The 72,089-nt window shown below is 44.3% G+C and overlaps 1 protein-coding gene across 1 annotated transcript; it reads left to right on the top strand.

Annotated features, from left to right (window-relative positions):
* Positions 1-29,478: 29,478 nt before the first annotated feature.
* Positions 29,479-60,256, top strand: Tnfsf11 (TNF superfamily member 11). The gene is made up of 5 exons (XM_057786788.1): positions 29,479-29,700; positions 36,833-37,000; positions 54,369-54,414; positions 54,492-54,590; positions 59,835-60,256. Exons 1-5 carry the CDS (start codon positions 29,479-29,481, stop codon positions 60,254-60,256), a joined length of 957 nt encoding a protein of 318 aa, XP_057642771.1.
* The last annotated feature ends 11,833 nt before the right edge of the window (positions 60,257-72,089 follow it).

A 72,089-nucleotide genomic window follows, 5' to 3' on the forward strand; every position in this document is an offset into this window, starting at 1 on the left:
TAGGAGCGTTTATCAGGAGTCTGGGAAGGAAAAGCTTCACGCTTTTCATCTTTGTTCATCTCAGTTTTTCTTTCTTCTAGTAGATGGTAGATAGCATATCAGGACTGCAGTATAATTTCCTTCTTATGAAACAGAGACATCCATTTAGCACTGACTGATGCTCAGCCTTTCAGGTTATAAAGGACTGAAGATATGTGGTCCTATTTGTGGAGCTGAAGGAAGACTAACAATGTGAGCAAAGGGGCCGCATCTTGTAAGAACCGCCTGGTTCCTCATTCTCCCTGAAGCTCAGAGCCACAGCCACCACGGTCTTTGCCACTTGGGCCACACCCACTTTCTGTGTCAGTCCCTTCAGCTTACAGCCCTTGCCTAACTGTCAGGCTGTGTCATTATAGCAGTGCCACAGGTACACTCGATCCATGCGGGCACGTGCACAGGAGTGCTCACAGACTTCCGTGGCTACTCTCAGAGTATGTGGGCACGTGTACAGGAGTGCTCACAGACTTCCGTGGCTACTCTTAGAGTATGTGGGCACGTGCACAGGAGTGCTCACAGACTTCCGTGGCTACTCTTAGAGTATGTGGGCACGTGCACAGGAGTGCTCACAGACTTCCGTGGCTACTCTTAGAGTATGTGGGCACGTGCACAGGAGTGCTCACAGACTTCCGTGGCTACTCTTAGAGTATGTGGGCACGTGCACAGGAGTGCTCACAGACTTCCGTGGCTACTCTTAGAGTATGTGGGCACGTGCACAGGAGTGCTCACAGACTTCCGTGGCTACTCTTAGAGTATGTGGGCACGTGCACAGGAGTGCTCACAGACTTCCGTGGCTACTCTCAGAGTATGTGGGCACGTGCACAGGAGTGCTCACAGACTTCCGTGGCTACTCTCAGAGTATGTGGGCACGTGCACAGGAGTGCTCACAGACTTCCGTGGCTACTCTCAGAGTATGTGGGCACGTGCACAGGAGTGCTCACAGACTTTCTTGGCTACAGGTCTATCATCTTCATGATCTAACAGAGCCCCTCTACTCCTTTGTGGGCATGAATCATTCATGGCTAATTTGATATCTGTTGGAATACTAATTTTATTGTGTCTACTCCCACTCCCTACCTTGTAGCATGAAGATGTTTCTACATATGGCCCAATATAAACAAAGAAGGAAAGCTGTAGGGAAATGTACATGAAACAATTTCGTGTATCTATTCCAGAGGAAATTCAAGTAAGTTCAGAGTTGGTACATGCTGCATAGAATCTGATTCCTTAATTAATCATTGCCTGCAACAGGATTGTTATTATATGTATGGATGCTTTGCCTACAAGTATACCTGTACACCACATATGTGCCTGGCACCTACAGAAGCCAGAAGATATTAGATCCCCTGGAACTAGACTTATAGATGATTGTGAGGCACCATGTGGGTGCTGGGAAGCAAACCTAGGTCCTCTGGAAGAGCCTAGGCTTTTAATTGCTGAGCCATCTCTCCAGCTCCTGCAACAGTATTCTTGTATGCCATGAGAAAAGGGAATAATGCTTCTTGCTATATCAGGCTACCAACTTTGGAGACCCTAGACTATGAAAAAAAGAAAAGAGCTAAACATTTATGCCCCTCTTGTCTAGTGTCAGAGGCAGTCACACGGGCAAGGCAAACACATACCACATTTCAAATTTATAAAGCAGGGATTTTCAACGTTATGAACTGTTATTTTAGAAGCATTCTGTTTCATTATCACTATTATCATGAGAATACTGCAGGAGCTAAAAGCTTCAAGTTTGTGACAGCGGAGCTTGTGAGTGGTGGGAGCACACAATTCAGTGCTCAGCATTTCACCTACATTCTGGTTTTATTCGGCTTCTGTGAGCCACTTATTTAATTTTACAGCCAACTCTCTTTCATTGAGAATCTCTTTTAAAATAATAGCCACTTTTGGGGTGCCTCCCACAAAAAAGCCTTTCCTACAGCTCGCTGCTGAGTCAGCACTGGCTTACATACTGAGCTCTTTTCCAGGGCTGTCCTGGATCCTCCTGTCCAGCCCGAGGGGTTCAAGGCAGTGTGGTCCAGCCAGGGCATTGCAGCACTAAGTGACTTTCATTTGTGCAAACTTGTCAATCAGGTGACATCAGTCTGCTTTTAAAGGCGTCTTAAGGTTTATATTCTGCAGGAGGAAAGTGCAGATTTTTCTTGATGTTTACAGTATACTTTGCTCTGTAAGGAATATGTGTGTGTAAAACTGTGAAATGTGATTCAACAGCCAGAGCAATTGCTTCCATAAACAGAATTTTGATGGGTTGCCTACCTATCAATCAACGTGACTTTGAGCTGTCAGGATGGAGGGGTGTGGCTGGAGAACATTCCTCGTACCTTTATCAATTTGCACAATGGTGTAGGAGGGTCATCTGTCTATATGTTACTTTCATTGGTTAATAAAGAAACTGCCTTGGCCTTTTGATAGGCCAGCCCTTAGGAGGGTGGAGTAAACAGAACAGAATTCTGGGAGGAAGAAAGCAGAGTCAGACAGACGCCATGAATCTCTGGCCTGAGATGGACGTAGGTTAGAATCTTCCCAGTAAGCCAGCACCTCGTGGTACTATACAATGATTAGAAATGGATTAATCAAGATGTGAGAATTAGCCAATAAGAGGCTGGAACTAATGGGCCAGGCAGTGTTTAGATGAATACAGCTTCCGTGTAATTATTTCTGGTAAAGCTAGCCTTGCAGGAGCCAGGCGGGACGAAAAGCAGGCCTGCTTCTTTCATCACTACAGCACAACACCGGCTGTTATCAATGAAGAGTTACTAAGTGGCAGTCATTCAGAAGGCAGGTGATGAACCAAGTTGAAAGGGCATTGAACCATATGATTGGGGTATAATTTAAGAATTGTACAAATTAACACCAGTGCTCGGTCCCAGAAACCAGTTGAGTATTCACCTCCTGAATATGCAGGATAAACCCCACAGTCCTTTGTATTGCATTCGAGATCCTATCTTTTACCCCCTTTAGTCTCTTCATGCACTCCTGGGAAGGTTGTACACATAGAGACCCATACTACGTTCACCGTCATGTAGCCTGCCACTCTCGGTTCAGGATTCACTGTTCTCTCATCCCTTTCCTAACCCACCCACCAATATCCTCTTCCACCTCCAGATCCAGTTTCAAGTCCACACTCTCCATGGACACTGCTCCCTTCTTTTCAGTTATTTCCCTTCTGACCCACATTCTGGATTCTGATTCCCAGCTTGCCTCCTAGGAGAGACAATCTGAACTCTGTCACCCCCTCGAGCACCTGGAAGTCAGGACCTTGTGCGTCTTCTTCATTTCTGCACCCTCCACAACATTTGACGTGGTCTTTGGCACACAGTAGGTGGTCAGGTTTGTTTCACTTAGCACGGTCTCCACGTCACCAAGGTTTTCAAGGAGATTCCAGAAAATCCACCACTCTTTGTTTAGGTTTTAAATGTACAACTCTTCAGAGGTCAAAAGCAGAGACTAGAAGCCTTCCCCTCCGATCAGCCTTTAAGTGGAACCAGTTCACACGGGCAGCCTGTCTCCCCCACTGGTTTCCCTGGAAGACTCTGTGTGGCTATATGATGACCAAGTGACCTTTGTGGTCTTGGTTTCATTGTCTCCCGCTTCTTTCTACCATTAAGTTCTTGGAATTCCAAGGAGTGATATCACAGCCACTCCATCAATAATTCTTTCATTTCAAGTCAGATAACCAAATGGCAGCTCAGCTCTCACTGTCGTTTGAACTGGACACAATGCTCCATAGCAAAATGGAGGCTGCAGATGGTCGACTATTTTCTGCAGTTTCTCTAGTTTGCTTTCTTTTTCAGGAATGGGAAGGCAGAATAAAAGTAATGTGTGTTCCAATCCTGGAACCTCTCCAAGCTCTGGCCATCCAACATAAACTACTCTTGATCCTCGAGACTTGGTCTTAAAGGAAACAACTCCACCAGCCAGCGGCATGATTCAAACTGCAGTCTCTTTCCCACAGGAGGCATTCATTTGGAATTTGGTGGAAATGAGACCGGTGGCAGGAGGGTGGCATTGTGAAGTCCACGGAACCTGGAGAGCGAATCGTGGTTATAGTGTTTCCTAGCTATTCCCTGTCTGGTCTCCAGATTCATTTTCTGCAAAAAGGGGACAGAAGGTTGTTTTGTAAGATTATTATGGTAGACTAAATTATTATTAGACTATTATTATGCATGACTAAATCCTCAAAGAGCACACTGACTACTTGGGATGTGGAGTGACTGTTGGATTGAGTGTGAGCTGCTAGCTACTCTTTTTTGGCATTCTCTTCACAGAAGAAGGGAACGGCAGTGAGTATTGCAGGTTTTGCCACGAACGCCATCTCGGATTCTTTTCTATCACCTTTCTCTTGTCCTTTCAGAGCACGCTGGAAAGCACAAGCAAGCATGCCAAATGTTGTATACGTGTATTTAGTTCAGGTTCAACCCCATTGTTATTTCCTGGCGTCCTTCCAAGAGATCTTATGAGTTATCAATCTCACCGCCACGACAGTATGCTCTCTGACCACTTCCCCTTTGCAATTGAGGACTGTGACCACTCGCTTACGCACAGACTGAGAACAGCAGCCTTAACCCCAAAGGAGGTCAGAAACTCCCAGCTCTCCCCACCGAGGGGGCTAGCAGAGAACCTGATACCTTGTGTTTTCAGGCTGTGGCTAAGGCTGTGACCATAGGAACTGGGAACACCCACCAACACCCGTCTCCCCCAGCCCCACTTCCTTGGCTTCCACAACATTAGCCATGTTTGCAGTGTGTTTGTGAATGTTTTGAGTGGGGTTTGGTTTCTGGTGTTTATTGTTGAATTGCTAAAGATCTGGAGAGAAGACAGGCAGATAGACAAACAGACACAAATCTCCAGTCAGCTGTACTCAGTGCAAAATGGTGGCTGTGAGCTCTATGCGTTTCGGGGCTCCCTCTCATCAGAGCCCCAGAATTTGGCCAGCTATTCTGCAAACAAAATTTACCCTAGACACACAGTAAGGAGCCTTATTTGCATAGAAAGTCTGCCAGCCCAGCCTGGAAGAGGGCAGGTCACAGCCAGCTTCTTACAGAATATCCCTATGTGCTCACTACTTTCACGGAACTGTCTGATGTGGGGGCTGCGGGGTTGGCTAGGACCATCTCCTCTCACGTTTCCAGTTCTACTGTTTCACTTAAATCCAGTCCTGGGTCTCCGATTGCTTGCCGTGTCAGCTGTTCTCAACTTCAAGTTTGGAGAGGCAAGATAAGCTCACACAGACTCATCTTGGGAAACTGGGGGAGGCTTGGGAGCAGGGCTGGCTGGGCCCATGGTGGAAAGGTCAGATTCCATTGTGCGGCCCACAGGCTTTCCCAGCTGGCCAGGAAGGCTTCCCCATCTGACTTCGTCATGGTAAGAGTTGCACTCACCCACATAAACTCCACGGGGGCGGTGGGGGGTGGAAGCTGTAACCCTGTCGCCCTGGGGCAGTCACATTTGTCTCAGCAGCAGGTGAGCATCACACTGCTAGTGACAGTCTACTGAGTGAGCAAATGTGTGTACATAGAGTCAGCACATATCACTTGGGAGGGTCTCACACATAAGTGCATGCTTGCCAGAATAAATTTGATAGTTTTCATTTTGGCCAATGTATGCATTACATTTGCCATCTTCTTTTCCTTGACAGCATGACGTTCAGCTCATTCATCATGTTTTACTCCTTGGCAGCACAATACAGAATATTTTATGGAACATTTTCTTTGCATAGAGTCTTATGTTAAGCATGTGCATGGTATGTCCATGTATGTGAATGTGTGTATGGGCTGAAGCATGGAGAGCTACCCTCAGAGACCAGAAAGAGCCACATATACAAAGTGTACATGATTTGGGGTGGGGAAAGGAGTCTGAAGGCATTTCCAGCCTATGCAAAGAGTTTTTTCGCAAGCAGGCCTCGCCATTCAAGACTGATTGCCATTCCTTAAATTGTATCTCTCTTTAGAGAGGAGCTCAAAGTTTGAAGACACCAAAGATACTAGAACCACCAAGAAGGAAGTCAAATGGCTACATATTGTGTAAATAATTCAGGATCTAGACAAGAAAGCGTAATTATTTTAGTGCCCCCACACAGCTGTGGATATCAAAATAAGCATGATAATGAAAATAGAAGGCATCTTTGTTAGTAAAGGTTCATTCATAAAAACTGGCTATTGATAAATATATGCTAAATTACCACATTGATTTTAGCAAGTATAATTGCAAAATTACCTTATTTTAAAGGCTCATACATTTATGCAGATACATATAGATTTTTCTATTAAATTTAATTTATAGTAAATATAACTATTAAAATTACGAGAGAATTAAATCACGTGATTAACTACAAACAACATCTATTTTTAAATGTGTGAAATAAGTTTTTTTTTGGTTAAATAAATGAGTATTTCCTCTCAAAAAGGTAGGGAAAAGGTGAGAATGTAGCCTAGCTGGTGGAGTGGTCACCTAACATACAACAAGTCTTGTGTCTGATCCTCAGTACCACATAAACCATGTATAGTGGTACAGGTCTGTAATTCCTGCACCAGGGAGTTGGAGGCAGGAAGATTAGAAGTTCAGGGTAGTCTTCAGCTGCATAGTGAGTTTGAGGGTAGCCTGGGCTACTAAAAGACCCTGTCTGAAAGACAGAGATGAGAGGAAGAATCAAGGAGAGAGAAAAGAAGAGGAAAAGGAGATAGATAGATAGATAGATAGATAGATAGATAGATAGATAGACAGACAAATGGATGGATGGATAGATATAGATAGATAAGTAAATGGATAGATAAGTAGGTAGATAGATAAATGATAGGTTTATAGATAGATGACAACTATGAATCCTTGGGAATAGTATACCTGAAGAGCTGTTGAACCTTGGGGATTGGAAACTGGCTATTTAATACCTCTTGTGAGCAAGGGCAGTTTGATGTGGCAGCAAGAGATGGGCTTTGAGTTTCTTTTCCAGCGAAGTGACTCAGTTTCCCATCCTGAGGTCTTTGTAATAATGAACTGTATCAATAATATCCCCATCATAGAACTCCTTCTGTCTATTGTGACAGAAGCTGTCCAGGTGTCTCACTCGTGCTCGTGGAGTGAATGACAGTTTCAAATTCCAAAGACAGAATGCCCTAATCAAATCTTTTCTTGACAGTGTGCTTGGTTATGACGCCTACTCTCAGTTCCTCAAGTTCAGCTTCTTAGAGACATAGATCCAGGCTAGGATAGGCGTCGGCACAAGGCAAAAGAGTCCTCTGTCACTGGCAGTAGCCTTTAGGGTTCTCAAAATATAGCCCACCAGATAACATTCCTGAAAGGCAGAAGGAGTCAGGTACTTGTGGATGAACAATATAAGAAATTCTCCTATTGGAACAACAGTACAGACAACACGCTGTTCAACTTACCAGTAATTTTCACTGGGTGATACACAGAAGTGTTGTAGGGAACTTCTGTTTTATTCCCATAGAGTGTTGTTTGTGTGTGGTATGTTTATGTTTGTTGTTCCCATGTGTTTGGAGGTACATGGGTATGTGAGTGTGGAGGCTCAAAGGTGGCATTTGAAAGCTTCCCTCACTTCATCTACTGAGGCAAGGTCACTCCCTGAATCCAGAGATCACTCGTTCGGGCAGTCCTGAAGACGTCTGTCTCACCTCCTGTATACACAGCTACTATGCCTGGGCAGCCTTTTATGTGCATTTTAAGAATCCAAATTCTGATCCTCACTCTTGTATGGCAAGTGCTTTCTCCTGAGTCATCTCCCCAGTTCCTCTATTTCCATAGATTCTAACAAAACTCTTGGCCCAGAAAAATCTGGCAGGAGCTACTTACCAAGGTAACCTGATGTTCCTACTATGCTTGGAAGAATTGACGTGGGGTCTGGGACTCCCTCATGACTTTTCTGACCTCTCCAAAGGAAGGTCGAATTCTGGGCTTCATAGATGAATTCATCCTGGATAGTAGAAGAGGATGCAAAGGGAGAGGGGTCTTAACTTTTTTGTTCTATTTTGGATAAAGGTATCCATGAGGAAAAAAACAGGTCCCAGCTTGGACCAGAGAGGTGGTCTGGTAATTTCTTCTGGTTCTGTGTTCAGGGAAATGAAGGAGGCTCCCAGGCAGAGGGTTCTTATCTTTGTTAAGAAATCTGTGAACCTGCAGAGATGGAGAAACAGGAAGTGTGTATTGACTTGATAATGCTGCTGCAGTGAAACAGCGCTGATAGGGTAGCTTGAGCGACAGAAACTTACTTTCTCAGAAAGATTGTCAAGGTCAGTATGGCTCCAGAGGTGGACCTCTCTTGGTGTAGAAGAGAATGATTGAAAGACAGACAGGCAGAGACAGACAGACAGACAGATACAAAAACAGAAAAGCTGGGGTTGGGTGGTCTGGGCTCTCTGAGCTTCTGGGCTACAGCACCACATCTCAGAAACTCAGTATGTTTGTCATATATGGTTAAATGGAGAGGCAGAGTTATTGCATGCAGCTGAACAAGGAGTCGCAGTTTTTACAAACAGATAAACAAGGAGATGAGGTTTATGGTAAACAGCTGCATCAAGGAGACAGGCTTAGCTAACTTCAGTGGGCGCAGGCTCTGTAGGAGAGCATATCTGGGGTAAAAGCGTGGTGGACATTTTCTGCACACACCGTCTGCATCTGCACTTGGACTGGGAGGAAAGACTTTGCCATTTCCCTTAGCCTAGTCTGGGGAAGGCTTTGACATTTTCCCATGGGTCTGGGGCCTTGGGGTCTGTCTTAGTTAGGGTTTCTACTGCTGTGAAGAGACACCACGATCATGGCAACTCGTATAAAAGAAAACATTTAATTGAGGTGGCAGCTTACAGATCAGAGATTCAGTTTATTATCATCATGATGTGGAGCACAGCAGCATGATGGAAGGCATGGTGCTGTGTAGACAGAAGTTTCTGTCCCTCTGGTTCTGCAGCCATTCAGAGCCAAGTAAACACACTGAGGCTTATATTAATTATAAACTGTTTGATCTATTGCTCAGACTTATTACTAAGTAGCTCTTACATTTTAAGTTAACCCATAATTCTTTTTAAATTGATTTTATTGAGCCATACATTTTTCTCTGCTCCTCTCTCTTACTCGCCCCTCCCCTTCAGCCCTCTCCCATGGTCCCCATGCTCCCAGTTTCACTCAGGAGATCTTGTCTTTTTATACTTCCCATGTAGATTAGATCCATGTATGTCACTTTTAGGGTCCTCATTGTTGTCTAAGCTCTCTGGGATTGTTATTTGTAGGCTGGTTATCTTTGATGTATGTTTAAAAACCACTTATGAGTACATATGATAATTGTCTTTCTGGGTCTGGGTTACCTCACTCAATATGATGTTTTCTAGCTTCATCCATTTGCCTACAAATTTAAGATGTCATTTTTTTTCTGCTATGTAGTAATCCATTGTATAAATGTACCACATTTTTTTTTATCCATTCTTCGGTCAAGGAGCATTTAGGTTGGCATTGCTGGTGGGAGTGCAGAATGGTGCAGCCCCTTTGAATATCAGTATGGCGATTTCTCATAAAATTAGAAAACAACCTTCCTCAAGACCCAGCAATACCACTTTTGGGTATATACCCAGAATGCTCAATTGTACCACATGTGCTCAACTATGTTCATAGTAACATTGCTTGTCATAGCCATAACCCATAATTCTTATTTATGTTTAGTCACATGGTTTGGTACATTTTCTCAGTAAGGCATTCTTATTTTGCTTTCTATGTGTCTGTCTTGCAACTGTGTCTCTGCCTTTCTTCTTCCCAGAATTCTTCTAGTCTGGAAACCATGCCTGTACTTCCTGCCTGGCTACTGACCAATCAGCATTTTATTAAACCAATATGAGTAACAAATCTTTACAGTGTCCAAGCGCATTATCCCCACAGCAGTTCTGGCTACATCTTGATCTTCTGGCAATAGGAGATGGACTGAGACACTGGGCAGTATCTTAAGCATAGGAAATGTTAAAGCCCATCCCAATAGTGACACACTTTCTCCAACAAGGCCATACCTATTTCAACAAAGTCATGCCTCCTAATATTGCCACTTGCAATTGCATTCAAACTACCACAGGATCCTTGACATGGCTGTACCCATGCCAGCAACATACAGTTACTCAGGGATTACTATGGTTCCGACACAAGATGTAAGCACAGGCAGGCCATAAGAGAGGCTTTGTCTGGGGGCTGCTCCTGGGCTTATAAATGGTAAATGGCATTTTCTAGTAACTTCACATTGTTCTCCCTTTGCACAAGTCTGTATCCAATTTTTATATTCTTTAGGACAGCCATTTCAGCGTAGAAGCTATCTTCATGACTTTAATGAATAGTTCTTTCTTCCAAATACAGTCACATTCTGAAGTATTGGAGATTAGGAATTCAACATGTAAGTTTTAAGGGAACAACTCTATGTACAATAATGTGTATTTATTTCTGGTAAATTGGCACCAGTTATTTCCTAATATTTACCGCCGATAGTCAGGGGTCCCCAACAACTTTCGCCCATAAAAGCAGGATGGAGAAGACCATCCAGCAAACGTCAATGTACAGAGGGTCCTAAGTGAGACTACTCAGTTGTAGCCAGATTGAACCTGTTCTCCTAAATAGAAGAGAAAGCAATGTCCTGGGTGAGTCTAGACAGACTGACACTGTGAGGCTGGGGAGTTTGGCTGTGGTGGAGCCATTAATTATAGTGTGCTCTGATCATGTTTATTTGTTCAAACTCTTCTTGGTGTTACGGAAACACTCCCCTCCCCAGGATATTAAACACAGAAATGTGGACGTTCTTCAGCTATACTCATCTTACCTTTGCTGTGGCTACAGTTCTATGGTGGGGACACACAGCCAGACAAACAGGAAGACAGAGGGAGACGTGTATGGCTCAACTGGGTTCCACAGAGAGTGACATTCCTGACACAGCTATGGGGTAAGTTGACTGGTCCCCAGGACCGACTGGCATCTCTTTTACAATCAGTCAGATGTTTTCCAGGTTAAACTGATGGGTTGGGAGAGAAAGAGATGGATGCTAAAGAGGCAGATAAACCTTCAGCTCCGTCCTAAGTGTCTTTTGTTCCTGACTCAGACTGTGGTGAACTAGAGCAGGGAACAGCTTGTTTGTTTAAGATGTTGACTAATCTCTGACTTCATGTGCTGAGCCAGTTCACAAAGTTCTTAAACGTGTGTTATCTTAGTGTTTCTGGCCCAGTGAAAATGGACTAAGAAGCCCCCAGCGTTTTTAAAGGAAGTGTATGGGATTACTTCTCAACTTTGACACGAATTCTACACTCTCCTGTTTACCTCCACAGTCACTGGGTCATGCCGAGCCTTGGTACATTTTAAATATAGTGTTTTGCATGCAAAATATTAGTGAACAGTGATAAACCTGACATTTTTAAAGAGTTATTTTTATTTGAAATTTTGTGTGTATGTCTCTGTGTGCATATGTATATGTGTGAGTAACTGTGTGGGTAACTGTGGGGTCCAGAAGAGGGCGTCAGATCCCTTGGACCTAGAGTTCAAGGAGGTTGTGAACTGTCTGATGTGGGTGTTGGGAATCAAAGTTACATCCTCAGCAAATGAAAGGGTGAAGAAAGCAAGATTAGGTCTATGTGCTCCGTGCGGTAGGCGTAAGTTCAGTGGCTATGGAGAGCCTGATGAAATTAGTACTTTGGTTCTAAGAGGGAAGGGTACAATGTTCCTTAATCACAATCTTCCTAAATAACTACATCTAATGACTATCATGTTGACTGGGACAGGTTCGTGGCATCTTGTCACTGTAGAATGTGCTATTGGAAATATAAACAATCAAGTATGGACATTTTTAGAACATTTTCCACTTCAAACAGGGGCTGTGGAGATGGCTCACTTGGTAAAGTGCCTGTCGTGTAGCATGAGGACCTGGGTCCAGGTCCCAAAGACTCAATATTCTCAGTGCACTAGTTGCATTTCTAGGACCGCTGGGCTGAAGGGTGGGGCAGACATGTGGGTTCTGGAGCTCATTGGCCAATCAACTTTGCTGGGCTGATGAGCTCCAGGTTCAGTGAGAGACCTTGCCCCCCGAAAGTAAGGTGGAGAGATGTTTCTACATGCATGTATGTAAGTGCACATATGCACATGACCTCTACCTGAATGCACATGTGTACTTACACATATAAACACTAAAATGCCACACACACAAACACACTTTTTAAAAATAGTTTTCGGTCTAACACCAAAATGTCAACGAAGTTGCTAGTTTATATAGCAAGACTGGACACAAGATCTTAGATTTCACAAATGAACTATCCATCTGAGGGTTAATTTATTCTATAATGTAATCTCCCTAGCCTCTGTGGGTGGTGAGTTCCACAAGTCTAACAAGGAAAATTACCTTCTGTGCAGGGGTTTTTATCAAGCAACTTCCTGTGGTCCAAAATGGCTGGCATAATTCAGTATGTGGACCTTAGAAATGCTAATTTTACTTTCAAAACATGAAAAAAAATTCTATATTCATACAAATGCCTTTATAGATGAGTCATACAGTTTCCATCAAAATGGTGACTAGGAAGAATAAATGGCAAATGTGAACGCAAATGTCAGGAGGTGAGGTTAGCCTACCATCTGCCCACTGGCCCCACAGTTTCCTTGTGTGCGCCAGCGGTAATGAAAACGTTTGGATCTGGTCACACAGCCAAACAGACAGCTTCTTGCTAATGAGTCTTACAGATTTCTCAATGACTTTTTTCTCTCTCTCTCAAAAATATTTTAAAATTGAAGGGCCCAAGAAGATGGTGTTAAGGATAAGGGCATTTGCCACCAACCTGATGACCTATTTTGATCTCTGAAACCTACACAATAGAAGAAGAAAACCAAAGCTCATGTTGTCTCTGACCTCTTGACTTCCACAGTCAAGCTGTGGGGCTTACACACCCATCTCTCCCCCACCTTCTCTCTTCCCTCTCCTCCTTCCCCCTCTTCCTCTTCTCCCCTTCTCCCACCCTTTATCTTTCTCTGGGTGTCTCATTCTCTCTCTCTCTCTCTCTCTCTCTCTCTCTCTCTCTCTCTCTCTCTCTCTCTCTCTCTCACACACACACACACACACACACAGTCTCAATATTTTTCAAGTTTTATTTTTAAGTCATACAATAGAAAAGTGAATGGATTTTCCAGATAATAACTTAAAGCCGCCTTTAGTAATTTCTGCAACTGATGAGAGAAATATTCCCACAGAGCGTCTGCTTGAGTAAGGCCTGTCATGGTCCTCCCCATGGACTGGATCTGAACACGGTAGTGTTACGCTGTGCTGGCTTGTGACCTCAGATGGCCTCCATTTGCTCCACGTTTCCTTCTTGACTGGCCACCTTGGCCAGTCCCATCATTTCCAGCTGTGTTGGCAGGATGTTGTCAGAGAAGAGCGTTATGCACAGCCTTAACACTTCTCTCTTTTTTGCACACACTGAGTTTATTTTTGAAGACAAGAACTCGAATAAGTGATCATTGTACTAAGATTTGAAATACTGTCACTAAATAAAGCACCCTGTACTTTAATTGTTTTTTTTTTTTTTTTTTTTTTTTTTTTTTTTTTGAGATGGGGGTCTCGCTGTGTAGGCTAGGCTGGCCTGAAACTTTTGAACTTGGGCTACGCCTGCTTCAGCCTTCCCAAGGAAAGGTTTTCAGCTCTGCTGTGACTGGTTAGCAGAGCACTTAGATTCGGTGACACTCTTTCCAGGTCTGTTCCTCACTTCTGGTGCTGATGGGAGTAGTGCCCAGAACCTGGCCATGGTTACAAACCTCTGTGGTTCCACCAGTCAGGAGGCAGAGACAGGAGGATTCCTTGAGTTCAGTAATTCCAGGTCATGCTAAGAAGCAGGAAGAGATTCAATTTCAGAAATGATCTCTGAGAGGTAGGCTAACAGTGCTGGGAAGTCGTTGTAGTAACAATAAAGACAACACGAGGAAAGGCTGGAGCAGCAGACACATATGTTAAGCTCTGTTAACTTGGATTTCATATATATAGACTCGTATTGAGTTCAGAACAGCTCGCGAGTATTAAACTAGATCTCTCACCATTGAGGTATGGTGGCAGTGTGACCCTGCAGCCACCCTAGAGTATATTTTCTTAGCCTTTTAAATGACGAAACCCAGACCCAGGAATAGAGGTCACCTCACCTGTGAGCGGCACAGTTTGGATTTAATGACAGGATGTGAGGCCCCAGAGTCCCCATTTTCGGGCTGAGTTGTAACAGTGCCACTCTGCCACAGGGCATGAATATATTTATGGTTACTCTAGTCCCTTCCTTTCCTAAAACTTGAGTCTTGTTTGATGGCTGAGAGTTGTAACTATGGGAAGGATTGAAGGTCTATATCCAGACAGTGTCAGTGAGACTCTTGCTCAGACGTTGGCTATACTCTGTCTTGAGCTGAGTCCTATTAGAACAACCCAGTTCCCCGTCTTCCCCAGGCGGGCAGAGTCTTGTCTGCGATGGGGCAGTGATTTGTGTTTGTTGCTGGGATGAAGACACGTCAGCAGTTGCCACACCTGTTACTTCTGAGACACGCTTGCTCAGAAGCACCTCATCACGGACATTTCCCTGTGTGTCACTGTTTTAAAACCCAGGAGGACTCACTCTTCCAAAGCCCCCATCTGCTGGGTGTCAGGAATTTGACTCCTTGATGGTGGGAACACACACATAGTAGGCAACACAGAAGCTACATCGTCATATTTTCAAGCTCTTGGTTACTGTGAAGATGGCACCTACATGACTGGAGTCCCTGTGATGAAGACAGTGACAGGGCAAGGGGGCGGGCACAGAAATGCAAGAGCTGCTGAGTTCAATCTAAGTGTGCGGGAAGAGGAGGAAGGGGTTGTGGGCTAGGCTGGGATCTGAAGGCTAAACAGGGGTCACTCCAGCAATGGAAGCCAGAAAGATGTCACAGGCTCCTCCAACCTGCAGGTGGGGACCTGACTAGCCTGCCCCTGGGTGTTCATCTCAGTGAAGGTAGCGACACGGGTGACATCTTGATTCTTTTGTCTTCCTCATCTTCCCTCCATCATACCCAATGATTCTTTGCCTAAATGGCTCTGAGACTCCACGTACTTCTCCACCCCTTCTGCCCCCTCTCTCTGCTCCTTGCCTGGATTTGGCAGCAGCCATCCATCTGGCTTCTGCTCCAGGCTTGCTCTGCCCATCACCTGTGATCTTCCTCCCCACGCCTGTCCTCCACACTGCAGCCTGAATGCCTTCTGAACCGTGCAACGAAACATGAAAAGGGAACATTTGCTGGCTCTCCATTGCCTCAGAAGGAAATTCAGCTTTTTATCTGCGAAGACAAAGGCTCATTTTTCCAGCTTCCTCTTCCCTCAATGCATCCTTCATGCCCGGCTCCAGCAACACTAACCTTTCAATTCCTTGAATACATCCTGTTTTGTTTCTTGGCCCCTCTATTTTTCCACTTTGCTTAAATAACTATTACTCATCCCACAAGTCTTGTTTAAATATGGCTTCCTCCAACAAGTCTTTTATGGCCAAGGTTAGGAACTTCTCTTATGTGCTCCCAAGACAGTTCACTAATTATACTATATGGTAAGTGGCTGCTTGCTTGTGTGTGTGACAGTATGTTAAAGAAGGAGAGAGAGAGAGGAGAGAGAGAATTCCAAAGAATTCTATTAGCTAAAAAGGGTGGCAGGTAAGCAAAGCGAGCCCGATATAAGCAGGAAACAGCTTGAGAGGTGTTTCCAGAGAATCGGTGTGGGAGTGTGCGATCTGCTGTGGTGACAGGGTGGCAGGCTGGAATGTTGTGCCTTTTCTAAGAAGTCTGAAAGTCACAAGCTGTGGCACTGGCTGTCTATCCAGTGGCAGAGCACAGACGAAGTGGCACACTGAGAAAACATCGTTTGTTTTCACTGACAACAGGACTGAGTGGATCCTGGGGACAAGATGTGGGTGACCAGAGAGGAGACAGTCTGAGGACAAATATCAAAAGGACCCGGTCCAAGAAGGCGCCTCATCAGGCAGGCTGGCCAGAAGAAAGAAAATGGGAGGTGCCAGGAGTGGCAGAAATTGATGGTTGGGGAGAGCATTGGAAGTGTTTGGTTGGGGAAAACATTGGAAGTTTCTAGACAGGAGCCATCAAAATACCCCACGAATGCATTAGCGCTGAACATTCTTACCAAACCCGGAGAGCATCCACTCAGATCTTAACTTCAGCAGTAGAATGAGCCCCTCTTGTCCTTCATCATTCCTTACTTAACTCATCCCTCCATCACATTCTTTCATTGCTAGCCATCATCACATATCATTTCTAGACTGGATAAGGAGGAAAAAAATTAAATTAAAAATATTTAAATTAAGTCTATATTTGTATTTTATTTGCTTGTTTATTTTTGAAATGGGGGCATATACTATATATGTAGGTTAACCTTGAACTCATGATTTTCCCCTAGGTTCCCGAGTCCTGAGCCCATGGGGTGTGCCACTATGCTCTAATTATTATTATTATTATTATATGTGATTTCTTATTTTAATATTGAACTGTATGTATTCTCGGTACTAAAGTGACCTTGTCACTTAAGTTGTAAGCAGAGAAATTAGGAAAGAGACCTGCCTGAAACTTCGAGCAATAGAGAAAAAAAAGCTGGATAATCACCCAGTGGTTTCAAGGTCTTTCTTTTTGTACTTTGGCAACTGAATTATGGTGTGTATAAAGGTAGAATCTGTTGGAAATTTTCTGACCTTTAAGTCTATAAGTCGAAGTCTTTATTTGGTTTGGAAATTTCCCATGGTGATTTCAGATGGTTCTTAGCCAGCCCCCTCCTTCTGGAGCTCCAATTATACATGCGTTAGACCATTTGGTTGTGTTCGGCACATTCCTCGTGTCCTGTTTTTATTTCCTCTGTTCCAGTTCTATTGGCAAATTATATTTCCCCTATGCTTCCCACTCCTGAAGTTTTCTATTGAACTGGCTTTACGTTAACAGTACCAGAACTTGTAGTTGGTGCTCAGTAAATGCCCGTTGAATGAACAAAGGTCGGAAGAACAAAGACATGGAGGCTTGACAAAAATGGCATAGTGTATGAGGACTTCATAAATTATTCTTTATGTTCTCAAACTAGAATTTTAAGTGCAAGGTATGCGGTGACAGAAGATGAGACTAAAGATACTCATCAGACAATGAAGGCGCAAGGAGCTCAGGTTTAAATGTTAGGAAAGCAACGCAGCCACTCTCAATAGACGAACCTGGAAGATGGGTTCGGTGGGAAACCAATAGAAGCAGATCAACAAGGAAATTAGTTTTCCACTGCAGAGAAGAAAATGAAGCGGACTTAGGAAGAGAGAGGGAAATCAGAGTTCTGGGAAAGCATCAGCACAGGTCATTTCTTTTCCTATCTTCTCACTTCGCTCTTAAGTAACACAGAAAATATGTGGTTACGGAAAGGTTTCCTACAGCTTCAGCATCTGATAAGACAGCGTGGAAGAGTATAGACTAACTCCTAGACAAAATAGCCTGCAACCATGAGGGGTCCTATCTATTACTAGACCATGTAGGACCAGGAAGATGGCTCGGCAGGTAAAGGCACATGCCACCCAGCCTGACAATGTGACTGATGTCCAAAACTCATGTGGTGAAAATAGAAAACTGATTCCTGCACACCAGTACTCAATCTCATGTGTGTGCCTAAATACAATGCACATATAAGCTTAAAAACAGACTGCATGGCATCTGAAAAGAGAAGCCATCCCATATTTTACTGAGAGTTGGACCCATGTATCTTGACAGATGTAAGGAGTCCAGTGGAATCTCTCAGCATAGACAGAACCTCATTGGCTTACCTTAAGTTACTCTCCTGTTCAAAAAACACTTTCCTTACCTTGTTCTTAAGTGCCCACCATTGCCCAAGAGGCTTCCAGTTTCCTGACATTATCAGAGCCATGGGCATTCACACTAGTGAACACTGGCAGAGAAATACAAAGTCAGTGCCCCGTAGCTGTTCCCCAGCTGCCATGAGGTGAACAGCCCCCCACGCCGTACGCTCTTACCACTGTGGTTCTGAAAGCACAGATCCTCACAAACATTCCTTTTCAGTTGTTTTTCTCAGAAAATTGGTTCTGAGACATGGAGGCATGGCTGTGACTAACCTGGACCATGTAGTTCAGAGTCTTTGGAACTGATTTTTGAGAGAATTTGGAATGTTTTGGAGATTGTGGTCATGAGGCTTCGAATAAGAACGAAGATGCTGTTGTGTGTTGCACTGACAGATATCTGTGCTATTTTGTGACAAAGATCTTGTCTCTCTTGTGTCTGTTCTCCGAGACCCCGTGGTAGAATAAGTTTCAAGAGGCTGGACTAGCTACTTGAAAATTCCAAGGCAGCCCAAGATGGAGCACTGGGCATTGCTGGTTTCTTTTCGCCATGTTTACTATGAAAACTGGGAGCAAAGAGTAGAGCACAGATGTTGCAATCCACTGTCAAGATTGGTAGGGAAAGAAACATGTGAAAGTTGTAGACAAGGATAGTGTAGCCATTAAGGAGATAAACTCAATTAAAAAGAAATGAAATACAATTCACTGGGGCAACAGGAAAGAAACCTCAGGAATGTCAAAGACCCTACCCATCCCGATGGTAAAATAGTACACTCATTTAGAAGTTTTTCTCCCTTAAGAAGAGAGCGCAGTGTGTGTTTGTGTGGCAGGGGGAGAGACCTGTGTTCCATAGGTCCAACTAGCAAGTTATTTTCAGGGATTTGTTTCACCTGGCTCAGCTACTGCCCCTGTAGAACCAGGAACCGGTGGCGCCTCTGACGGCAGCAGACCTTTGTGTCATCATGGGGCAGGCATGAGGGATGTAAGAAGTTACAGGGTCACAGAGACTTAAAGAATTGGGGTATTAGGCTATATGTAACAGGACCTAATTCCTTGTAAGAAGATCCACGGGGTAATGAATAAGGCTGTAAGAGTGAAGCCAAAGAGTCAGTGTAGGTGTGGATGTCAGAGATACTCAAATGGGAAATGGGCCAAATGAAGTCACAGGCGGTGCTTACAGTAAGACTCAGGAGAGAGGCCATGTGGGTTAAGTCCGGAGGGCAGTGGATTCAGAGTTAAACGGGTCCTTTGAAGCTTATATCATACCACTATGTGCCCTAGATGCCAGACATGACCTGCAGAGGTTATGTTTGCCTTCTGGGGTTTGGTCTCGCTGTGTTCCATGCCTTGTTTCCGATGTCCTCAGCCTCCCCACCCCCCAGAATGAGAGTGTGCCATGTCTCACTGCTGTGTGCTAGAAGTATGTGTTTCATTTTTGCTTTTATAAAGGCTCATAGCAAAGAGTCTTGCTCGAGTCTCAGAGGGCCTTTGAGCTTGGAATTTTGAGAAATGCCAGAATTATTGACCCTTGGGGGATTCTTAGACAGGGACTAAATACAATTTGCCTTGTGGATAAACACGAACCTAGAGAGCTGTACGGGGCTTCTCTAGAGGAGTAGAACTGAGAGAACGAGTGTGTATTAAATGGGGATTTATCAGTTTGATGGGCACGGTACACTCTGGGTGATCTGACAATGGCTGTATTTACACAGGAGAAGCCGAGAGTCCTGTAGCTCTTAGAGCCACACAGCTGGATGCCCTAGGAATCTGAATGAAGCTCTGAAGGCCTGGGGGATTCCTGGAGAGCCCCTGGCCTCCAGTCTACTGGGAAGCCTGAAGAATCTGGGTTCTGCTCTCAGTGAGGAAATGAAGCAGCAATGTGATCAATGAACCCCGCAGTGGAAGGTGAAGGAAGGAGGAAAGAGAGGAGCTTTCTCCTCAGACCCGCCTCTGTCTGGGCTGCCCACCCACAGTTTGGATGAATCTTCCCACACCAAATAACCTGATCAAAAAACCTCTTTACTTCAACCTATTTCTCAGTTTCTTCCAATCCAGTCAAGCTGACAGTTAGGATCAGCTGTCACTGGAGTCAACAGCAGAATGTCCGGCTGAATCTGATGTGCCCTCCCAAAGGTCCTGTGGACAAGCCTCGGCTGTCAGCTGATAGGGCCTTGAGGGATCAACTGGATCATGAAAGCTTTGACTCCACTGTTGGATCTGGCCTCCGACAGAATTATAATTTGAGAGCACAGTCGGGTTGAGACTTAGGGTGTTGTGCCGAACAGGAGGAGGTGGGGTCACCTGGGAGGTGCATTTGAAGGTCACAAGCTGGTTTTTCTTAAGCAAAACTGAGCTGCACATAGGTTCAGAAACAACCAGGGAATAAATACAAAGAGATAGTTCGATATCATTTGATTTTGTTCAGAAACAACAATAATCTTCCTGATTTCAATAGCTCTCAAAAGTTTGTTTCAAAGGCCCAATACTTAAGATAGTATTTTTCTTTCCACATAAAATAGAATACGTAGTAATTTAAAAAGTATCGTACAAGACTACCTGCTGGAGACCTAGTGGTAATATTCCTCACAAGGTTTTCATCACTGAGCCTGGAAGAGACACAGAACTGCAGATAGGCAGACTTCTTTCTTGCACACCTAAGAAACACCTGCCTCTTCTAGTTCTTCTTCTGTTTTCTCTGGTATGATGATTAATCACAATTATCTAACTGGCGAAATTTAGAGTCGGTAGAAGATGAACCTCTTTGTATGTGAGGGCGTTTCCAGAGACCTCTAGCAGAGTTGAAAAGACACACATGGGCTGTGGGTGGCCTTGTTCCAGAAACTCGGGTCCAAGTTGAATAAAAAAAGGGAAAGTGAGCAGACGCCAGGTGCTTCCTGGCTGCAGGTGCAGTGTGGCCAGTCACCTCACATTTCCACGGCCACCACTTCCTGTCAGGATGAATGGGACCCTCAAACTGTGAGCCAATAAACCCCTTTCGTGTCAGGGATCTCGTCACAGTATGAGCAAAGTAACGAGGGCACCCTGTATCTGATCATTGGCCATTACAAGCACATTCTTTCGTGGTGAAAGAAATATGTCTTCAGACCGTCAACCTAAAACATTGATTCCCCATCGACAAAGGTTAGCATTAACTTGTATCGTATCAAGTTAGTTAGTTGAAGGAAATGTGATAAGAACACATTGTTTGTAAGGAGCAATGGGAATGCTAGATAGACTGTTTGGAAGAGATTTCGGGATGGAGAGATGGTTCAGAGGTTAAGAGTGTCAACTGTTCTTCTAGACGTCCTGTGTTCAATTTTCAGCAACCACGTGGTGGCTCACAACCATCTGTAATGAGATCCAGTGCCTTCTTCTAACTTACAGGCCAACATGCAGACAGAACACTATACATAATAAACAAATAAGTAAAATAAATAAAATATTTCACGGGGGTCTTCAAGTGAACACAACCAGCTTGGGTCTGAGAATAGAAGGAGCAGAAATTCTCAGAGAAGAAATAAAGTGACCAGAGTGTGAGGGGCAAAGGAAAGCAAGGAATTAAGTTTGTGTGGGCTGACCCGGCCTCCAGGGTAAGATAGTTATTACTTACCTAGCATAATGTTTTAAAGAGTATTAGCATGAAATATATATACTAGTATGTGTGTTAGAATACTCAAGCTCACAAACCAGATGTAATTTGTTTTTAATTTAGCAAGTACAGTCAGTGCTTACTCCGTAGACTTGCTCGGGACCCTTATATTGGATGGAACAATGGAATGTATGTTCCATGTGCACCTTCCTGTAGCCTTTGATCACCTCTAGTTTACATATGGTGTCACTTACATTACGATGCTCACGCATGCATCTCTTCCATAACTTTGCATACGTTATCAGAGTACTTAGTGTGGCAAATTCAAGTTTTTCTGTTGGGAACTTTCTAGGTTCTTTTTTTTTCTTGCACACTTTGCATTCACAATTGGTTGAAGGTCATGGTATGACATTCATGGACACGGAAGGCCAGCTACATAGCACACCAAGACCTAGCAAGGAAAGGGTGTTGAACCTGAGAGCCATAACTGAAGAAACTTTGAAGGGTTTTGGCCAGGGTTAAGAAAAGCAATAAGAAATAATGATGGACCCAGGAACAAACAAAAATGAATATTTCTTAAACTGCAGAGAACAAATTAATGCTTTCCATGCAATGGCCATACCTTAAATCCCAAATTAACTAGTGAAGACCCTACTCTATAAGGCAAAGAGGAATAATATTCTAAGAAATATATATATATATATATATACACACACACATATATATATATACATACATAACTAAATTGCATATATATACTTACACATATACATTTTTATATATGCACACACACAGACACACACACACATATATACTTGAGATCAGGGTATGAAGCCATATTGTCTGAGTGTGTGCCGTGTTAGCAAAGGGCTCTCTATAAGAGAGAGACTGGTGAGTGGAAGCCAGAGAGACTACATCAGAACAGAAACAGAGGTCAGAGACTGGATTGATGAACTTCAACGATGAAGAGAGGACCCATGGGCTGAGAATGTAGGTGGAGGTTGGAAGCTGGAAAAAGCAAGAGAAAGGGCTCTCTTCTTAAAACTTTAGGAAAACAAAAACAAGCAACCGCCCCCAAAGCCCTGCAGAGACATTTCAGTCTTTTGGCCCCCAAAGCTTCAAGATAATACATTTCTCCATTATTTAAGTCACTAAATTTGTTATATCTGAAATAAGAGATGAATAAATGTTCCCTGGCCTAAAGGGTTACAGAGAGACAAAGATATTGCCAGAGTCCAGAAAGAACCCGAGCAGTGCAGGAGGAAAGGCTGGATGTGAGCCAGTCAGCCATGACTTGAATCTCAGGGAGCTTGGGAATTAGGGTGAGAGAGAATCCAGGCCTTACTTTCCTTCTCTCTTTCCTTCTAGACCGCTGCCTCCCACTGGCAGATGTGGTCCAGCCCTAGTGCAGCAGAGTCACATGGGGTAGCACAGGCAATGGGGGTAGCACAGACAATGGGGGTAGCACAGACAATGAATGGGGGTAGCACAGACAATGGGGGTAGCACAGACAATGGGGGTAGCACAGACAATGGGGGTAGCACAGACAATGAAGGTAGCATAGACAATGAATGGGGGTAGCACAGACAATGAATTGGGGTAGCACAGACAATGGGGGTAGCACAGGCAATGGGGGTAGCACAGACAATGGGGGTAGCACAGGCAATGGGGGTAGCACAGACAATGGGGGTAGCACAGACAATGGGGGTAGCACAGACAACGGGGGTAGCACAGACAATGAAGGTAGCATAGACAATGAATTGGGGTAGCACAGACAATGGGGGTAGCACAGGCAATGGGGGTAGCACAGACAATGAATGGGGGTAGCACAGGCAATGGGGGTAGCACAGACAATGGGGGTAGCACAGACAATGGGGGTAGCACAGCCATGGGGTAGCATAGACAATGGGGATCAGTCTCCTTGGTACAGAGGAGAGAGGGAAGAGAAAACTCCTGCTGAAGAGAGACGATCTGAACAAATTAAAGACAAAGGAAAGAACAATAGTATTGAATTATTATAATTGTCCTTCATAGACACGATTTTATACAGAAAAAGGTGTGTTATAATAAATCTCAACCCCTTTACTAGAGTTTAGGGAATTCCCATTTTCTTAAATTTTTCTTTTTCAGTTGGAATTTACCATTCTGTCATGAACAAATAAACAGATAAATACATACATAGGCCATTATGAATTAAGTTTCATAGTGTAATCTCATTATTATTTGTAGAATAACAAATATACCACACAGTCTGTCTGTCATCTGGAGCCATCTAGCATGCTCTTAGATGTCAACAGAATTCTAAGTCTCATTCTTTCTAATAATGATGTAAGTAACCTGAAAATTTCATGCACCGACTGCAATTTCTTACTGACTTTGTCAAACGTGAAGATGTAACATCATCTTTGAAAGCATCTAATAAAAGTCTTCTCTGGAGAAACCTGTCTCGCAAGGATGTTCACTATTAGTGATGCTCACATTCAGAGTTTGGAAAAGGAGTCAAGAGAATATTGATATTGCAGTCAGGATTAGATGAAAAATTCCAGCCCCCCTTTATGTATTTGGGGGAAAATAAAGTGGGAAGAAAAAGAGGCAATATTTAGACTTTCTAATCAGATGCTATTAGCAGGAAAACTCTTGCAATGTGGCCAAAATGCTTCGTCTTTGAAGGAAAGAGACAGCCTGGGTAGCAATTGAGTCAATGGAAAGTGTAGAAAACAAGAACAGTGACCAGACACTTTGAGATATTTTGCTCAAGCTGTCCAGCAGAAGAACATCGAGGATAATAATTTCTTTCCGCACCACCAGCTTTAGGCTATAAAATACTCTTTTCTTTTTTTCTTTTCTTTTCTTTTTTTTTTTTTTTTGATTTTCGAGACAGGGTTTCTCCGTAGCTTTTTGGTTCCTGTCCTGGAACTAGCTCTTGTAGACCAGGCTGGCCTCGAACTCACAGAAATCCACCTGCCTCTGCCTCCCGAGTGCTGGGATTAAAGGCGTGCGCCACCACCGCCAGGCTAAAATACTCTTTTCTGAACGGAGTGGCTGTTGGTTAATTTTATGTGTTAACATGGTGGAGCTTCAGGATACTAAGACACATGATTGCCCAGATCTATGAGTGTGTTTTTGGAAGGGAGGAACACACGAACTGAGAGATTTTATAAAGTGGATATGACTCTACCCTGAGTGGATGCAGACCATCCAGGGAGCCTGGATAGACCAAAGAGTGGAGGAAGGGCACGTTCTCCTTGCTTGGTCATGTTTGCTGGGAAAACAGCCTTCTCCAGTCTTTGGAATACCAGTTCTTAATTTTTTTAGGCTGAAATCTCCTAAATCTGTCTGTCTCCTAGGGCTCAGAATGACACCATTGGTTACAATGGGCTGCTGTGAGCAATAAGTCAACAATGGGATATAAAATGATAGATTCCACCTCAGTGGCAAAAGCAGAGTATATTTGTCTGAGAGGTTGACACTCCCAAACCCCATGGCTCAATATCCAAAGGTACAGGAGAATATGCCAGGTCTGAGAATCATCATCATCATCATCATCATCATCATCATCATCATCATCATCATCTGCACTGACAGTAAGGAGGGGAAAGGGCCTGGCTTCACTAGACCCAGAAACAACTCCTTCTCCTCCTCCTCTTCCTCCTTTTCCTTCTTCATCTATTTTTGATAAACTACAGAGAGGGAGATGAGTCTGATTGTTTGTTTCTGCATATCCTGGTTCCAGGGTATGTGAAGTGAGTGACTGCTTCCGGAATTCCATTGGTGGCAGGTTTCTGGAAGCCTTGGGCTTGTTTTAAGGCTCTGGTTCTGAAGTTGGGGGATTTCCTTTATTCCCAACCCTTCATATGTAAAGGATAGGAACCATCGTTTTCTGTCTGGCTATTTCTCGCTGTCAGAGGGGGTGTTGTTTAGAAGTTTTGGGGTCTGAAGTGGTTTTGAGAGAAGTGATTTTCCTGAAGGAGGACACCCATTTCTCTGTTGGCAGTGGTCAGGAGGTCTATGGAGCTAGAAGATCATAAGACCTCTTAACCGCCATGATCATTTCAATCATTGCCTTACTTCTCCACCCCTCTTGCTATATTTGTTTATTTTTACTGCAAAGACAGCACACACATATCAAATATATCCAAACAGTGCAATGAAAAGATGGATCAAAAGGTAGTAAATTGAAGAAATCTATGACTTCCCTATGTAGGATATGGAAAAGAGAATATTTGGAATGCTAAGTTAAGTGTGATCTTTCTACGACTGTCCTCCATAGCATCACTAAACCTTTTTGGCATCTTTTCTTTGATGTATGGCCTCACCCAATCACCAGAGCCAGAAGCCTGCTAGCCTCTTCCCTCTCACCCACTGCCGTTCTTGTGCACACAAGTTATGCCTATCACCAAATAGCAATAACCAGCATAGTACACGCCATCTAGATCAACTAAGTTAGTTGATCATAATTCTATGATGTTGATAATCCTAGCTCTATGCCTATCTTAACAACAAGTGTTCAAAAAGCTTAAGTGAATTGCCCTTGTTGGACAGATAGGAAGAACTGGAGCCTCCTTTTGAAATGAGACAGGCTATATCCAGTCAGTGTACTTAATATTGCGTTTGAATGCTTTCTCTTAGGCTACATGAACCTTGCCAGGGTCCCTGACTCTCTACTCTTCCCGTGATGGCTGGGGCCATGTATCATGTCAAAAGTAGAACTCCAGATGAGCGTCAGCATTTGTCTCTCTCACTGCATTTTGACTATGGATGCAACGCACCCAGCTGCCCCAGGCTGCGCTGCCTTCCACTGCCATGATGGACTGACAGCATCTTCACGCTAGGAGCTATACCTTAGATAGGAGCCTATGCGTCATTCTAGCATGCATACCTGTGCACAGTTTGTCATCTCTCAAATCCAACCTCAAACCAGTCCTTGAATCACATCTTTAGATTCCTCCTCCAATACAGTTCTCATATTTAAAACAAAGTGTTTTCTAATTTCAAACTGGCCGTATTTGATGATGCTGAAATTAGTATACACATTTGAATACTTACGGACCTTGGTCACAGAAACTTTTCTTTAGACAAAAACCGAACAGGAAGTGCAGGATATAAAAGGTGGACACTGGCTGTCTCGGACTGTAGCGGGTCTGTGAAAATCAGCCTCTAGTCTGACGGTTCAAGAAGAGGCGCTGATGAAGTCTGTCATGTAGACTTGAAAGCAGCGTAGACAATGCTCACGAAAGCCAGGTCCCTCTACCAGTTAACTAGGAGCAGCAGTCGCCAGGGCCTAAGGGGAATGACTGACAAGCCCAGTTGGTAAAGAATGTGGAGGTAGGCTGGAGAGGGATTCCCAACAGCGGCCCGTGGCTTAGTGTTTCTCAATTCTAACCTCCCCGCTTGCTGTGACTCATTTCCCTTTCCTGGATGACAGGTCTGTCTCCCTTGCTTTATAATCCTCAAGTTTTACTACGTCCAAAACCTTCTTTTAACTAAGTGTTTGCCGTGTCTACTAAAACCAGCTGCCCTGTGCACGACTTTCCCAAAAGAAGTTTTCTCCTAAGAGTTCCATGTTTCTCTAAGGGTAGTCCTCACACTCTGACAGGATCACGCCTATCTGTATGGTTATGCCGCGACCGCTGTTTTTAATGATTTAAATATTTGTTCAGTTTTTCCTATGTAGACAGTAACACTGATGGACAAAATGATCCAGTGCTATCGCAAAGCTAGGAAAGCCAGCACAAGACCTATAAAGAAAAACAGAAGCCATTTTCCCTTAAGAATATCCTTGACAGAGGCTGCAGGGATGGCTCACGAATTATGAATACATGTTGCTTTTGCAGAGGACCTGGGTTCGGTTCCCAGGTCCCATGTGGTGGTTCACAAGCATCGGCCACTCCGTTTCCAGGGGATCTGATGCTCTCTTCTGACCCAGAAGGCACCAGGCATGCACATACATGCATGCACGTGAAAATCCATACACACAAAATACAATGAATAAATCTAAACTCAGCAGAATGTCTTTGGTAAGCCAGTAAAAACTGGTGGTTATAGCCTGCCACTCGGGAGGTAGAGTTTCAAAAACTGGGCAAAATGGGAAAGTCTGCAATGGAGCCCTTCTGCTATAGCATGAGATGGTTGTCATGCAGAAGCGCCGATGCCTGGGTTGTAGGCTGATCACAGTACAAGCCGACTTGACTGTTCTGGAAAACGAACAAGATGTGCTTGTCCATTTGAGAACAACCGGCAGCATTTGTTGCTAATGATACAACTCAAGCTCTCAAGGACAGAAAAAAGAGCTTTAAGAAACTTCGGCCACAATGATCTACGTTCCCAACCACTAAAGAGTTTCAGGATTCAATAAAAAAGTGCTATAAATGATTTAGGCGTTTGGTATTGTGACATGTAATGTGTTGACACTGGAAGCTTTGGGGAGCCTAGAAAATCAATACTTTCCATATGACTGATGCCTTGTGTTCAAAATTGTCCCAGGCTACGAGGTTCGTTAAAAGAATAAGAGGAACAATAGCCAAGAGGAAAAGCATCACTAACTCAGAGACAGGTCACCAGTGACACATGCCCTGTGGAAATGTCCCTCAGAGAACTAGGTAGAGAGAAATGCACAGCAAAAGTGAGTCTTAAGAAGGGGGGCAATCTTCTACAAGGGCCAGCACCTCACCTTTGAACACGTATCAGATGCTTTGAACTTGTTTCAGAATTTGTAAGAGAAGCTAATATTTCTTCTCAAGGGGAATAATTCTGAATCAAGACATTAAATAAAAACTTGCAAAAAGATTTTTAAGAACACACATTTATTCTAGCTGTGTAAGTGGTACATGCCTTTAACCCCAGCACTTGGGAGGCAGAAGCAGAGGCGGAGGCAGGATGAGCTCTATGAGTTTGAGGTTAGTTTAGTCCACATAGCAAGCTCCAGGGCAGCCAAATCTACATAGAGAGAACTTGTCTCAAAAAAATAAACAAACAAAAACAACAACACGACAATAACAGATTTCTCTCTCTCTCTCTCTCTCTCTCTCTCTCTCTCTCTCTCTCTCTCTCTGTGTGTGTGTGTGTGTGTGTGTGTATAGGTCGGAGTACATCTTTCAGAAGTAGGTTCTCTCCCTCCACAATGAGGATTCTACTGGTCAAACTCAGATCATCAAGATTTGTGCAAACGCCTTCATCTGCTGAGCCATCTCATTGGCCCTCAACGTTAGGTTTTCGGAACCATGGAAGCTTAACTTGGCCACTTGCTCTTTCCTGGGCAGCCTGCTTGCATCTTTACACCCCTTTATTTACCCTTCCCTTTTGGTCTAGTTCTTCTGCTCTCCCCTGCTTTCCCTTCCCCTCCCTTTTCCCACTTCCTTCTCTTATAGGAGCCTATAGGCTCATTGCTGCATCATTCAAAACCTGCCTCATGTAAAGTCACTTTTAAGAGAGGAGGAGGGACTTCAGAGGGAGTTCTAGAATTTCCCCAAGTCTTCCCAATATCCGGGGAGTCTATATTTGGAAGCATAGCAGAGGCCAAACCTCAGGAACCTTGAGGATGGCCTCCTCTGAAATTTTGAGAGTGGTGGGCAGGAAAGCGCTTCGGAGTTCACTGAAGCTAACTAACAACTTTCCAAATCTTACAGAGGAAACTGAGGCCCAGTGATGCAAACTGAGGATGGGCAAGCTAAGGGAGCCAGGAACCACTGTACCCACCCACAGCCTCCACCTCAGAGGGCCTTTCTGGGGAGGGAGGAGGCCGGTTGGTGAGAGCGAGGAAGAGGGGGAGGGTGAAGGAAAGGAAGGCGGGCTGAAGTGGGAGTGGAAGAGGCAGCCTCCTTGGGGCTGATTGGCTCCCTAGGCCAGCCCTCTACACGAGGTTTATAAGAGTTGGGGCTGCCCTGGGTACCCTGCCCTCACTCCCGCGCCCGGGGGAGTCACTGCCAGGACCTCGGTGAACCGGTGCTTAGCAGCGGGAGACCGAGGAAGGAACAGAGCGATCGCGAAGCAGGGCGCCCGAACAACGGGCGCCGCGACATGCGCCGGGCCAGCCGAGACTACGGCAAGTACCTGCGCGCCACGGAGGAGATGGGCGGCGGCCCCGGCGCCCCGCACGAGGGGCCGCTGCACCCCACGCCTTCAGCACCAGCCGCGCCGCCGCCCCCTGCGGCTTCCCGCTCCATGTTCCTGGCCTTGCTAGGGCTGGGGCTGGGCCAGGTGGTCTGCAGTGTCGCTCTGTTCCTGTACTTCCGAGCACAGGTGAGTGGCTGCCTTCCTCGTCCCGTTCTCTGCCGGGGAAACTGAGTCTGACCCCCGGGCTGGACTCCTGGGACCTTGCCTATTCCTCACGGGAAAGCTACCCTCTAAGGAAGGGAACTTGGGGACCTCCAACCAGTCTCACCAGCGCCTTCTTCCCCCGCAGCGCAGGGCGCAGAACTCTGGTTCTGGTACAGGATGGGTTTGAATTTCCCCCCAGAAGCAGCATTGGCCGCTCGCCTCTTGAGCAAGTATCTTACGCTTTCTCCCCACCTGGAGTTAAGAAACAACTTTAACCCATTCAGGGGAAAAAGGAGTGCTTTTCCAATGCCGCTAACTAACCGGTGGCTGCCTGGTTTTTCTGGCATGCTGGGACCACAGTGAGAGAGAGAGGGTGTCAATAGTCCTTGGAGCACCTGGGGTGACACTCATGTCTCTTGATTTCGCAGAGAGACAGCACTACCAAATGTGCCAGGTGGGTTCCAGGGCTGGGGCTCTGCTACTTCTCCGCAGCTCAGGCTCTGAGGGGTGGAAGGAAGGGCCCCAGTGTGCCTGCCTGTGAGGTGTGCAGAGGAAGGAAGGTGCCTCTCTCTCTCTCTCTGTGTGTGTGTGTGTGTGTGTTGTTAGTACAGCCTGACTACAATCTAGCCAGTAACCAACCTTTGAAGAGAGGAAGAAGCCTCAAGTTAAAGTCTCAGAACTGCCGGAGATGGAAGAGAGAGGGAGGGTAAATTTGTAATATTATGCTTTTTGGTGGTTTGTGCTCTTGTGTTTTCTTGGAAATTGCAGAGCAGTTGGTTGGATTCATTCAAATATTCTTGTCTGGTGCTATGAACTCTTTCTCAGAGGAAGTGGGGGGCTGACTGTGCATATTTTTATGGGAAAAGAAAGTTGGGTTTGGACTTCGTTTGTTTCCAGAATCAAAGGTGATTACCAAACCAAGCTGGATACATTAAACTGTGCCATTGCTTGGACTGCGTAGGCTTTTGACATGTGCCAAAGTCTTGAGCTGTGCTTTGGATCCTAGGCTTTGTTAAGTAGTCAGATCTACTGGCTTGCAGTTTCTACCACTGGTGTGGTTACCCACTAATGCAAAAATAGAAAGACCGTAAACCAGCTCTTCGGCAAACCCGTCTTAAGAATCACACTTGTTACCTGTTGAGATTTTCTGCTTCAGACAAGGTTTGGGTGGTTTGCTTGTGACATGAATCACACAAATCCGTATGAAAGTGGGTAGACACCCCTATCCTTCGTTGGGACACGGGGCGTCAATGAAGAATGACTTCTCTGCTGTTTTCTGCCATCTGGCATTTTAATGCATGTGTGTGGGGAGCCTGCACAGTATGTGGCTCCATGATATGGCACTGAGATCACTCACTGTATGTGCAGTATCTCTGTTTTTATGTGTGTGGTGCCAGGGGATAGAGTATGCTTCAAATAGAAGGCGATTATAATAATTCTTTGCAGAGAGGTTTTGGGTTTTAAGGTCTGAAGATGGGAGTTTCCAGTATCTCTTTTTTTTTTTTTTTTTTTTTACTTGTTAGGGCCATAACCGCTTTCCTCAGCCCTAATGGTGAGAGCACTGAGCTCAGAAAGAAGTGTGAGCACATTCTAGGGACCCTTAACTGCCAAGAACCCCTGGACTTGGCACACCTGTGGAGGAAGGACTTACCAGCTAGGCTCTTGTTCAGCTTTCCTGAAGGAATTCCATGGCGGTGGAGTGGCCTAGGTGTCTGTCACCCTAATGGTATGCTCACCTTCCATCACATAATAGTGTTGATGGTTCAAGATTAATAAGGAAACAATCTTTCCCAAAGTAAGCTCGTGAGATAACAAACAAAGCCAGATGATTTTCCTTTGGAGAATTTAATACCATCAGGTTTCTGGGTACAATTTTTCCCTCTTTTTTTCTTTTCCCTCTCTTTCCCCCCTTTCCCCTTCCTTCCTCCCTTTCTCCTTCCCTCTCTCCCTCCCTCCCTTTCTTCTTAGCTAGGGTCTCATGTAGCCCAGGCTGACCTCAAAATTGTCATGTAGCCAAGGATATTACACCTCCCAAGAGTTAGGGCTGCAGGCATGTACCGCTATGCACCATTTATGTGGTGTGGTGCCTGGGTTTAAATGCACAGAGCTTTGGGTATATTAGGTAAACCCTCCACTAAGTGCGCCGTGCCTCTATTCCCCATCGCCACAGAGATCGAGTCTCTCTAAGACAAATTAAAATGTTTCAGTCGTTATTCTGAACCCAGGTCTGTAACTACATGTTAAAAAGGTTATCTTCATCCCTAGAGTAGTTGGATTTGGAAAAACATTTTTATTTGAGTATTCTGATTGCATCTCACTGAGTGTGGTATTCACACTTGATACTGAAGGGAATCCTAATCAATTAGGAGATGCATCCAAAAACCTTTACACATGAAATGCTGTAGTGTCTGGAAAATGTTCCAAAATAATTGATAGAAATGTGTGCAGGTGTAGGGAGCTCACAGCTTATATATGAGGGATGGTTTCTAGCCATTCATGAATAATTTTTGAAGGTGGGTTTTGGGCACACAAGGGCTCAATCCGCAATTCTTTCCACTTTTATATCTTTGGAAAACCTTCTTTTATACTTTTAGGTATTGGTATCAAATAATGAATAGTTTTATTTTTAAGTTGTTTTAAGTTTTTTAAGTTCTGGATGAATTATTTGGGATTTCTGAATGCATTTGAATAAAAATGAAATTATCTCGTCTCAGAAAACACATTTACCATTTAAGATAAAAGAAGTCAGATTTATTATAGATTAAAGATGGTGAACAGGAATAAATCAGAAGGATTGAAAGATCAAGACCAGCGTAGATTCAAAAAAAAAAAAAAAAAAAAAAACCTACACCAAATCCTACTCAGGTTTAAATAATTAGCCGGGGAAGGTCACCCTGTGTGTTTCTGGTTGCCCATGCCTGCGCCTATATTTTAAAAAACCCTAGATCCAATGTAGATTGCCTTTCTCCCACCGGGCCTGCCAAAGGGAAAATGGCAGCTGGCTTGTCCTATGTATTTACTATATCCTTTGGTTTACAAAGAAAAAAAAGCCTTTCTAAAATGTTGCTTGTAAAGTTGTGTGTATCTATGTGGTGTGTGTGTGGTCTCTGTGTGTGGTATGTTTGTGTTTGTATATATGTAAGGTATACATTTGTGGTATGTATGTGTCGTGTGTGTGGTATATGTGTGTATTTGGTGTGGGGTGTGTGTAGTGTGTGTAGGTAGTGTGTGTGGTATATGTGTGTATGTGTGTATGCTTGCTGTGGTGTGTTTGTGGTATATGTGTGTATGTGGTATGTGTGTGTGGTATGTGTGTTTGGTATGTGTGTGTTGTGTCTGTGGTGTCTGTATGTGTGTTTGGTGTGTGTGTGTTGTGTCTGTGGTGTGTGGGGTGTGTGTGTGTAGCCATACTCACGCTTAGAGTTTAGCTGCACAGTAAACCTTTAGAAAGCTGGATCTGCCTTTGCTCTTAAACTCCCCTCTCCTGGGCACATGGCAGCCTCACCCAGGACAGCAGCCACTGCTCCAGATCTGATGTTGAGGTGGGTAGGCAGCTCGTTTGAAAAACCGATAAGGAAGCAGCCCAAATGTCAAGCATCCTGCCTCATTTAACCCTATGAAAGAATGATCGGTTTCAAGGAAGTTCACACACACACACAATAGTAAGAAAAAGTTCATTTCCTAGCCACAGCATCGTCTGATCATCAGATAGGTGCATTTTCAAAGTCCCCTGTGTGTGTGTTTGTGAGCGCGCGCGCGCGCGTGTGTGTGTGTGTGTGTGTGTGTGTGGTGATAGAGCCCAAGGCCTCCAGTATATGCTTGCTTTCCCAGCCCTAACCATCCATTTCAAATCAGACACTCCTATAGTGTCTGCAGGCATGCAAGCAGGTGTGACTCATTGTAACTCATGTCAGCCGATGCGCCTCCCACAAAGACACGGGTGCCTGTTTGTTCAGTGCGCCCCCTCCCCTACCCCTCAGCATCTAACACGGCTCCTCACATACTTAACTATCTGGAAGGGTCTTTCAACTGATTTGCCACCCTACACGCCTTTCCATTTCTAATTTACTAGCATGCAATATCTCATAGCTGAAGTAGTATTTTCAGCCATGCCCTATCCAGACTGCTGTGTACCCCAGAATACACTATTGGGCGGGAGCTACGTATCTTTGGTCAGTCTGATTGGCCTTGCAGTTACCCCCACCGGCCTTGCTCTGGACTTGCTTTCCTTGATCCCCTCTCAAGCTGCTTCCCTTCCTTCGCCTGGGCACCTGAAGGGGAAGGCACATCTGGTTACAGATGCAAAGTGGATTTCTAACTTGTCATCCTTAAGGAAATGAGTAAACAGACAGCTCAAAGTTAATTTTGGCGCACACGCTTGATTTCCTTTGTCGCGGTAATTGATGAGCTTCAGAGATGTGAGCAGTGGTTCTCAAGTGCGTGCTTGGCGTATTTGAAGAAAGATTCAACAATCAAATTTAACTTAATTAAGGCTGTGATAAAATTGGCTGAGAGGTCCAAGTGAGGTCCGGTCACCAGCATATTTTTTTTTTTTTTTAAAGAGAGAAAGGACAGTCTTTGAATGCCACTTTTTAAAATTTGTACCAAGCCATGAACTATTGTTAACTGGTACAATATTGTGCTAAGTACTGAATCTTAGCCGTAGGGCATTTTAATAACAGAATAGCTACACAAATTTGTATATTTGACACTTTAAAGCATCAGTTATTGGAGTTTAATACAGAGAGGACAACTTTGGATTCAGTTAAAATACAGTCCCCCTCCCCGTGAGTTCAAGCTGTGACTGACTGTACCCCAAGTATGGACAGTGCTGGGACTACTCCTTTGGTTTGTAGGATGCAAACTTAATGAGCCTTGATTAGGGTCTCCTGTGTTTCCTAATGCCACATGGTCCCTTCAGCTCAGCTCTGGCCTGGCAGTAAGCCCTGCAGAATCTTGCTTTCTTGAGATATGAACTCAATGGTCCTTCATGTCAAGTGCCCAGCTATATCTGCCTTTATAGGATACTTATTGACTTAACATGAGCATTTTCAAAAGTATGATTGAGCTGGGTACAGTGGCACATGCCTTTAATCTCAGGACTAGAGAGGCAGAGCAAGCCGGTCTCTATGAGTCCCAGGCCAGTCTGGTTGCCATAGGGTGTTCCAGGCTTTCCTGGGCCGTACAGTGAGACTCTTGTGTAAAAATTCAAAAAAGAAAGATTGATATCTGCCCTTTAGTGAAAACAAATGATTTGTTTCAAAGTAGGATCTCACCCATGTTTAAAGATTATCCTGATATATTTTAGAATTTTAATATTTATTTTTTTATTTGTGCAAATGTGTGTGTGTGTCTATGTGAGTATGCCAATGTGTGCAGGCACTTTCAGAGTCAAGAACAGGGTGAGCAGATCTCTTGGAGCTGGAGTCACAGGCAGCAGGGAGCTGCCTGACTTCAGTGCTGGGAACCCAACTCTTCGTCCTGGAAGAGCAACAAGCACACCTAGCTGGTGAACCGTCTCTCCAGCCCCAGACCAGCCTTATATCTGCATGACTAGAATGTGTGGATCCATGTGTGTATGTTTGGTAAAAGACTGTTTGTGAGAGGTTCCCGTAAGGAGAGGGTACCTTTTAGTTTGTCCCTGAGGATTGGTTAACAAGGGCACACCTCTTTCCGATTACTTTCATCTAATTAAATTGGGGAAAGAGAGACAGTGTTATGTTTGGCTGTGCTTTGGTTGGTATAAACTGACTTATTTCCCCTTTGTGTTTAGTTTAACCTATTTTTTTTAACTGCTAATCATGAAGGACTTTGAGTTTTGGAAGAGAGAGGGCAAGTTAAGCCGTCGTAAAAACGATCAACCTCAGTTGGGTGGTGGCGGCGCCTAGCTTTAAACCCAGGACTAGGCAGGCGGATCTCTTTGAGTTCAAGGCCAGCCTGGCCTACAGAGTGAATCCCAAGACAGCCAGGACTACACAGAGAGACCCTGTCTCAAAAGACCAAAGGAAAACAACAACAGCAAATCAAACTCCCTTTTCTATGGTGGTTGAAGCCATCGCAAAGCCTTATGGGAGCTTGGGAAGCAGAAGGCAGGCTCCTTGAAGAGCACCCAGAGAGATGCCTGATAGGAACCTTTTATAAACTTGTGTTTGGTTAGTCACTCCATGGGAATGTTTTGGGTGAGACAGTCCTTATAGTTTAGCATTTCCAAGCACTTGTCCATATGGCCTGCGCAAGTACCCTCTCCACCACAATGTGAAGACAGACACTGCCCTTACATGTTTGTAAGACCCAGCTGAGAAGTACTGGGTAAATAGATATTCATCTGAAAGAGAAGTCAAACTCCTTTGCCATCCTTTGGATCTCCAAGTGGGCTTCATCTCCACGCGGCTTCATCTAAATGCAGCATGCGTCTTATTTTTCTTATTTATGAGGCAGGGCCTTACCATGTAGCCAAGGCTGGCCTGGATATCACTATATAGCCCAGGCTTTCCCTAGACACTGATCTCTCTTCATCAGCTTCTCAAATCCTTAGATTATAATTGTGAACTACCTGTCCAACTTGACGAGTCTTACCTGCTTGCATCCCATATGAGATCCTCGATGCCTCTTCTGCCCACGAAGAAGTTCACTCCCCATGAATCACACACCACACACACACTTCTGTTAAGTATCTATGACATTGTTTACTATGGATGATTGCCATCTACAGGGCAAGGAAGATGGATCAGTCAATAGAGTACCTGCCATCCAAGTTCCAGTGACGGGGACTGGAGACGGGATGCTGCTAAGGTCTTTCTGGCTCGCCAGTCTGGCTAAAGGGTGAGCTTCAGGTTCATCGACAGACCCCATCTCAAACACTTAAAGTGGAGTGTGACAGAGTAAGATGTCCAGTATCAACTCCTGGCCTCCACATGTGCATATACAGGTGCTCACACTCACACATGCGTGTGTATACACTTACACATAACAACAGCAAAAACGTTCTCATCAACTAGAGGGTAATTTTATTTGTTATCTCTCACTGGGGGACATAAAACTCTAAGCATTGCCCTTTTATTAGCGATTCACATTTCATTAACTGTAATGGCTTTGATATCCTCCCCGCCCCCAGATGGATCCTCACAGAATATCGGAAGACGGCACTAGCTGCATATATAGGATTCTCAGACTCCATGAAAACACAGGCTTACAGGACTCCACTGTGGAGAGCGACGACACAGAAGCCCTGCCTGAGTACTGCAGGAGGATGAAACAGGCCTTCCATGGGGCCGTGCAAAAGGTCAGTCCACACCGCAGTCGCTAAGCCGAGGGTTCTCCCTGGCACTGTCGTAGCTGGATAGTGAGGCTTGAGACACACTGCTGGCGCTGTTCTTTAGTAAATGGTAAAAGAGCCGATGAGGCTGTCTTCAAGAGATTTCTTTTGAAATTGGCGGGGGTCAGTTTCTTTCCTTTCTTTCTCGTGTTTTGCTTTTTGTTTTTTTCGAGACAGGGTTTCACTGTGTAGCCCTGGCTGTTCTGGAACTCACTCTGTAGACCAGGCCGGCCTTGAACTCACAGGCCTTGAACGCCTCTGCCTCTGGTGTGCCACTACTGCCTGGCTCTGTCCTTTCTTCTCAAGAGGAGGGATTTGAATGCACACCTGGAAGGAGAATCAAAGCTCCTACTGTTGGTTGGTGATCCCTTTGTTAGTTTGAATCCTTGATCTAAAAGCCATGTTCTAGGTTTTGGGGACTCTCTGGTGGCCCTTTCCTCATTTGTTCCTGCAGGGTTGTGGCCTGGGCTCCCGTGAGGAACCATGTAACATCCTCGGCTGTCAGGTGTGGTGAGAGGCAGGCGTGCAGAGGTGGAAATTGGGTGTCTCCTTTCTTATTGTCTGGGAGAGCTGGGCAATAAGAGAGATGAGAATATCGAAGACTGGAGACAGCTGTGCTCTCAACCTCAGCTGAGGAACCCATCTACCTGTCAGGTTTCCCTGAGTAGAGACACCTGGGAATTCTGCTGCCTCGGAATTAATGCACTTACTGACTCCCCCCAAAACTGGGCGGGAATTCAGCGCTAAATGCTGTCTGTCTACTTGTGAGCCCCATCCACGAGCCCTCCCAGCTTCCGGTTCGCTCCTTCTCGTGTTGTCTCATTATGTCCGAACAACCCTAGCATTCTCAAGGCTGTTGGGCCCTAGGTTTGTTAAGATTTAGTAATTAACTGGTCTGGTTCTAGCTTAGTTCTCCGGAGGGAGAGCGTAGCCCTAAAAGTGTGTCGGCTAAGCATGCAGGTAGGAGAAAGCTGTAAAGCTAATTGAGGTAAATATAACACTTCCGAGGTGAGACTTGCCGTATTTTATGAAATTGAAGATGACGCTAACTTTCAGCTTGCTTCGTTACGTCACCTCACTAAGCGAGTAGCTGGCTAATGTGGCTGCCACCAATTCTACCTGCACCTGAATTTCAGAGACGATTTGCTAAAACCGAGTGTCCTACAATCAGTAAAATCGATGACACTGGAGAAGGCATAAGAAGGCGTGTTGCTTCCAGCCGCTATTATCTATCTTCGGGAATATGTGTATATTAACACAGTATGAAATTACTTTAAATGAGTGAACACAGTTTGGTTGAGGGAAGAAAGAATTTTACCCTTTTTAAAAAGTTATCGGTCTTTCTTGGCGTGTGTGTGTGTGTGTGTGTGTGTGTGTGTGTGTGTAGCTTAGTGGCGGCATGAAGCATGCTTAGTATGGCCGAGGCTCTGGGTTCAAGTTCAGAATGTGGGTAACTAGAACGAAGACCAGATGAGAAGAATCAGCTGCTTGCATTAAAGGCGCATGGTTGCCAGGTACAGCGGCTCGTGTCAGTCATCCCAAACGGAGGCAGGGGGATTGTGAGCTGAAGGTTAGCGTGAGCGACATCGTGAGACACTCCCTTCGAGAAGAAGGGAAGGAGGGAGGGAGAAAGAGAGTCTAGTCTTTTGTATTAATGGGTAATCATGGTTCTCAAGAGGAGTGGGACTTTATTTCACCAATGTTGTGTTTTATGCGCTATGCCATAGGATTTTACATTTTAGAAAACATGGACAATTTGTTAAAAGCCTTTTAAAAGCTCAACGAACTGTTACACTGAGCCGGTGTTCGCTAGTATAATTTACACATTATGGGAGTCACCAGTGTGTGCTGGAGGTGGGGGAGCCTCGCTCTTCCTAGGCCCGATCTCTAGAAAGGAGATGAGTGTTTCCCAAACCTTATCGTTACCGTTAACCAACATCCATACGGTGCAGCTGTGGACCTAGGCATCTCGCCATGCCTCTTTTCCTTAGGCCTGCGATTTTACTCTTTTATCCTAGTCAAATGGACGGTTTACCAAGTGTATTATCCTTTGATGAAAAGCATTGGTTATTGTGACGTCGGCAATATTTGCCGAGTAATCAGATTTCTAATTTTGTCTTGGCAACACCAAAAATCGGCTGGGTGTGGCAGGCATTCTGGAAGTAGGTTTGCATCTTAACTTTGCTAACAGATACTGAGTGAAGCCATAAAATAAATCGTGTATAGTTGCAATCAGTACTGAGAGATCAGCCCGGGCAGTGGTAACACATACCAGACATGAGTGCAATATCACATTATAGGCGTGCAGAAAGTGGTGTTTACTCAGCTCATTGTGGTCAGACAAGTAATCTTGTTTTTCCCTCCTTTTTTGTTTGTGGCTAGGTTTTCTTGGCCCCTTTCCCCCGTTAGCACAGAACTCTGAAAGCCTCCTACTGGTCCAGCTCAACCAACCGCAATTTATAAAGTCTATCATAACAGTCTGTGACAATAAAACACACTGGTCCAGTGTGGTGTCTGATGTGTAAAGCGATGCCCGTTTTCAGTTTTGGCGGCCTTCCCGGGCTCTGCCTAGCTAACCAGGCTTGGGCAGAATGGTGAGTTCAGGGTTTACCCAGGACTGCTATGGAAGGCAGGGAGGACGCTCAGCCCCGACCTTCTGTCTGGGCTCCATGGATAGACATCTGTTTATGGATCGAGTAAATATTCTGAGCCCTCAGGGCTGTGACTCCAGATACCTTCATTGTATAAGGTTGTTGATTTCACACTGGGACCTTTTTTTAAATATAAAAATTGTTCCAAATTTGCCTGTTAAAGTATTTAGATGAATGATATCAAAGGAAGAAATCAATAGATGTCCCCTTGCTGTCTGTCTGCATCAGTACTCTGTGCTCCTTGAGGGGGGTAGGAAGAAGCAAGAGGGCTTATGGTTGCTTTATTTGTTTATTTATTTGCTTGTTTATTTATTTATTTAATTCATATGGGTGTTTTGCCTTCATGCATGTCTGTGTACCACATGTGTGCCTGGTGCTTTTGGAAGTCAGAGGAAGGAGCCAGATCCCTTGGAACTGGAGTTATGAGCAGCTGTGTGGGTTTGGGGATTGAACTTGGGTCCTCTGGAAGGGCAGTCAGTGTTCTTAACTGCTGAGCCATCTCTCCAGTCCCTGTATTTGTTTTCCATATTAGCTTTTAAAAGCTAGATTTCAAATTGTGTGTATGTGTGTGCCTGTGGGTATGAGTGTGTGCGCGCACATGCATGTGTGGGTGTGTGTGTGTATGTGTGTGTGTGTAAGGGCACTAACCCCTGCTTGTGCATATAGAGGCTAGAGGTTGACATCAAGTATGTTTCTCTATTGTTTTTGAAATGGTAGAATGTAAAGCTTGCTCGTTGGATGAGACTGGCTGGTCCGTGAATCCTCGGGGTCTGCCTGGCTCTTCTCCCAAGCACCAGGGTTATAGATGGGCATTGCCATGCCTGGCTTTCATGTGGGTCTAGTGGTCCTAACTCAGGCCTTCATGCTTGCTCATCAATCAGTTCTCCCACTGAGCCATCTCTGCAAACCTGAAATACAAATATTTTTAATGTACGCAATTTACAAGACTGCTTTTATTTAATAGCTATGAAAACAAATGTCTTATTTGAGAACATTAATTTTTTCCCTAATAGGGCCGGGGAGATGGCTGTGTTAGTAAAATGCTCCGAAGACCTGAGTCTAATTTCTAGAACAAACATTTAGAAAACTGGGGATGGAGAAAGGCTGGAGAGAAGGCTCAGTGCTAAGAGCACTTGCTGCTCTTCCAGAGGAGCCAGGTTTGATTCCCTGACATCTGTAATTCCAGTTTCAGGTGATCCGACAGCTTCTTCTGGCCTCCCTGACCAGCGGGCATACATGTGGTGTGTACACACATAATGCAGACAAAACATCTCTCCATGTAAGATAAAATAAAATCCAGGAATAGGTTCTTGTAATTCCTACACAATGGATGAAGAGACAAGCAGATCCCAGGGGCTTGCTGGAGTGTCAACCTGTCATATGTGGTGAATACCAGAGCTGTGAGAGACCTATCTTAAAAATAAAATTAAAAAAAAAGTGGAATGACCAAAAAGAGGTAGTCATGTTAGTCATGTGGTCATGTGGCATACCTCTCTCTCTCTCTCTCTCTCTCTCTCTCTCTCTCTCTCTCTCTCTCTCACACACACACACACACACACACACACACACACACACATACTCGTAATTTGCCTGAGAATGTCTGGGACTGAGGTAGCTCAGTGTCTCAGTGTCCCCTAGCGTAAGATCTCCTGCATGGGAGGCCAATAGCTTCCAGAGCTGCTATTTGCCTATAAAGCTTGAGGAAGGGGCTGCCTAGAACCACCAGGGAAAAAGAGATCGTTGTGAGCGTGCCGTGAGTCGTCTCCTACATTAGGTCAAACAAGCAAGCAAGCAAAAACAACAGAAAAAGCCCTCATAAGTCTGAACAGGAAATGTCTATAGACCGTGGAACAAAGCTGTAAGCTTCCCCAGGCCAAGGACTCTAGTCGGTTCTTGAATGTATCACACTTAACTTACTCTTATTACTGTCTGGGGAAGGAACAAAGAACCAGTGAACAGTGGGTCACCTATTGAACTCTGTAAACTAAGATTCTCGAGTAAAATGGGACATCAACCAATTTCTAAAGCCATTCAGGAATTTGATAAGGACGGTCCTTTCCCATCTGGTTTATCAGACCTGTGTTTGGTTGTCATGAATGGCAGCTGTGGACAATATCACTTCAGTGCCATCACAGATGGCATCATCAAAACTGGCACAACTCTGAGGTGGTGTCTCTAGCTAGACTTCTCTCTTCACTCCTGTGTCCCGTGGGTGTGTTTGCTTTTCTACAGTCTCATCACCCTGGCGATGGAGACCTAGAATGTATCCTGGAAACTTGATTCTGGTTTCCTATCTAAGTGCCCTTGTGCTAAACCTCTAATTCCATTCCCAAATATGAAAATCCAGTGATGGGAACTGGAGTGATTGCTCCATGGTTATGAGCACTTGCTGCCCTTGCAGAAGACCTGGGTTCAGTTCCCAGAACTCATATTTTGGGTCCCAACCATCTGTAACACCTGATGTTCTTGTCTGACTTTTGTGGACACTGCACACATATGGTACACATACATTCATGCAGGCAAAATGCTCACACACATCAAATAAATAAATCTAGACATATGCAAACACCAGTCAATCCAAGGACGGCAATGACAAACAGTAAGTTATCTTCTTTACAGACATCTGATCCTTCAATGCAGTGGTTCCCAACCTGTGAACCGTGACTCCTTGAGGTGGGGGGTCACATATCAAATATCCTGCATATCAGATGTTTATATTACAATTCAGTAGTAAAATTACAGATGTAAAGTAGCAATAAAATAATTTTTATGAAAAACAAAAAGAAAAAAATGCCGGACGGTGGTGGCACACGCCTTTAATCCCAGCACTTGGGAGGCAGATCTCTGTGAGTTCGAGGCCAGCCTGGTCTACAAGAGCTAGTTCCAGGACAGGAACCAAAAGCTACGGAGAAACCCTGTCCAAAAATATAAAAAAAAAAAAAAACAAAAACAAACTAATTTTATGGTTGGGGTCATCACAGCATGAGGAACTGTATTAAAGGATCACAGCATCAGGAAGGGTGAGAACCACTGTCCTAATGCCTTACTGGAGAAGTCGGATAAGGAAGTCATCACTGCCGCACCTTTGTTATCCTGAGATAGTCAATATACGTTTGGTCTCATTCCCTTTATAATTTACAGTGTACGTGTACACTGGACCCTTAAAGTAAGACTAGTGAGTCCAACATCTCTGATGCTTTGTCCCACAATGAAATCATCATTGTTACTTGACATCTTCTCAATTAGAAGAATCTCACCAAGGGAAATGCCTGGTTACGTCTCTGTCTCTGTCTCTGTCTCTCTCTCTCTCTCTCTCACACACACACACACACTCCTAAGATGAGCCCTTCAGTGCTGGATTCTCTTTCTTCGACATGTCTGTATCGTCCCTGTGTCCAGGGTGGCCTGTCATGTTCAGATATGGAGAGGGTAACAGAAAAAACGATGGCCCTACGCAGGAGTGATAACTTCTGTATTAATAGCAGCCTGCTGGCTAGACATTTGCGTGCAATGCTTGAAGAAGAGACTGCCTAGAACCACCAAGGAGGAGAGAGAGGTACCGTTGGCAGTCTCCGACACATGTTAGCTTTGGATGAGTAGGAAAGTGGACTCATTATACACAACACCCCAATGCCCTCCCATATACACCCACATGGATATTCACATATATGGAGCAAGAATTAACACAAACCCGAAAAGTTTTGGTGGTCAGGATTTTATTTTTCTGAAGTTTATATTTAGGCCCCTAGAGAGAGCATGGGAGAGAGGCTGAAAAGGAGATTTAACAGCATTCACCCTGTAAGGAGGTGTTGCAGGACCATCTAGACATACATGTCTATAATTTTATTGCTACTTTTATTCCGTTTTTGGCTAGATTTTATGGATTCAGGAGCATTTACTCAAAACCAGAATGTTCATCATGTTGAGTGATTGCATTCTTTTTTCCTCATGGAACCCTGATTTCTTGAATTTCAGTGTTGATAATTAAAAAAAAAAGTCTCAGCAGGGTTGTGCACATGCCTTTAGTCCGAGCACTTAGGACTCCGAGGCAGGTGGATCTCAGTGAGTTTGAGGGCAGCCTGGTCTATAGCCTAGTGAATTCCAGGACAGTCAGAGCCAAAGCAAAACAAAACAAAACAAACAAACAAACAAAAAGACATCTCTCTCTAATTTTAACTGAAGTAAATTATCTGAAAATTTAAAGAGGTTGTGTCTGCTGGACCCTTTGGAGTTGTTATGTAGACATTATTTCTCTTAGGCTTTTGAGTTCCCAGAGAAAGATCAAGGGGAAAATTCAGACCCCATTTACTGTCTTTTTGCCTTTGTGCCTTTGTGTGCAGGAGTATGTATCCTAAGAGAGTTTCTCATAAACACAGAAGGGAACTTGAGTGTGGGTCACTGGTGTTTCAAGTCGCGATGTTAGTCATGTGGTGGTTTTCCAGCAGGATTCCATCTCCCTTGGCCATAGTAGTTTTGGGAATTGCAATCAACCTCAGTCATATTTAGCGTGTATAAAAGCGATCTTTATGGGAACTCCAGATTAAAATCCACAGAGATATCCTACAGAGCCAAGGCTATCTGTGTTAGTGACTTTTTCTGTTGCTGTGATGAAATATCATGACCAAGGCAACTTACAGAATGAAGGGTCTGTTTGGGCTTAAGGTTCTAGGGGAGATAAGAGCCCCCTCATGTCAGGGAAGCTCAGCAACACACAAAAGACATGGTAGCAGGGACTGGATGCTGAGAGCTCAAATTGTGAATAAAAGCACAAAACAGAGAGGGGGAGTGGAGAAGAAGAGAAAGATAGGGAGGGAGAGCACACACTGGGAATGTCAGGAGGCTTGGAGACCTTCAAGTCCATCCCCAGTAGCATACGTCCTCTAGCAAGGCTGACCCCTCTAGAGCTCCACAAACTGCCGTCAAGAGTTCAAATACTCAACCCCGTGGAAGACATTCTCATTTAAACCACAACACCATCTACTGCCTTTTGCTCAACAGAAGACTGAAGGCAGGCTACTTAATCTCAGGAAAACCCCTGCACAGTAGGCGGGAGCCAGGAGGATGGCAGTGGGGAACTAACCAGCAAGTGACGGCAGAGGAGAGCGGCTTTCATCCATGCTATGAATACCCCAGGATGGAAGGGAAGATATTTTGAATGGGGTCTTGAAAGAGACAGAGTTAGGAGGATATACCTGAGAGGGGGCGGTCATGATGGATGCTTGTGTTAAGGGGCGAGCGGCCTTGTGCGTGCAGAGAGAGAGTGGTAACCTGTGGAGTGGAAAAAAGGACAAGTCCCAGGGCAGTGTTTTCCAGTCTAGCTACGTCTTCAATGAACTTGGGGTCCTTGATTGTGTTTTTTTTTTTTTTTTTTTTTTTGGAGAGTTCCCAGATCCTTGACTAGAGGTTCTGATGTGATAGCCACAAAGGTGCCCCCTGTGATGTCTCCAGGCCAACCGAGTGCTAAGGGCCACTGTTAGACAGAACAGCCATTTTTGACATTTATTTTTAAATATTTTTAAATGAACTGAGTATGAGAGAGGATGATGGCTGTTGTCTAGAGAAGGTGGTCTAGAAGCTGGCGAGAGTTGTCAATATCCGAGATGATCTGATATCTAGTGACTGGTGAGCCTGAAGGTCAAGATCGGGAGAAAATCCACTCTAGGAAACGTCCTGGTCACTAAGATGCTGATCCAATCCGTGATCTTAGCCAAGTGGTGATCACGGGCGGTAGCTGGGGTAAAATTACTAATTTAAAATGCTGAGAGTCAAACTTGCAGAACAGGGAATGCTCCTTCTACCCATTGCAGCTACCCCTTAGGTCTGCTGTCCCTGTCATCTCCAGCACACCAAGCTGGAAACATGGGGATGTTCTTAAGCTTTTACCCCAACTCTTCCCCTGACCTTCATGCTGTGACTTCTACCTCCTCATAAAATATTCAAGCATGATTCTCCTTGATAGATGAATGAGTTAGGTTCTTGCGTGTACTCTTTCAACATTTCAGACCCGTTTTTGTCTAGTTGTTTCTCAAAATGCAGTTCAGGCATTTCGCAAAAGAGGCTCCCGCTTGCGCTCGCCCATCTGCCTGTGGAGTTAGGAGGCCCTTTTGAGTACACATGAGGCTTATCCTCTGAGCACCAGCTACATGTACCTGGATTGGATCCGGCTTACCTTAGGGGAGCCTTTCAGGGTCCTGTGACTTTCATTTCTGTCCCCAGTGACAGACATACTAAAGCACACGTTTAATGAATGAATGACCTGTACCCACGCCTGCATTATGAGTCATGTGTGGGCAGCTACTGCTGTGATGAAACACCATGGCCAAAAGCAAACTGGGGAGGAAAAGGGTTATTTGGCTGACACTTCCACATCGTTGTTCATCATCAAAGGAAGTCAGGGTAGGAACTCAAACAGGGCAACAGCCTGGAGGCAGGAACTGATGCAGAAGCCATGGAGGAGTGCTGATTACCAGCTTGCTTCTCATGTCTTGTTCACTCAGCTTTCTTATAGAACTGAGAACCAACCGGCTAGGGATGGTGGACTGACAATAGGTTGGGCCCTCCTCCATCAATCACTAATTAAGAGATGTCTTACAGGCTTCCCTACAGCATGATCTTATGGAGACATTTTCTTAATCGAGGCTCCCATAGTCCCAATGACTAGCCTGTGCTGAGTCAGCAGTTAGTACAGGTGGCTAGTCACTCTTGTCAGAAGCAAGCCATGCTGTAAACCCACAAGATTGTTAGAGTTCCAGGTTTTGAGGGGTGTGAGCCCCTTAGGGGCCCTCCTTTGGTGGCTTGCATCCTTCTCTTCCCGTCCTTGCCTGTCTACAGTGGCTGTCCTGACACCTGGGCTGCCCTATGACTCTTATTCCTAGGGACCAGGAGCACTTCTGAGAGACTGTGAAAGCCATCTTCTTCTGAAGTGGTGGGTCTTAGGGATGCGAAAACCTCTGCCAGTGGAAGGCTGGCATTCTTGCCGCAGTGGGCAGAGCAGCGGAGAGTCACACTGCGCTCCTCTGCCGAGCCCCTGCATACTCATTTTTAATGAGTAGCTTAGTAGAAGATGTTTTAAAGTTGGGCTTTTCATGAAGACTAATGCTGCTGTCATAAGGCTTCTTTATCAAAGCCCAAGGGGACCTTTAGCTATAGCAGAAGCTTCCTCTTTTAAACCATGAAGGTTAAACAATAAAAACTAATTTTCTATTCCCAGAATACCTATTGCCCTTCCAGGGAAAGCATCGCTCCGCTTTATGAAAACAAGGACACGTAGCTCCCCAGCCCCTTGATGAGGAGCGTGCATTAGAGGCTGTAGACACATCTCTTCCACTCTTGGAAGAAATGGTACCCAAGTGGCCATCATGGCCAAGTTCTTCATGAGGAACTTTCAAAGACTTCCGTGACAATTGCTCAGTGAGCAGGTGGAGGTCTGGCCCTTGGGATCCGTGGGGGTTAGACATCCTTCTGTCTTTGCTCTCCTCTCTTCTTGTGCCCCCCCCCGCTGGACCCCTTTTGGACTTCCATCCTCCGTGGGGACAGGGAGGAGTTGCCTCCATTCTGAGTGCTTTCCCAGTGCTTTGACGAAGGCAGGCGGGGGAAGTCTGTGTTGGGGGCTCTGCCTGAGGAAGCTGCAGGGAGGGGCATCTCCCTTTGTGTACCTGCTCAGACAGACATCTGCACTAAAGCTCTTGGCTTTGGGGTGTGCTTGAACTGTCACCACTGACTCCACCTCAGGACCCTGGGCTGTCATCAGGACATCTAGTAATGCCTTTCTCTCTCTGGGTGTGAGCTTTAGGGTTTGTGTGGGGGAAGCTGAGATAAGATCTTTAAGTCCTTCCTCGGTAGGGGTTGTACGGCGCAGCGGTAGGTACTCTTTCTGTGCCTGGGAAGATTGCTTGAAGGTGACGGCTCTGTGGCTAACGATGAGCCACTGCAGGGTCACTAGGATGTTCTGGCCAAGGAACAGCAAGTGGCAAAGGTGCCCATGAATGTGAACCAGGTTCTGGCACATAGCACCATCAGAAGAAGCTCCACATTACCCTACCCCCAGCGCTGCCAGCATCCTTGGGGAAGGAGGTGGCACACAGACTCAGTGCAGGAGGAGGAGCTGTGAAGCCAGCAGGCAGCTCAGTGACAAGCTACTGTTTTCTCTAAGCCCAAAGGACTTCAGATGGCGAATGGTCCAGTTCCCCTCACCCGAAGCAGTCTCTAAGTCTTAAGATGTAGAAGGACAACTGGATGCCTTACAAAACTCCAATCTCCTAATCGTATACTTGGTTGCTCTGGCAACCAGCTTCCATCCTTGGAGTTATCTTGTTGATATAAATAGACCCTGTTGAGAAAGGTTTAGGAATTACAGAAGATGCTTCCATTAGTAAAGAAATCCCAGGGATTTTAGGAGTAGTGATCCAGGAACTTTGGATACGGACCTAATTATTTATTTCTTTAAATCTTGCAACGTCACAGAGGCCCTGTCATATAGAGCCTCCTAAACCATAGGACTACACTTGTTCTTGAAGTCACCAAGTGATTTCAGGGAAAGGAGGGACAAACTCCCCTTGCATTTAAGATGCTCATTCCAGAAGCCAGTATCAGTTTGAGGCACAAAGACAGGGAGAAGAGGTAGGGGAGCAATTGCTGTCTTCCCAAGGAGGAGGAATGGGAGCTTGAAGGCGGTAGTGCCGGCTTGGAGAGGAGAAGATGGGATTTCTGAGGCATTTACCATGTGTGAGTCCCCAGGACTTCCCTGCAGGACTGGGAAATGGGCTATTCATTTTCAGCAACAACCTGAGTGTGGCATTCATGTACTAACTGGCTGATAAATGCCCTATTCTTGTAACTATGTCGGAGGAGGATTGCATGAAGGGTGTCATTAAGATGTTAAAATGAGTGCATTACATATGTTAACAAGTGTATGAACCCTGTATTATATCTGGTAAGCGGGGTGTTAAATCCTTGCTCAACCAGCCAGATGTCCCTGCAGCTGCCGTGGGATTGCAGAGGGAGGCAGCCACCTGAGGCCTTTGCTACTGACGGGTGCCAGGAGTGTCTGGAGCATCTGGCTGTGCAAATTGCTTCTTCTGTGATTTGATCGACAGGTTCCGCATAGATCACATGATTCATGTCACAGTACTGGTGAGATTTCAGACTGATAAACACAGACTCCAGCAACTTGACCTTTACACGGAACCTATACAGCTGGGAATTCTCTTAGTCAGGGGACACACACACACACATTTTTTAGAAGGATGAAAACAAAATTGAAGTCAAACAAACATAAGACCAATTTAATCACATATACTCAGGGTCTTGTTTTTAGCAGCTACGTAGCACAGTTTACAAAGGTACACTTACCCTGCATTGCTGATGGGAGTGCAAAGTGGTACAGCCCCTTTGGATATCAGTGTGGCGGTTTCTCAGAAAATTAGGAAACAACCTTCCTCAAGACCCAGTAATACCACTTTTGGGTATATACTCAAAGGATGCTCAATCATATCACAAGGGCATGTGCTCAACTATGCTCATAGCAGCATTGTTTGTCATAGGCAGAACCTACAAACAGCCTAAATGCCCCTCGACTGACAAATGGACAAGGAAAATGTGGTACATTTACACAATGGAGTACTACACAGCAGAAAAAAATGACATCTTGAAATTTGCAGGCAAATGGATGGAGCTAGAAAACATCATATTGAGTGAGACAATTATCATAAATATTCACTCATAAGTTGTTTTTAAACATAAAACAAAGAAAACCAGCCTACAAATTAGAATCCCGGAGAACCTAGACAACAATGAGGATCCTAAGAGAGACATACATGGATCTAATCTACATGGGAAGTAGAGAAAGGCAAGATCTCCTGAATAAATTAGTAGCATGGGGAGAGGATTGAAGGGGAGGGGAAGGGAGGGAAGCAGAGAAAAACGTGTAGCTCAATATAATCAATTTTTAAAAAGAAGAAGAAATTGGGTAAATTGTGTGGAGCAAAACTCCTATATCCAGTTAAGGACTTTAAAATATAACTCAGAGTCTGTTTATTCTTACTCAGTGTGGCCTCCCCTAAGTGGCTCTGACTTCTCAAGAAAAGCAGCTTTTCCCTGAGTTTGCAAAAAAAAATTCCTAAATCATTTAAAAAGCCGCGTGGGGGTCTGAAGGGATCGAGTCCTGGTTGGGGCTGTTTCCCTATTACACTCCTGGGACCTGCACTTCTTGGACGTCCCGTTTAAGAGGAGTTGAAGGGAGGCCATAGTGAAGACCACAGTTACACAATCAATTGATCTTTTGTGTGCTTTGCTCCCCGGAGGAGAGATTGTGAAATCTAAACATTTTTTTCCTATGACTTAAGCTCAGTTGTAATTAAGAAAGAAAGAAAAAAAAATCAGAATCGGTTGTTTTCCTGTCTCTGAATATGTACCCTGACAGAAAATATGAAAAGTTAATGCAATCTATTAAGAGAGATAGCACTCATATGAAACTTGGTCATTTCCAACTTGAAAACCTGAAAGCCTGCCTGTGGTGGTCCAGGGGACGCCAATTTGAGGCAATGTCCACTAGGTGGCACTGTGTCTGAAGGTTTCTTTAGCATGGGCTGCAATTTCTTTGGCTGCCTGCTTGATTCAGTTTTCTCTTTTCTTTCTGTTTTGTTCCCGTTTCTTGTTTTGTTAAAGGAAGTTATTATAATTTAGGCCTAAAGTATGCTTACCTAAAAATGAATACATTTTTTTTGAAAAGAATACTTGTTACAGTTTGCCCAAAAATAAATTCATTCATTTGTGAAGTTTCTTATTAACTCTCATAGGTAAGATTCTTATTGTCCTGGGTAGTTTATGGGAACCAAGGGTCGTGTGTGTGTGTGTGTGTGTGTGTGTATGAGTATGTATGTCTATGCATGTGTGTGTCTGTGTATGAGTGTGTGTGAGAGAGAGTCTGTGTGTCTGTGTATGAGTATGTATGTCTATGCATGTGTGTGTCTGTGTGTGTATGCCTATGTATGTATGTATGTATGTATGTGTGTCTGTGCATGTGTGTGTTTCTCTCTGTGTATTGCAGGTAGCTGTATTCTGGGAAGCCAAGCTGCTGATCTTCTAAGTTAGGGAGTCAGGCAGAAAATTAGGTTCTCTTGAAGATGACTAGAGAGTGGCTCCTGGTCAAGGGAGGGCTTTGCTGGGCCCCGCACTCTAGAAACTGTCCAGGCTTCTGCTCTAGGGTAGGTATTATATGATTCTCGGATAATTCAAAAATGATAATGGGGAAACTTGGCAGACAGAAGGTGTAAGAAGTTATCTCTGCTTTATGACGTGGGATAGGCAGGTACCTTGTGAGAGGATACCTCTGAATGAATGCAGGCATTTCCCACCAGTGATTCATGGAGACACTGGTCTAGCAATCACATTCCTCAACACCTGCTGGATAGCAGAATCCCCCTTGGGGCATCTTTTGAAAAATATCAAGTTGATATGAGACCAGTGGCTGTGAATAAGGCTAGGAGAACCCCAAATTGCAATTGCACCCATACACACACACACTGGAATACAATCGAGTTCTACCTACAAGAAATTTGTATGAGTGTCCATACTCACATGCATCCGCACATGCACATATGTGTGTAAAGGTGCACTTGTGTGTGTGTACATGTGTGTAGGAGCCAGAGGCCATTTGGGGGTTTTGTTCTTCAGAAGTAATCCACCTTGGTTTTTGAGTACAGGGTCTCTCATTGGCCTGGAGAATGATGGTTAGGCTAGATTGGCTGGCCACAGAGTTCCAAGGACCTGTTTGTGAGTGCTGGTATTACCTACTGAGTGCTGGGATAACAAGGGCATGCCCATGTCTAGTATTCCTGGTTCTTTTTTTCAAACAAACAGATAAACAAACTAAACATGGGTTCTAGGAATCTAGCGCAGATATTTATGGTTTGCATGGCAGGTATCCTTCAGCTAAGAATGTATGTATGTATGTACATATATATGTATCTTTTTACAGTCTTAATGCTCAAAGACAGCTTAAAATTATAGACTTGGACTGGCATGTTTACGATTGACCATAAATAGCAATTACTTTCAGGCTCAGAAGATTGGGGCGGAGACATACATGCTACAGGGTTTTTTGTGTGTGATCTGAGGTCACAGATTCATCATAAGATCCCTTTTTGGTATTGGAACGTCCTTACAGAATTTCTGAGAGGAACTGCAATTCTTGGGTACTCTAGCAAAATAATACAAAAGCATTACCTCCTGGGTCTCTAACGAGAGGTCTAATTCATCCTGGGACATGAACCCTTTTTTCCCCTGACAGCAGGCATTGAAAGTGCTTCTGAGAGGTGCTATTTATTGAATTTTCTTGTAACTAAATGGATCTGTGTCAGCTCTGACCTAGAAGCCGCTGATGAAACAGGCAAGGAAAGTGCATTCCCAGTGGAGAGGGAGAAAGACGGCCCTGCCCATATCATCAGGGGCTTCGGTCTGCTGCTTTGGCCTGGGTCTCAGTCTTTGAGCTAATTCCTCATTTGCCCATGCAGAAATCCTTGCAAAGGGGATTTGTCAATCTCAGTAGCCGAGGCTCTAGCAGCTGCTCGTCTGTTAGAAATTCAAATTCAAGAATCCAGCAGATCCCCTGCATCTCAGACTCAGAAGGCATGATCCTGCAGTTGGTACATGCTCGCCCTCTTGGAGGTCGGCTCACACCATTCTCAGCTTTGAGAGTAACTGCACTGGCCACACTGACATTTTCCTTGATTTTCCTCCACGATGAATCCGAGTGTGCAGAAAGTCAGGGAAGAGCTCTGTAGGGTTGTGGTACACATCTGCTCTGCTTTATGAGTGTGCAGAAAATCAGGGAAGAGCTCTGTGGGGATGTGGGGTACACATCTGCTCTCCTGCCAGGGGTGCAGGTCAGAGCTGGGGGACAATATGGACATGGCTGCAAGCCTCAGAATACAATTCTGTCTCCAAGATGCCTATTCTAATCAGGTAAAGATGCAGGATGTGTGTGTGATATCTATGTGTAGATATGCACAATGGATGTAGAGACACTGTATATATAAATGTGTAAAGTTACAATGTATAATGAGGTATCATATGTATATATAAATGCATAAGAATATATGTAGTTATTGAAGTATACTATATGTGATTAAGTATATAGTTATACACATAATAACATACACAATTTTGTATATATGTAACTATATACATAATCATATATATGTGTATGATATATATGATATACACATGTATATATACACATAATCTGCAGTGTGAATGTCAAGTGAGCCAAACCAGGAGATTCCAGAAATTGGGACACCATTGAGAATCCTGAAAAGAGACCTGTGAGACTGGAGGTCGGCAGAAGTGGGGAGGGGACAGAAGGATGACCGAGAGCCATCACATTGTTCAATGCAAGGGACCACCATCTGCTTAAAATTCTGTACAGCAGGCTGTACAAGGACCCAAGTTAGGCCAGGGCAGAGGCTGACCTTGTATAACCTCTGTGGATTCTCCAAGAGTTGTGAACTACAGACTAGATCCTTCCCTCCTTTGAGGGCACTGAAGGGGGAGAGAAGAATAAGGAAGAACCAATGCTATCTCCAGGTGGCTTCTCATTGCTAAGGGTTGAGCTTCTGTTGTTCTGACTGCCCACTTGATGGCCTTATTGTATAGCTGAAAGCCTCTCTGGATAGGGAGCGCTCTCATTCCATGGCCTGTCCTTTAGACATCGTGGAGGGGTGGGTAGTCAGCAGGAATGTTGTTCTAGCAAGGGAACGAGGACACTGTCCTGTGCTGATAGCATCTGTGTATGTGATTTTACTGGGCACACGGCTGGAGACTCACCTGCCTTATCTCATCTGACCTTCCCAGCAGGCTGCTCTTTAAGCGTCAAGATTTGAACCAAGGCTAAAGCTAGAGCTTTGACCTCCTCTCCCTTATGGGACATTTCACGTTAGCTAATGTCTGAATCTGAGCATGTGGTCACTTGCTAGAGACTTCATTCTGGGAGTTCAAATTAAATATGCAATTTCTGATACCTATCTACCTGTATTCATTCTTTTCCTGGTCTATGCATCTAGACTTGTTTGTAACAGAGTTCTAAGTTAATCATTGACATACTAAAAGCTCTTAGAGCTTCATATAGTACTTTAAATATACTGTGACTTTAAACACCATCACCACCAACAAATCACTCTTTGAGTGAACCAGGCATCATTCTCTCTTGTGGGCTAAGCCTCTGCATTATAGTAGGAATTCACTACCAACTTACACAAAAGGAGGCCCCCTGCAGACCAAAGAGTCATGCATTTTGTATATTTGTTACTTTTCTGGCTTACTTGATTTCCATTTGTATACCTGTTACAGATTTTTTTAAATTATGCTCAATTATTTGTTTTTTTTTATTTTTTTTATATTTATTTATTTATTTATTTATTTATTTTTATCTAACCCTAACCCTAAACCCTAACCCTAACCCTAAACCCTAACCCCTAACCCTATTGCCCCAAAGGTTTGTTTGACTGTGTGTGTTTGTGTTGGACTTTTTAAGTGTTTTGGGGCTTCAGAATCTAGGAATATGAGTTGCAGGGACTTTGCTGCCTCATTGTTAAACATGCTGGCTGATTGTACATCTGGTAATCCTACGTATTTTTACTACTTTACAAAAAGAATGAGTTGATGGATAAAATTCTCTTTTATTTCAGGAATTACAACATATCGTTGGGCCACAGCGCTTCACAGGAGTCCCAGGTAATCATAAGTTTGCATGAGTGTTTGAAGGCCTGGACGGTCTGTAATCTAAGCTCACCTAGTTCTGTCATCCACAGCTATGATGGAAGGTTCATTGTTCGATCTGGCTCAGCGGGGCAAGTCGGAGATGCAGCCCTTCGCTCATCTCACCATTAATGCTGCCAACATCCCAACGGGTAAGTTATATTTACGTTCAGCCTGAAAATGTATTTCAGTTTTTCAGCCCTCAACCCATTGGCATTCTCAAACCTACCCTTAGCCCGTTATTAACACTTTTGAGTCTTGACTTCTCAACCGAAAGGAAGAGGCAAACCGTTTAATTGACCCCTACTTGTCAATCATGCACAGTCCACATCATCCCTGTATTCATTTTTGGATACGGAAGTGGGTGTTTCTTTTAAATACCTGCCGGTTGGGAACACAGTGGCCATGTGTTTTCACTCATAAAGTAGACTAGCTTGGTATCAAAGGCATCCCCATTACTGGCCTCCTTGGTGGATGACGTCATTCAGCAAGCCAGAGAGTCCGTCTTCAGGAGGCTGAGATATCCTGTCGCTTCTGCTCATGCTCCTCCTCCCACTTCCTAGTAAACATCTACTTTAACAGGCCAGAGACCCAGTTACTTTTGAAAATGAGGACCCAAAGCTCTGTGCCTGTAGCTACCTCAATGCATCACATAGTTCCACTGGTCACTCACCATGGGCTAGGCAAGGAAGACAAGGATCCCAGTGAATGTGAACGGTCTATTCCGAGAGAGTGATAACTGAGCATCCTGTTAGTACTACCGCGTCCTCCATACGGAGCACCTCCTAGGCTTAGGTCTTCTGCTGTGCCTTCTCATCCTCACTGCAAGGTAGCAGTTACCATTTGGATTATTCAGCCAGTGAGACAGGACAGTGCTTTGCATAGTTTGTCGCTTGCTTAAGGTCACCCTGGTAACGAGATTAGAAGTTGACTTCCCACTCTACTTAGTTCCCAGGTGGTTGCTGGGTATTTTCCTAACAGCAGGCTGCAAGGTAGCTGTGGGGTAGGGTGGCTTTGTCAGAAGGAAGTAATGCAAGGGATATATATATAATGTTTGCCAGAAGTGGATTAGTTTGGTGTCTGATGACCAGGGTTCTGATGTCTACTTGGGTCTGTGACCTTGTACGCAGTACTGGAATCTGTACCTCAGCTACAGTAATCATAGAAGTAATACCCACGTTGTGGGGAAGCTATACATGCTATATTTTTGGGTAGAAGGAGGCATATTATTACACTCACCAGATGTGATTTACAATTATTATTTGAGCTTGATTAAGCCATTATGCAAATTCCATTTTATTCTACAAATGGCTTAAGGTAGGATTTTTTTTTCTTTTTTTTTTGAGTTTAAACTTTTTAGAGTCTTGTAAGTAATAAAAGTCCATCTTTTAATAAATAACTTCGAGCCGTTATCCTAGCATAGGCCATAGAGAGAATTTTGTTGTTGTTGTTCTGATTGAAGATACAAAAGGTGAGGAACCAACTCTTGAGCTGTTAAGAGATTCTCGAGGCTGCATGTTCTGATCCGCATAGTTCTCTCTGTGTGCCTGGTGGGGGAGCGATGCTAATTTCCCCTGAGTGGCAAAACTAGTTTGCATGCTCACAAAGACAATCAAATTAATACCAGTGCAGGGGCCGCGTGTGCCGTGAATGTACCCTACATTTATCTTTTCGGTTCACTTTAAATGGCATAGGATAAATATTGCCTGTGACGGTGTGCCAAAGTCGGCTTGGCAATGGCGAGCGTGTTTTAGTTATAAAGCTTCCTCTGCAGGCACCTAGAATTTAACCGGTGCCAAAATTCCAGGCAGAGCTCCTGGTTATGTTCCGACAGCTATTTGGTTTAGGGTGCAGGGAAATGAACCGCTCTGTGGTTCCATTTAAGAAAATGGAGTCAGAGGCTCTGGTTGGGCCAACAGCCCCTCTAGCCCATTGTTCTCCCAATGCTGGCTGGTACTGAATGATTCCGAGGAAGTTGGCTTTCCCTTGCTGTTTTTATTTTGGAGCGCTGCTATATATTTATTTGTATATATTTATTTGTCCTTCAGAATCTGTCCTATGTGGACTGTGCGGCAACTGTATTAGGGCGTAGTTGGGGACGGGGTCAGGACACGGGCTTTTCCTTAGGAAGCTGGGCAGGCTAAATGTTTGCTGAGGTCCGGCCGGGTCCAACATCTAACAGCTGTGAGCCCAGCAGAGAGCTGGAGAGGTCAGCCGGGCTTGGGTAAGAGGCCCTCAGCACGCCTCATTAGCAATAGAATCCTGGCTGCTCCCCAGATCCTCACCTTGCTCTTTTCCCATCTATCCCCCACTGCTCTCTTCTGGTGAGTCCTTTGTTCACACTGTCTGGCTTTATAGCCGCTCACCTGTGGACTTCCTGAACACCCCACTGTTTTTTTTTTCTCACCAACAATATGCTCCCCGTCCTTAATCCATTTTTGACTTGAACCTTCCTAGATTTCCGGCTCTTCTGTCTCGCCAAGCTCAGCTTGACTGACATGGCGGATCTCTGCAGCTTCTTTTGGGCAGTCCCTTGTCATTGATCTCAAACATTGCTCTTTCTAGCAGGCAGCAATGGCAATGGAATAAAAATATCATATTTTATATGCTCACTTCTTATTTACCCTGCCATCGGTGGTAAGCATCCCAAGGGCCACCTACTTGGTAAAAAAAAAAAAAAAAAAAAAAAAAAAAAAAAAAAAAAAAAAAAAAAATCTTCATTTTGGACAGAGTCTTCATTTTAGTCAGAAATAGAAAGCACCATGTTGGGTATCCTCTTGTCTGATCACCAGGAGGAATCAGTACTTGAGAACAGGAATGGGGGAAAAAAAAGCAGAGAGTACATTATAGTATAGAGGCTGCTTCGGACACACTGAACTATGGGGATGGTACTCGGTATTCTCACCACTATCTTGTATTACATTCTTGCCCTCCCTGGCCACTATCTCACTCCAACATGAGTGGGCCCGTCCCATAGGAAGAAGAGACCTCACTTTAGTAATTTAACCTGTACATGACGATCGAATGAAAGGAAGTATGGAGAAACTTGAGATGGGAATATTTTTAATTTCCTAAGCTCTGCCCATGGATTAGGTGGCCATGGTCCAGCCTGGAGGAGTCAACATGTCAACCTTTCTGATGATGTACTGAGCAGACTTTGACAGTCTCATGTTGACTCCCTTGGGATCCTAGGGTGGTATTTGCACTTGGGGCACTAGACTCCAGAGCTGAGCTAACAAAGGAAGATTGCTGTCCAGTGCCCGCAGGCTGGCGACTGGCTGTAGCACCCTGCTGTGGTGTTTGTTCTCCTTGGAAACTTGAATCTTGTTTTCTTGATCATTTAATGATGGGTTGTCCCACTGGAGATTGACTACTGCCTTATTGCCGCCACCACCACCACCACTTTCTCCATCTTCTGTTTGATTTCTGCAGTAGCTTGATTTAGAAGTCCTCAGATCACATCGAAGAGACTACAGATCATTCTCTGGTTCATCATCTGACTCTCTAGCAAAGGATACAAGTGTTCAAGTCCCCCCAGGACTCAGGCTACTGTGGGAAGGTAGATAGTATAGGTGGCATTATTATTATTGTGATTACTATAACAATAATAATAATAATTATTAATACATAGATCTCCTTGGATCCACCAAGTCAGAGAGTTGTCAACTTTCATGACTTGGAATTTAGCTCATGAGGTAATGACTTCAGTGTTAGTCTCTGTGCTTATTTATTTTATTCTTTTTTATTTATTTTCATATTCTTTGGTGTTTTTGTCATGGATGTCAGGTCCCCTGAAATTGGAATTGCAGACAGTTTTGAGCTGTCATGTGGGTGCTGGGAATTGAACCAGGGTCCTCTGGAAGAGCAGTCAGTGCTCTTAACCACTAAGCCATCTCTCCAGCCCCTATTTTTTTTATTCTTAAAAAATTATTTAAGTATATTGTTGCAAACCATAATGTTGAAACCACAATAACATTTTTGTCCAAGTATATCTTGTATTTCAACCTTATTCACTTTCTGTCAAACTCAATCCCAAATAGCACCCCTTCTATTTGTATGGCTGTGTGTGTGTGTGTGTGTGTGCGCACAAGCTCATGCACACATCTTGTAGGTTCTGCACATGAGCAAGACCTTGTAATACTTATCTTTTCTGGGGCTCCCTGACTGATTTCTGTCATTTACCATCTCAATACTAACAAGCTGTAGGCAGCATGACACCCAACAAAGTTTTTATGCTGCAGAAACAAATCCTTCCCTGTTGCCCTGTCTGAGACCAGCTGACTGTGTTTGGCCTGTTGGCTCCAGAGAGATGGCACTGTGAGTTTGGTGCAACTCTTTATAAAATCCCCAGAGAGAAGATGTGGTTTTGGACCTTCCCATGCTTCCGTAAACCGTTACTCTCTCAGTTACCACTTTCTCTGATAGAATAATTAATGTCCACATAAGTACACATATTGCATAATTTGATTTGTTATGGGTATCCCCAATTTTTAAAGAGCCGGTAAGGTGCATCAAAGACCCGGAGTATGAAAAACACTGGGTACATGGCTGATTTACAATGTTCTCTAGAACGTGGACTTCTCCAGAAACAATAGCATGGATGTACCTCACCACCTCATTTCTGGACGAGAAGGGCTTGTAGGAAAACATGGAACCAGGGATGATTTAACAGTATTACATGTGGGATTGCATGAAGTTGAGGAGCTAGGACATTTTGTGTCTGGGCTTCTCTGGGGATAGACTCTCAGCTGTGTGACTCTGGCTAAGGTGAAGATAGTAGATAGATAGATGAGACTCAGATGGAATTGGCCTACCCATAGCTTCTTTGACTCGATTCTCACATCCTTCTACAGACTCCTGTCCGTGAATGGAGGTTAAGTTATGTGACAGATGGAAATTCTCTTCCTGTACAAGCTGATTTCTTTCCTATCTGAATTGACTTTGGCTAATTCTCCTCTTCACCCTGGAAGGAACCGCTTCTCCTTTTTATGTTTCCAGGCATTGTAGCATCTTCCTGGAGTCAGTTTTGACCCCTCTGTGTGGAAATAACCTCTCCCTTCCTCTCTCTCTCTTTCTCATATCAATTCTATGCACCTCCTCCAAGCTTTGCTTCTTTTCTGAACCATCTTGTACTTATTGCTCGTGTCCTGTAGCTTCCTCAAGGGCAAGAATAAAGGACCTTAGATTTGTGCCTCCAGTGTACAGAATAGAAAGCATTAAGTTCAGTTGAATGCACCCATCCCCATATAGAAAATGAGTGTCAAGGTAAGTTACCATGTTAAGATAAGGACTGTGGTGTTAGCATTTAACACTACCCTACCTATGGAAAAGACGAGGAATTTTTTTTTTTTCAATCCAAGAAGTGGATTCTAAATCTGTGCCTCTGTCCTCTGTAGGTTCCCATAAAGTCAGTCTGTCCTCTTGGTACCACGATCGGGGCTGGGCCAAGATCTCCAACATGACGTTAAACAATGGAAAGCTAAGGGTTAACCAAGATGGCTTCTATTACCTGTACGCTAACATTTGCTTCCGGCATCATGAGACATCAGGAGACCTAGATTCTGAGTATCTTCAGCTGATGGTGTATGTCATTAAAACCAGCATCAAAATCCCAAATTATCAAAACCTGATGAAGGGAGGAAGCACCAAATACTGGTCAGGGAATTCTGAGTTCCACTTTTACTCCATAAACGTTGGAGGGTTTTTCAAGCTCCGAGCTGGGGAAGAAATCAGCGTTCAGGTGTCCAACCCCTCTCTGCTGGATCCGGATCAAGATGCGACCTACTTTGGAGCTTTTAAAGTTCAAGACATAGAGTGAATCTCGTTCTGTGGAGCATTCTCGTGTATATCCTAGATGCTTGGAAGCATTTCCAAAAGTGGAAAATGTATATAGGTGTGTAAGACTACTAAGAGGCATGGCCCACATTGTACAAAACTCATGGTCTTCTCTCTTGACCCTGGCCAGGCCGTGCCTATGTAAAGTCAATAGGAGATGCTAGACTCCTGGTGGTTACGCAATGGTTGTATAATTTTGTAATAAAATCCTAGAATTAAATCAGACTGGAAGATGTATCGTGAGGCTTATGAAGTGGAAGAGGTTATAGTCTCTGGGTCTAACTCCTGGCCATGTGCCACTGAGAACCTCAACGTTAAAAGGATATCATTTCATTGCAGACAAATCGTAGTTTGCAGGGTCAAGTTCTCTTGAATTGTTCCATCATGCTGGAACCTGCAAATAAGTACTTTTTTTTTCTAACGAGGAGAGAAAAATATATGTATTTTTTATATAATATCTAAAGTTATATTTCAGGTGTAATGTTTTCTGTGGAAAATATTGTAAATTATATTTGTGCTATAGTATTTGATTCAAAAATATTTAAAAAAAAATGCCTCACTGTTGACATATTTAATGTTTAAATGTATAGGACGTGTTTAACTGCTGCACTTTGTAACTCCCCAGAGGGAACTTGTCGCTAAGGGGAAGGATACTGTTTTGGGCAATCACATGTAGTTGATTTCTTCATTCTTCTTAATTTAATAGAGTTTTCAGACTTGTCAAGCCTATGCAAACAAAAAAATTAAAATGGATACCTTGAATAGCAAGCAGGATGTTGGTCACCAGGTGCCTTTCAAATTTAGAAGCTAGTTGACTGTAGGAGCTGACAGAGCCAAGAAAGGATACATAACAGGCTACTGAAATCTGTCAGGAGTATTTGTGTAATTATTGAACAGGTGTCTTTCTCTACAAGAGTGACAAATTGTAAATGTTGTTTCTTTTTTTAAATAGAAAAAGTATTGCGGTTTATCAGCAAAAAACAATCCACTTTTTAATTTAGTGAAAGTTATTTTATTATACTGTACAATAAAAGCATTGTCTCTGAATGTTAATTTTTTTGGTACAAAAATAAATTTATATGACCCCTGCCTACTCATTTCTGTCCTTCGCTTTCATGTGTGTCTTGCTCTGCGTGCCTGTCCTTTCCAATATGACGACGCGGCTGCTATCTTTCTCCAAAGGTTACTGGGAGAAATGCAGATTTAATTAAAACCCAGGAACAGATTCAATTAAATTAATGAAGCTTGGAATTTGAAAAATAATTTTCAAGGGATTTGTATTCAAGGATGTAGCCAGAGAGAAATCAGGCTCCTCACTTAAAAAAAAAAAGAGAGGTTTGCCCTGCTTGCATCATGAGAAAAATAGGGTGCTTTGGCTCGGGGAACATCTTGGGCATGCTCTCCCGCACCGGTAAAAGGAGACTCACTTTGGCCTGCACACATTTCCTCATGGAAATCTATGTGCGTGAGCTGTCCAAACCACACTGGTTACTCAGGAAGGGCAGAGAAAAGAAAACAGTCGACTTGGGAAGGCCCGGGAAGCCATTATTTGAGACACTCATCATTTGCAGATAAATGTTTTTTAATGATTGAGACAACTTTGAATGGGAGAAAGAAAAGCAGAGGTTACCACGAAGAAATCATAAATTTTAAACAGCAGAACTATCAGGGTGGGACTTGATGGCGTTGGCCAGAATCCACCTACTATTTTATATCTGAGTTTGAATAAACATAACTTGGGTGTTAAGTATCCTGATGACTGCTGCTTGTCTTAAGGAAGAATTTCTACAAGCAGCTGAGTTTCTGGAGCTTCCACAGACCGAGAAGCTTGTCACAGCCTCATTAGCTACCCAGCTTATAGTTTGTTCATTTCATATTTGTTGAGCGCCAATGATATGCTAAACACAGTATCAGGCACTGGCCATGGCTAACAGTGGGTCTCCTAGCCCTGGGCTCCTATTCCAAATTTTGGGAATCACAGAAAGTCTAAAACGAAATATCGGATAGGAAGGGGTGCAAAAGCCTCCAATGTGGATGCAGAATGCATTAGTAATTTTTACTCCGGGGTAGCTTGTTAATTGCTTTCAAACTGTTGTGATAAAATATGGGAGGAACACACCTTAGACCAGTGGTTCTCAGCCTTCCGAACGCTGCGGCTCTTTAATACAGTTCCTCTTGCCTTCTAGGATGTCTTCCTCTATTTCCATTCTCTGTGCTTTAACCCCCCTCTGGCCCTCACCAGCCTTACCCAGAGGACAATCTGGTGGGGGTAATTTCTCAGTCGAGGTTCCCTCTTCCAAGATACGTCTAGGTTTGTGTTGAGTTGACATAAACTAACCAGAACACTCGGGGTCCTTAGGGACTAAGGAGGCTGTTGAGTCTGATCGAGACGAGACTGGATCACGACCCCTGAGTAAATGGGAGGCGCGACAAAACCATGTCAGGAAACCTGTGCATATTGGCTGGAGTAGATCTGAGCTGCTGGCTCATTTTACCTGCTGCATTTCAGGCCTCTTAACCTGCCAAATCTGAGGAAGGAAAGCATGCCAAGTCTCCAGTTATCTGTCTTCCTGAATCAATTTTTACAACCACAGCAGGCCCATGCATCCAAGCCTCTTTCTAAAACAGACACAAAGTGATTCTTACTTAGAGTGCTTGCTTTCCCCAGCTTCTCGTGCTCTGTTATTCGTTTACAAATTGAAATTTTCTTTTGGTTGTTTTACATGCACCTGCGTTTTGTCTGCATCATTGTCTGTGTACCGTGTGTGTCTGGTGCCTTCAGAGGCCAGGAGAGATGCCACGGAACTGGAGTGACAGACGGTTGTGAGCCACCATGAGAGTGGTGAGAATCGAACTCAGGTCCCCTGGAAGAGCAGTCAATGCTCCTCATTGCCAAGCCATCTCTCTAGTCCCTCTCTCATTCATTTCTGTTCAGCTGCCTTGAAAACAGGGGAGATAACCTGTTTCCTTGGTAGCTCTGGTGGGAAGCTGAGATCTCTGGACCCAGCCTTTCTTTCTGAGTGTTCTTGTTGGATTGGCTTGACATCGCAACACCACTATGCTCTATGCTTTGGGGACCAGAACTTTCTTTCATTCACGTCACCATCTTATCTTCTAGGGTCACGATGGGCACACCACATGCACATTCCCTTCGCTTTATCTTTGTTAATGGATTCCTCGACTTCTTTACTATGAAATTGAAACATGTTCTCAGTAACTGCAGTTATAAATGCTAAGTAGCTATTGGTTCACATTATTATGATTGAGCCTCATGTCACTTCTTAGAATAAAGATGTGTTCACATGTTCTATTTCAGCTATAAAACAAGTACCCTTTTGATTAATAACATGCTTATGACAAGTCTTTTTTTTAAAACTTTAAAGATGTGTGTGTATGTGTGTGTGTGTGTGTGTGTGTGTGTGTGTGTAACATTTGTGTAAGGGCCAAAAGAGACCTTCAGATCCCCTGGAACTAGAGTTCTAGGCCATTATGAGCAGATTGATGTGGGTGCTTGGTACCAAATCCAGATCCTCTGCAAGAACAGTACACACTCTTAACTGCTAAGTCACCTCTCCAGCCCCTCTCTTATTTTGATAACTTGAAAACATTATCTATCTATCTATCTATCTATCTATCTATCTATCTATCTATCATCTATCTATCTATCTATCTATCATCTATCTCTTCATCTTTTCCATTGACGAATTTACTTTAGGGGTTCAGCACTAGAGCATCTTAACCGGAACTCCAGCTATTTTGCTTTAATTAGACATGGCCCGAACCAGGAGAACTGACATCTGAGGACAGATGGATGACCCAGATCAAGCGAAGAGCACAAATGGCTCCTCGCCATCTTTTGGCTTTTACTCAGACATTCAGCGTTCCAGATGGTGCCCACCCACACTGGGGAAGCCAACGGTGACTCACCTAATCAACTCCAGAAATACCCCCACAGACACACCCAGAAATAGTGCTTTACTGTCTGTCTGGGCATCCTATAGTAGCCGGGTGGATTTGCCTCATAAAATTACCCATCATGCTACATTGAGGACACTGAGCCACCTATAAAATAGCTTAGAGGAGGTAGCTATTTTGAGAAGTCCAGAAGCACTTGGACTATGACAGTATCACTTCACAAGCTGATGGGATTACCATGGAAACAAGTCTGTGATCACGCCTGGGAGAGAGACTCTAGATTAGCTTGGCTGAAGTAAGACGAGTAGCCTTGAATGTGGGCAGTACCATTCCCCAAGCTGGCGTCCCCAAATGAGTAAAAAAGGGAAAGTAAGCCAAGAACATTCATCCTCTTTGTTTCCTGACTGGACGTGACGGCCAGCTTCCTCCTGCTCTTTCCCTGTGACTTTCCCATCATGGTGGACTATGCTGACTCTCTGAGCCCAACCCCTTTCTTCCTGAAGTTGCTTCAGTCAGGTACTTCATTCAGCAGTAAAAAAAGTAACGAACACAGTGTGTGCCTTCCCTTCCCTAAGAATCTCTCTTTCTTCCTTAATTCCTGTGCTTACACTTCTAAACTATTTTTATAAACTCTGGTCTTGTTTGTAAGAAGGTGAATTTAGCCTAAAAATATCCCAATCCAAATGAGTGAAAAGACAAAAGTTACCAGACAACGCTAGACAACAAATAATAAACACATTTTATTGATGAAATCTAAATGAGGAATTAAGTCATGAAACAGAATAGGAATTCTGTTGAGTGTATGTAAGCTGCCATGGTTCACGAGACATTCTGTATATAATACAGGGTAAGAGAGCTCCCCATCCCCCCTCAGCACAGGACACCTACCAAAGCCAGCCCAAGGCTGCCATTGTCTCTCCCTATTTCACTAACTTACAAGCATAGTGACTGCTACCCCAAAGACAACCCCTGAGTTGATGCCCAGGTCGGTAGTTAGAGAAATCACTGGGAGCGTCTGTCCCGTGGGGATGAGATAGGACAGTAACTTGGGGGTGAGTCTTCATATTAAAGCAGGCTTGGTGGTCATCAACACTGGCAACGCAGCTCAGGAAGACTGGCAAGACCGCCAGAAATCATCCAGACACCAGGGGTCGCCACGTGGAAAGAAACTCAAAGTGCCTGTGATTCCTGGACTGATGTACAAACAAGCTCCTTTGTGGGGCGGATTTCCAAGGCTTCCATGAAATCCCATGCTTGAAACTATGCGAAGCTAGTGACCTCTGAATTAGCTTGGTATGGCCGCCACAACAATTTACTACGAACTTGGTTGCTCACAACGGCAGGAGTACAGGCTCTTTGCCTCTGGAGCTGGAGACAGAAACAAAGGCCGTGGCAGGGCTGCAGGCTTCTGGAGACCCCGGGCGAATCCTTCGCCTCTTCCGGTTCCCAGGGGCTCAGGGAGTTCTGCTGTTCTGGCCCCTCCTCACACGTCCCGTACCTTTACTGCTCTGTTTCTCTTCCTGCATTTGCCCTCTTTGTTTAATTTTGTATGTGGGCATGCTCATATCGCAGCTGGAGTGTGGAGGTCAGAAGACAACTTCCGGGAGAGTTTTTTCACAGCAGGGTGCCTCCACCCGGTGAGACATCTTACCAGCCCCCTCTTTTCTTTCTTATAAGGGCACATGGCATTAGATTTAGGGTTCACCCTCATCGTTCAGGATATCATCTCCACATGCTTTTCTGCAATGGCCCTTTTCCTAAGGAAGCCTATATTCCCAAGTTCTAGGATTGAGGACATAGATACGTCTATAGTGGAGGTCACCTTGCCACCTCCTAGACTCTCCAAGTGTCTTATCTAAATCCCAGACTCGGTTGCCACTCTGCACTCCTCCCTTTGCGGGCCTTGGTTTCCAGGGAGGGGCAGGGCACGGGGTGGGAGAGGGGGGAGGCAACAATTACGGAAACAGCAAGCAAAACCCAGAGTGATGCACATTCCTCGATCTGCAAGTTTCTAAAACTGTGAAGACAGGTCCCAGGGGAGGCACATAAACGCCAGCGTGTTACTGTTGAGGAGGTGGTTATGGGTATTTTCTTCTTTTCAAAATTTCCCTACTGTTGTTACACTGCGATTGAAGTCAATAACAAAGAACATTAAAACAGATCTCTTCGATAGAGAAAAGAGACTGTAGCTTTCGGAACAATCTAGGTTCTGAGCTGTGGGCCTGTGTGCTTTTGAAACAGAATACCCCAGGGGCTTGGGTAGAGAGCCCTGGAGAGCTGGAGTGTGCAGGAGGCAGCTTTTAACATAGGAAGAAGTGACTTCTCCCAGCTATAAACAGGCTGACACTATTCACAGCCTTTGACTTGGATTACATTTCAAATTAGGGCTAAAGAGACCTGTGGGAGCCAGGCTCAGTCTCCATCACTCCCTCCATCTTCCCTGATTCTGATGAAGAGACGGGGAAGCAGGATGCTGCCAAAGAGGGAGAACACGGTCCCGGATGCCTCCAGCATCTGTTTGAGGTGCTCAGAGCTAATTTTTCAGAGATTGCTTGACAACTTGTTTTCTGCCATCAACAAGGGAGTAAGCAAGACAGAGACAGAGATAAATTAATTGAAATGTTTCCTTAGCGTGTAACTGCTCAGATAAAGATGGTATCCCGATGGCATGGCTCTTTAATCAGGTATGCGTCTTTGTAATGGATTGTGACCAGAAGCTCAAAGTTAAGCTGTATTTTTTGGATGGTATAGTAGAGCGCATGGAGAAAGATTTCTTTTTATAATAGAACTTGTTTTTTTCATACCTAAATTCCTATATATGCCCAGGATATTGGTCAAAAGAAGTCTAACCGTGGAGACTACAGTGTCTGCAGAACATATACAGGTCGTGGCATAGATCCGAGCTTATGGTCCATCAGCATGTAAGAATTCAGGTGCCCTATCGTCCTTTCCTGTTGAAAGGAAGTGTGTTCATTAGAATTCTCTAAAGAAGCAGGTAGAGACATGCTGATCAATTGGTAGGCAAATGTCAGTGGGGATTGTTTAAGGGAATTACCTTATGTCAGTAATGGGAGGTTCAGAAGTTCTAGATCAGTGTTTTAAACCTAGGGATCCAGGGATGCTGATAACACCATTCAGTCCAAGTCATGCAGCCTCACGATCAGGGAGGCGTGGACCAGAAGGTCCAGAGTTGTGATGTCAGAGGGCAGGGGAGAAAGAACCTAACCCAGCTGCGAAGTAGAGTGACCAAGTCCCCTTTCCTCTGTGTTTGTTCTGTCCAGCCCATAGCTGGTTGAACGGTCCATGCCCACCCCACCCCACTCCCACCCATACTAACAGTGGATACTCCTTCAAGCCCCTTAGAAAAATGCCTTCCTGGACACACTCCAAAATAACTCCTCATCTGTTGTCCAGATGTGCATTTCACTCCAGCTGACATCTGAGAGTGAGCGAAACATGGGAAGGTTTAGCAGAGAGCTTCCTCAGGTTCAGGTCCGCTGCGTGTGCCCCCATGGAAGGGAAGTGGGGTGGAGGAGGGAACTGTGAATATTGATGCTGTGAGATCAGGGATCCGGACCCTGATCAATGATCATTTCCTAGTTGGAGATAAAAACTTAACTCTTCTCTAGCTCCCACTCTTTATTCATAAAATTGACATAATAACAGCCATGTAACCTACTTTAATAATAACCCAGTGACTTATCTTCTGCGTTTTTGAGAGTTCACGTAAATGACACATATGGAAATGTCTAGACTAAAATGTAAAAGGGACTGAACAGGGCGCTGGCTCGTGAAGTAGGTTAGAGCTCGGAGATCTCCTGAGCCCTTTCTCTATGTCTGCTCATTCTGACCTGGGCGTGGTGTCACCTCCTGCACCTCTGAGCTTTTCTAGGGGAGACCCGAGGGGTCCGTGTGGTCAGTTCTTGTGCAAGTTTCTGACGTGAACTTTGTGCTCAGATTACAGCACTGATGGAAAGATATAAAGCGAGAAGGAGGAGCAATCTAGGGCTCTATCGCAGTGCAATGATGATAGTTAGCACAGGAAATTTGTGTTCTTGGAAAATACTAAGATGTTATGTGTTCTCGCTGCAAAAAAGATAACTATACAAGATAACGCACTTATTGCTTAGCTAGATTTAACTTTCCCACAATGTATGTGTGCTTCTGAGCCTCACGAGGTATAGGACAAATGTATGTAATTGTGTCAATTTAAAAACTATGAAGTAAAAGCATAATTCTGTTTAGATTGGCACTTCAAATAGCTTTTCCCTTGTAGAGCTCTGGTTTCGCCTTTCTGAGGATGAGTTTATTTCTTTCAAATGCCCCCTTTCTAAAGTGGAAGAGAAAAGGGAGGGTGGCGAGGAGGTTTGCTGGGATCTCAGTTGCAATGGGTCACCTTCTCCTCTCCGATGGTAATGTCCACAGTGTCCTCTAAGCAGCTGAGAAACAGAGGCTCCCGATGACTCCCTCTTCCCTCCCTCTGCTGTGTGTAGTCTCCACTTGGGGGAGCTGAGCTGCAACTCAGGGGAGGGGGAGGCTAATGGTGAAAATAAGGAAGTCCAAGAAGATAGCAGTCTAATGAATTATTCTTCATTAAAATAAATAAAGATTTGAGGACCACCCAGACCTGTTGATCTTCCTGTCTTCTAACTTCCCAGCCTCGAATGCCCAACAATGGGTAAAGATTGAAGTAATTACTGAATGAAATCTATGTAACTTCTTCTCCCACTCCTCTTCCTGCTCCTCGTCTTGGCTTGCTTTGTTTCCCTTCTCCAGAAACACATGCATCACGTATTATATAGAAATAAAAATCCCCAATGAAAGAACGATTCTCTGAGGGTCAGTGTTTCAGATGGCAAGACTGGGTGACAGAAGGTCTATTTGTTCTTGTGTTTCTGTATGTTGGGGTGGCACAAATTAGGGTGTTTTTTTATCTGGAATAACAGGCACCTCTAAGTCAAGGTGGTTTCAACAACGAGAAATTTAAGAGTTTGTTTTCTAAGAGAATTGGAGACCCAGAAGTAGGTCAGGCTACTGGTGCGCCGTGCCCAGACTTCAGACCCACTGCTCTGCATGTTGGCTTCACTCTCAAGATGACAGCAAGCTGGTCATAGCAGAGCCAACTCTCCAAGCCAGACTGAATGACGTTCACAGGAAGAAGGAATCACTATTTCACATTGCTTAATAAGGAGAAGGAAGAATTTCTCTCAGCACCCCGTGTTTATCCTCCAGGGGCTCCCCAAGTAGTGGCAGCTGTCAAAGCTCAGGTGCTCAAAATGTTCCACTTTAATTCTCCTCCTCCTCTTCCTTTTTCATCATTATCTTTTTTTTATTTTTTATAGTATGACGGACTGACCCTGGGACCTGAAGCATGCTGAACAAGTGCTCTATCTGAGTTGTTTCTCCTCTTTTTATTTTGAGACAGGTTCTAGTAAACATATCAAGGCATAGCTTGGATTACAGGCATGGTCTACCAGTCTGAGCTTATATTTCTTATTCTTACGAAGAATTCCAATACAGTATATTCCAAGTTTGGAGATCCTTGAACTCTGTTACCAAGTTATGTGGAAGATAAGAACTTGGAGTAGGACTGAAGTTTATATATTCGTCAATTGACTCGGGCTACCTGTCCATCACTAGTGAGTGCTTCTTCTCTGTTATGTTCTAGATATGAAAGACCATGTACTGGAAGCTTGGTTTCCTCAGCATCCAAGTTCAGAGTGTGAATTTCAGGAAGCGATTGAACCCTGAGAGCTCTTTTCATCACGATAACACTTTTAGCAAAGAAGGCCTAAGAGAATAAGACCACGAGGGAAGTAACCTGTACAGATATTCATACCCCTAACTCTTCCTCCCCCAATTCCTCTATCTCAGTTTCCTGGCTGCACTGGGTAAGCAGCTTGGCTCCACTACACCCTCCTCCAAGGTCCTTTTGAGTCAGTGGATCGTGACTGAAATGCAAAACTGTGAGCCAAAATGTGTTCTTCTTTAAAGCAGTTTCTCTCTGGAATTTGCCATAGTGTGGAAAGGTCTAATCTAGCGAGTTATTTCTGGGGTCATTGCTGGTGTGAGGGATGTGTGTGTGTGTGTGTGTGTGTGTGTGTGTGTGTGTGTGTGTAAAATCCCCTTTAGACTGATTAGTTAACCATCTTAGATAGTGCAGTCAAGCTCCCACCAATGGGATGAGATGAAGTCATCACCTAAATCAGGTAAAAGGCAGGAGCCACGTTGGCCCTGGTGCTCTTGCTACCCCAGTAGTTAGGTTCTGGCATATCAATGCCTCCTTTTCCCGAGAAGAAGCACCTTGCTGAGTTCCTTTCCTTTTGGTTGAGACTGAGATCATTCATTGTTTGTTTCTAACACGAGTTCCTATACCAAGGACTACATGTCCGTGTCATGAGGCCATGTGACAACTTCTCACCAGTATAATATTCGTAGAAATGAAAAGTCACTCAACAACTCTGTAAGAAGTAGTCTCTCCTTTCTAAGCTGGCTGGAAGCAGAATATTCTGATGCCTAAAACATCCAGACCAACAGAAGTCAGGACCTGTGACCTCATGGAGCCAAGTCACCTGCTGGATGAGTGAGAGACAGACTTCTGTCGCGTTAATCCACAGGGAACTTGGGATTTATTTGTTATTGAAGCTAGTACTGCTCTGCTAATACACGATGTTTCGAAGCAAAAACACAGAGATATTAAGCCCATCTTAGAGGTCTTATGTAGTTGGTTGCTTCACTCTTCTGGCTTTTTGGGGGGCCCACCACCCAGCTCCCAAATAAATCACCAGGGAGTCTTATTTCTCATAAGCTTGGCTTGTTTCTAGCCAGCTTTTCTTAGCTTAAATTGACCCATCTACCTTCTGCCTCTGGGATTTTTCCTTTTCTTACTTGTGTGTATATTACTTTCACTCCTACTCCATGGTGGCTGGGTGGCTGACCCCTAGCCTCTTCTCAGTCGCCTTGTTCTCTTGCTTCTTCCCCCCTTTTCCAGATTTCTCCTGTTCATCCTCTCTGCCTGGCAGCCCCGCCTATCCTTTCCCCTGCCTCACTACTGGCCAGTCAGCTCTTTATTAGACCATCAGGTGTTTTAGACAGGCAAAGAATCACAGCTTCACAGAGTTAAACAAATGCAGCATAAACAAAAGCAACCCATCTTTGCATCATTAAACACATGTTCCAGAGCATAAACAAATGTAACACACCTTAAAATAATCTACGGTTTTAGATTACTTGTTATGTGAAGATCACAAACTTTGAATGTCACTGCTCTGTCCTTTGGTGCAAATCAGCATCAGGGATCATAATTCTGGACTTTATGTGTGACACACTTCCCTATCAGGAAATTTAGCATCATGCTCACAAGGGCAGTGACTCCTCTGTTCTGACAGCTGGCCAGCACAGGCCAGAGTCCCTGAGACCGCACATCTTTCCACTAAGTCTGAGGCTACTGGTGGAGACAGGAATATGGATAGGAACTGTTTGGTATTCTGAGACCCATGGAGGGGTCAAAGAACGCCAAGTCTAGTCCCTTTTGAGATCTCTCTGCAGGAGTTGTAGGCAGTCTTTGTATTCGGTTAGCTTTTTGGCGAGTAACTGCTAGCTGGAACACACGCACACATGCACACGTGTGCACGTATGCCCCCCCCCACGCACACACACAAAGCAATTGGCTCATAAAGTTAAAGATCATTATCAAGAAGAGAAACACATTGCTAGATGCCTGGATAACTTGAAACACTTTCATTCCATAGATGAGGAAAGATTCTGGTCTTCAGAGCAGTTAATATATATCCTATTTTTGCAGAACTGGATTAACTTGTTTTCTTTGCATCCATCTTATTTTATTTTTTTCAAATAGGGTCATTTTTGGCAAGCCATAAGGAGTAAACTGGCCTATTGCT

Source organism: Chionomys nivalis, chromosome 12, assembly GCF_950005125.1.
Source record: "Chionomys nivalis chromosome 12, mChiNiv1.1, whole genome shotgun sequence".
NCBI classification, from domain to species: Eukaryota; Metazoa; Chordata; class Mammalia; order Rodentia; family Cricetidae; genus Chionomys; species Chionomys nivalis.

Coding starts and splice junctions, on each gene's coding strand:
- Tnfsf11 (XM_057786788.1), top strand. CDS start 29,479: ATGCGCCGGGCCAGCCGAGACTACGGCAAGTACCTGCGCGCCACGGAG. Junction 37,001..54,368: donor TCCATGGGGCCGTGCAAAAG/GTCAGTCCACAC, acceptor CTTTTATTTCAG/GAATTACAACATATCGTTGG. Junction 54,415..54,491: donor GCGCTTCACAGGAGTCCCAG/GTAATCATAAGT, acceptor TGTCATCCACAG/CTATGATGGAAGGTTCATTG.